Genomic DNA, 52,200 nt, shown 5'->3' with positions numbered 1-52,200 from the left:
GCTGTCAGGTATTGAGCTGTACAGCCAGATATGAGCACCACTATTATCACACAAAGATCACAAGCCAAGCGGCAGGTAAGGGCTATTTCTGCCACCAAAGAGCTGTGTACCATTGCAACAATAGGAAGGAGAACATGAGAACAAAACAACTAACTCAGAAATGCTTCTTTTGACTTTTTATAATGCTAGTCAGAAGTACTGCCTTGAAAAAAGTAATATATCAGTTCACTTCAAATCTACCATTTTCTACATCCCCAATTATTTCTGTTTATCAAGAAACAAGGATAGGCCTTTGCATGCCATATGAAACTCTTACGGTATATGCTGACTTAATTAGGGTGCATGTCGGTTTTATTTTATCTGTTGCAATATCAACTTTAAGAGATATGTTGGCTACATGGGGAAGTTCATCACAAGACACTCTGGCTGCTTTAGTCCCAGGCCTCCAATTGTTAGCTCATTCAGATGTTATCAAGCCAGGGTGATTATCTCAATTTCTCAAGCTTACATCTGATTCAAACGAGACTACACATCTGCTGCACCAGCAGTGTTCCTGTGGCTGATGATCAGTATCAAGAAATCTATTCACACTCAGGCACTTGCTTGGTAAATATGAGAAGCATTTTGTCTCAGAACCCTCTAATTTTGTGTAGTCATGGTCAAGACAAAACAACCATGTCTGATCTGCATAAAGATAAAATTATAGAACCAAATTACAAAGCCAGCAGTATATTTCTGATCACACAGAAGTAATTTTTCCCAAAGTGTCTTCCAGCAATCCCATGTCAGACAGACAATATGTTTGCTATTAATATTAGTCTCTGTGAGAAAAAATGGGCTGTCATGAATCTTGAATATGACATTTCCAACACAGATTTTTAACTTTGACAAAAGGGATTACTATAACACTATATGAGTGACACTGTAAAATGTACTTTTTTGAAGTTTCTAAAATATTAAACAACATTGACAATCATTGCTTAGTAATGTAACATCTGTGTGCTTACTATTTGAGTTCCCTTACTTTCGATCACCTGAGTAAACGATTTTGAGCACACGTTTCAATTCAGAAGTTGATACGGACATACTAAAGCTGGCAAAACGTCACTGGAGAGTGTCATGTAAAAGGAAGAAAACATCCAAATGGCTTTAGGCCAAGGGACTGAAATTTCAAGACTTTTTCAGACAGTGATGCTGTGAAAATAACAAAGTTACTCCTGTGGAAAGAAGTAGTTTTTTCTTATTTTAATTTTGTTAGAAGATAAGACAGAAAGCAAACTTCCATCCACTGATTCACTGTCCCCACATATGTAACAGACAAAATTTGAATCAAGTGAAAGCCAGGAGCCCACAACTCAATCTAGAACTTCCTGGGAAATTCCAGCAATTCTGCCCTTCCCTTTTTTGTAATTGTATTTCTTTATATAAAATAAGTAAATATTTATTTCATGATGTGGATTTAGAAGCACACTCTACCCTTCTAATGCTGTTATCTGCTAATGGCAACTCCTGGCACCTGCCAGACCCCCGGCCCTACCTGGAGCCCCTCGCCAAAGCTCCTACAGACACCTACAGCCAGCCCTCCCCACGGCCTCGCCTGACCACATCCACCAGGACTTCCGGCCGGTCTCCACCTGGTGGCGCTCACCAGCCCCGTCTCGGGCGGCAGGCGTGGCATCATCGGGGTGGACTTCCAGTGCTTCCAGCAGGCGTGGGCAGTGGGGCTGGCCGGAGCTTTCCACGCCTTCCTGTCCTCGGGCCTGCAAGACCTGTACTGCATCGTGCGCCGCTCCGACCGCACATGCCTGTCCATCGTCAATCTCAAGGACGAGGAGCTGTTCCCCAGCTAGGAGGCTCTGTTCTTGGGCACCTGCGGGCAGCTGAGAGCGGGGGTCCGCATCTTCTTCTTAGCAGGGACGTCCTGCGGCACCCAGCCTGGCCCCAGAAGAGCTTGTGGCATGGTTCAGACCCCAGGGGGCACAGGCTGACCGAGGCCTACTGTGAGACATGGTGGACAGAGGCGGCAGGGGCCACGGGCCAGGCTTCCTCATTGCTGGGCAATCGGCTGCTGGAACAGATGGCGGCTGGCTGCCACAACGCCTACATCGTCCTCTGCAGCTTCATGACCTCCTCCAAGTTGGGTCTGGGAGACCTGGACACTAGCGGGCCACAGCAGAGGCCAAAGACAGCAGGCAGTGGGCAGGCAGGGGGTCCCCGCAGCCTGCACCTTGGCTGGGGCTGGTGCCCGTGTGGCTCCCATACCGTGTAACCCTCAAGAAATTAAAGATGCCAAAGAGTGTATTTTTTAAAAACCTAAAAAAAAAAAAAAAAAAAAAAAAGAAAGAAAGAAAAGAGAGAGAGAGAGAGAAATGGCTCAAGGATTTGAGTTCCTGCCACCCATGTGGAAAACCATGATGGAGTTCCTGGCTCCTGGCTTCAGTATGGCAAAATCCCAGGTGCTGAGGACACATAGAAGATGTAAAAGATGAAACAGTGGATAGAATCTCCCTCTATTTTTCTCTCTATTGTGTTATGTCTTTATTGATTTGTCTGTCAGTCTCTTTCTACACACACACACACACACACACACACACTGTGAGGATCATACTGGGTGTATAAGATGCAGTCTGTAATAAAATTGTACATAGTAATTTCACAGGTTAGAGGAGGTGGAGAAGGATTCGATGGATTAGCCAAGATGGTGAAGCAGAGATGAGGCCCTGAGTGGGGAGGGTGTTGAACCAAAGCAGAGACAATTGCCTAGCCACAGACAGCTATGGGCTCCCAAGAGGCTGGTGGAAACTATGAATGGAAGCAGCTAAGCCAAGATGGATATACCAGGTCATGAAGGGACAGCTGGGGCTATTTCCTTGAGAGAGAGGGCCAGAAAAAGCTGTGGTCTTTAGGGATGCAGGAAACAAAGCCAAGGGCATGGAGAGGAAGACCAAGCATCTAAATTAAATAAGAGAAATATTTATGGAAAGCAGAGGAAAGCAGGACAAGGGAAACAGAGAGCAAATATCTTTCCTCCTGCTGAGCAAGATGGTACTGGGGGCAGGAGGCAGGTTTGTCCCTGAAATGGCCTCCTGGAGGGCCCCCTGGACTCAGAGGTCCCATCATGCTCAGTAGCATATGGAACCTAGAATAGATTTCCCTTCAGGTTAGAAGGTTTTCCACCAGGTCAGAAAGTAATACAGGCTCCAAGGTGTAGCACCTTCAGAGTGTTCTAAGTTCTCTTCATACAATTCCGTTGTAAAGGGTTCTAAGTTCTCTTTACACATTTCCAATCCCCACTAAACAGCTCACATGTGAGGATTCCAGGATGTAGTCTACTACAGTCTGCAGTACCTTGTCTACAAAGAAAGGCATTGTAACAAGTTTTAACAGAAATGTGTGGTTCAAAGGACACTTTAGAGCGCAGAGGTTTTTTAATCCTCCATTCAACCACATATTACTCTTGTGACTTGAACTCATTCATTTTTTATCAGAAATGTCCTTTTATTTATTTATTTATTTTTATACTTCATTTTATTATCATTTTATGATACAGTTCCATAGACCCTGAGATTTCCCTTATCCCCTCCCCAATTCCCTACCCCCTCACTGAGTTCACCTATCATTACCATAGTACAGTTCCCCATACACAGTCATATGTCCATTATTGCAGGCATGGAAAATGGCAGAGAGTCCAGCAACCTATTGTCAAGATACAGTAAACAATTTCACTGAGAGTCCATCTTTGTCTGGAAGTAGAGATGCATGCTGCATTGTATCCTCACATCTGGATATGATAGTCTCCATTACACGGTTACTATACAGCCCTGTAAATGAAAAGCCATGATACAAAATAAACAGCAGGAAGAAAAATAGAAATTTACAATGCCATGAAGTTAAGTTACATGCTGCTAGATATGATAGTCTCCATTACACAGTTACTATACATCTCTTAAATGAAAAGCCATGATACAAAACAAACAACAGGAAGAAAATAAAGAAATTAACAGCACCATGAAGTGAAATAACATGCTACTGAATGACTAATATGTCGCTGAAGAAATGAAAAAGAAAACCAAGAACCTTCTTGAATAAAATGCTTCTGTATAATCTATGAGTCATTGAAGAATTTAATCAGAAGATAGTGTTTTGAAGAGATAAAAAAAATCAAAATCCGTGAGATACAGCTTCCACTAATCTTTGTTGGTGAAATGTGTCTCCTGTAGGCAACAAATAGATGGGTTTTGTTTCTTAATCCAGTCTACTAATCTATGATGTTTGACTGATGAGTTTAAGCCATTTACATTCAGGATTAATATAAATAGGTGGTAATTTGGTTGTGTCATTTTAGCAATGGGTTGTTCACTGATTTAGTCTTCTGTTATTTTACTGGGATGTTCTTGTCATTTGCCTTTGGTTTTGGTGGGCACTATTTCTTTTCTCTGTTAAGAGAACATCTTTAAATGTAATGCTGTCAATCTGAAAAATAGTGCCTGTAAATTGTAATATTATTCTAACCCCTAACAGCCTGTAACACATGCAATAAGATGTTGTGACGTAATCAAAGAACCAACAATCAATGTGAATCAGACTGCTCATGATCTACAGCAAAGAACTATAAAACCTAATGCACTTTTAAAACCCTATGCTTTGAAGACTCCAAGACCTTCACCACAAACTATTAATACGAGCAACAAGGACTATATCCCAACTGCCAAGGAGGCTACAGGGAATTGGATGCCCTCGGAGGCCGAGTACTCTGAGGTCACCCACCCCCAACCGGAGCTTCCGCAGGGGATGGAAGAAGTCCAAACACTACTGTGCAGAAACCAACATCATCGGAAAGACAACCAGAAGCCCTGAGCGGTCCGCAGAAACAGAAGAACAATAAATGTCCTTCAGGACCAGGGAGGAGAGCTTTCTCTGGTCCGAGCCTGGCTCCACCTCTGGACCCCCACCCTCCCTCGCAATGACCATCAGGATCGCTTCGAAAACCCCTCACAGCAAACAAACAATCATACAAACTAAAAAAAAAACCTAAAATAAATAGACAAACAACAGAAAGTAGAGCTTGAAATCTGACAGGAAAGAGCTGGCGTGGATTGGCTCATGCCTCGCTGGGTGGGACACAAAGATTAGTTACTCCTCACCATGGTGTTGAGGATTTTCCTGCACACCCCTCCCCCCAAAAAAATGTGTTCTGCACCTTAAATGTCGACAAATATCTTGTTAGAGTTACAAGCCAGTTTCGATTATCCTAAAATCTGCCAAGATCAGCAAAATTATACTTCAACACAACAAATGGCTAAATACTAAAATGAAATAGACACGAGATAACTGAATGGTACCTTATAGCCATTTTAAGGTATATAGCAGCTGGTGCTGTATATAAACTAAAATTGAAATGTCAATGAGCTAATCATAGGTTGTGGTTAGGACTTGCTTTTTTTTTTTTTTAACATACTGGTTACTCAAAACCATGTCAATTCCATAATATTGCAAATTGCCGTTGATATTATATTGGGACTCTTAATTGACTGTGATGATATTCTACCAGCTCTAACTTCAGACCAGAAATGGTCTCCCCAAGAAACTGTTCAACCCATCTGGACAATAAGTAGCTGGACTCTATGCTTAGTATACATTTGCAAGGAAAGAATCTTGATTGAACTTGAACTGTAATACTGCATCAAGGTGGAGGAATCCACCAGGGGGGAGGGGCGTGGGAAGGGGTGGGGGGGATTCCCAGAGCCTATGAAACTGTCACATAATGCAAAATAATTATTAAAAAATATATAATAAAAATATAATTTACTTGCAATAATAATTAAAAAAAACCCTATGCTTCTCAGTAATGGGGAGGGAGAGCAGAGAAATCTTCCATCTCCCTAGAATGTGTGAGGCAGATGTAAAGCATAACCTATCAAGAACATAACAAGTAACTTATAGACAACAGACTCGAATCAGCATTAGACAGTAGTAAAACTACAGAGACATACAGGGGGAATCAAGAGCAATCCTGACAACCTCTGATCAGGAGGTCATATGCACAGAGCAGGGGGATTCCAGAGTGGGACAAGTGGACAGGAGGAGGCTTGTATCCCAACCCTGGAGACTCCTGGATCCTCTTCAAGGACTATCAGTACGGGCACCGAGGACTACATCCCAACTGCCAAAGAGACCACCGGCAATTGGAGTGCCTTCGGAGGCCAACAACTCTGAGGCCAACCACTCCCATTTGAATCTCCCACATGGGATAGAAGAAGTCCAAATCCCTCCCCGCAGCGTCCAATATGACAGGAACAACAGCCAGGAGCCCTGAGCAGTCCACAGAAACAGAAGAACAGTAAACTCCCTTTGGGACTAGGGAGAGGAGCTTTCTCTGGTCCTTACTTAGTTCCAACTTTGGATCCCCACCCTCTCCTGCAATGACTATCAGGGTCGCCCCAGAGCCCCCCCCCAAAAAAAAACAAAACAAAAACAAGAAACAATAAAAATTAGAATAAAGAGAGAACAACAAGGAAAGCTTAGAATCAGACAGGAAATGGTCAGCGTGGAGTCACATATTTCTTGCTAGGTAGGACACGAAAATAAGTTACTCCTCACTAGGGTAGTGAAGATTTTTCTGCACACCCCTCCTAAAACTGTTCTGTGCCTCAACTGTTGACATATGCCTTGTTAGAGTTATAAGCCAGTTTGGACTGTCCTAAAATCTGCCAAGTTCAGTAAAAATTATGCTTGAATACAATAAACTGCTAAATACAAAATAAAAATACACATGAGAAAGCTGAATACTATCCTATAGCCATTTTAAGGTGTATAGAAGCCAGTTCTGTGTATAAACTAAAATTGAAATGTCAATGAAGAAGTCACAGGATGTGGTTAAGAACCTGCATTTTCTAACATATCAATCACTCAATACCATGTCAATTAACCCCATAATGTTGTAAACAGTTGTTGATGTTATGTTATGGTTTTTAATTGGTCGGAATGATATTCTGCCAGCTCTGCGTTTAGACCAGAGATGGTCTCCCCAAGAAACTGTTGAATTTGTCTGGACAATAAGATGCTGGACTCTATGCATGGTACATGCTTGCAATGAAAGAAACAAGACGGGATTTGAACTGTAATACTGCAATAAGGTGGAGGAATCCACCATGGGGGGAGGGTACGGGGAGGGGTTGGGGGAACTTCAGAGCCTATGAAACAATGTCATAAAATGAAATGCAATAAAATAAAAAAAAGAAAAGAAAAAAATTGTCTGACAGAAAAAAAAAGAGAACATCTTTAAGTATCATTTGTAGGGCAGGTTTGGAAAAAGCATATTCTTTGAACTTTTCTTTACTGTGGAAGAATTTCATTTCATTTTCACTTGAACTCATTCATTTAACCAGTCACAAGCCAATTTTGTCTTCAGCAGAAGGTTAAGATGACCTGCAAATTTTTAACTAGAAATAGAGATAATTTATAAAAAAATAAGCAACACATTGATTTGGACACAGGTGTTTTTCCTTTAAAAACAATTTAAAATTAATGATATTCTAAGCAGAAACAAATAATAAATTAACTATTTTCATACACATTCAGGCTTTACACTTTACCTTTCCACCTGCCCTTGACATTGATCATATTTTGAACATTGCCTAGAAATCACACCTTCTGTATGTGGATTTTAGGTTAGACAGAAGCCCTATAAGATTTCCTTTTCTTTATTTTAATTATATTAGGAAAAATTAAACATGTATTCCATAATCTTTTAATACTTTCTTTATAGATGCAAAGAATGTGCTTGGAGTTTCCATGTGTTCCAGAAACTATGAATAGAGTTAAGAAGCTTCAAGGTTGTATATATTTTCTTCTCATTCCTATTCCCGCCTCCCTTCTACAAAATGAAGCCAAACTCCCTCGGGGCTTAAGAACTTGTCACAGTTTCATATCCTGACACCCTGTTTAGCCTCCCTGGAATTTGCTCTTGTCATAAGAACATGATATATAAATCTATAAATGTGTTGGGATGAAAAATTTTTTTTTCAGTTCATGCTTCCAAACTCTTTTTTCCTGAGGCTTGGTAGAATGCGTTCTGGCTTTGTGTGCTTTTAAGTTCTTCTGCTCCTTCAACTTCAAAGGGGGAATTCTTCCATTGCAAAGCCAATTATTTAGGATTTTGTGATTCAGACTTTTGAGGAAAGCTGGTGAGATAAAAGGGTGAAAAGCTCTCGTATTAGACCTGACAATGAAGGTACTAGGGAATGAAGTATTCTCAGAATTGAACACCATGTGCCTACAGAGAAGTAGCAGGGAGACAACAGAGCTATTACAAAGAAATCCATAGATGTCTTGCAACTCGTAGTTACAGAAATGCAGGTGAATAAGTTTCATTACTTTGAAATTATTTCTGGATTGTCAAACCTCATTCTTGTGAATGTATTATTCTGAGATTGAGCCATGTGTATTATCATTTTCCTCTAACCTTAGTAAAATGACATCAATTTACATAGGAATAAGTCACAATTATACTAGCCACTTGGCAAGATGGTCAGATGATAAACTGCCTGCAGATAATGGTATAAATAAGAAAGCCAGATTAGATATGTGGTCTCTAATCTTAGTGTGTGTAAGAGTAGCCCTGGAACATTTTTTTAAAAAGATTTATTTATGTTTGTTGGAAAGGAAGATGTACAGAGAGGAGGAGAGACAGAGAGGAAGATCTTCCATCTGATGGCTCACTCCCCAAGTGACTGCAGTGACTGGAGATGAGCCAATCCAAAGCCAGGAGCCAGGAGCTCTTCCGGGTCTCCCATGTGGGTGCAGGGTCCCGAGGCTTTGGGCCATCCTTGACTGCTTTCCTAGGCCACAAGCAGAGAGCTGGATGGGAAGTGGGGCTGCTGTGGGATTAGAATCAGCGTCCATATGGGATCCCAGTACGTGCCGTCCTGCACTGCCTTCCCAGGCACATTAGCAGGGAATTGAATTGGAAGTAGAATATCCAGGAATCAACCTGGCATCCATTTAAGATGCTGGTACCACAGGCAGAGTGTTTGCCTACTATATTGCATGGTGCTGGCCCCATGTATCTCTTTCTTATGTTGAGGTCATTTCCATTGGATATCTTTCCAGAGGTGGGACAGCAGGGTCAAATGATAGATTTATTTTTACATTCTCGAGTATTCCCTATATATATTTTTTCCATAATAGCTTTACTAATTTTCATTTCCAGTAACAGTGTTTTGGTGTTTCATTTTGTACATGTTTGCCAACATTCATTTGTTGACTTTTTTTTTTTTTTTGGTACTAACCATTCTTTCTGGAGGAAGATGATTGTGGATTGACTTGTGTATTTCTTATGACTAGTGATGCAGAGTATTTTTTTATGTGTTTGTTGGTCATTTGTCTTTTTACCTTTGAAAATTGTCTGAGAATAGGACAAATATTGTGGTATTGTAGGTTGAGCCACCTGGAGGATCATGGGAGGCATGGGTCGAGCTCTAGACTTCTGAGTTCAGGCTGGCTCAGCCCCAGCTGTTGTAAGCATTTATGTAATGAATCAGTGAATGGGATATATTCTCCCTCTCTCTTTTTTTTTCTTAAAAAGATTTATTTATTTTTATTGGAAAGGAAGATATACAGAGAGGAGGAGAGACAGAGAGGAAGATCTTCCTCCGATGGTCCACTCCCCAAGTGACAGCAACGGCTGGTGCTGAGCCAATCCGAAGCCAGGAACCAGGAGCTCTTCCAGGTCTCCCACACGGGTGCAGGGTCCCAAGGCTTTGGGCCATCCTTGACTGCTTTCCCAGGCCACAAGCAGGGAGCTGGATGGGAAGTGGAGCTACCGGGATTAGAATCAGCGACCATATGGGATCCTGGCCTGTGCAAGGCGAGGACCTTAACCACTACGCTATAGCGCTTGGCCAGGAACCTTTTTAAAATGTGTCCCTTTGTATTATATTCTGAGAAAAATAGATGCCTTTGTTTTTTGTTCAGGAGGTGTTCTAGAAATCTGGGTATATCATTATCTGCTCAGCTGATTCTCATCCAGGGAGTTTATGAACCCTATTTGATCCAGGGTGTAAAAGTTGGGCATGTTAAGACTTCTGTGTGCTCCAGGGGCTCCTGTTGCTCAATTCTAGAAGAATGACTTTAATAGCATTTCCTCGATTTATCCCAAAGAAAATGTTCTTGAACATCTTGCTTTGCATTGTTCCCAATCACACATGCAAGGACATATCCTCACCCGATGACTATGGTCATTCTCTCCTGCTCTTGAAATCTCTGGATTACCCAAGCACAGCAGCAGATTTTTTTCTTCTGATTTAAAGAATATGCATTTGCCCAAAATTGTCTCCCAAACTGCCACAAGATATTAAAATCACATATACCAGAATCTTAACAATGGAAACTTCTACGAAGTTTAATAGAAAGTGGGCTGAGGATAATAGGCTTTGATTTGCTGACTGTGTAAACAAATGCTGAAATGAAAACAGGAGATATTTTGCTTGTAGAAGCATATGAAAGGCTGCGTTTTTCTATGTAGCATGGAAAGGTTTGCTTATCCATAAAAGCTTATAGATGTAGGTTAAATGGGTTGCCTGCTTAAAAATCACCCTGTGAAGACGTTTCCACTTTTTTTCACATAGGACTAATCCAGAGTTCTTAGAGCCTGGATTGCATTGGTGGTTCCAGGGTCACCAGTGCTTAGTAAAATATATGTTCTAAAGGCAATATTGCTCAGTATACCCTGTTGTCAATCATCATGCAAGTGACACCAAACCAAAGACATAGCTTTCAATGCAGAGCATTCATAATTGAATAAGATTTTTTTTTTTAGGAATTCTGGAGAATGAGCTCAATAAGAATTCAGTTTAGCGGGAGCTTCCAAGATCATTTGCACATTAACTTCCAGGGGGAAGGATGTATTGATGGGTCATTCCTTAAGATTCAGATGGAAGGTCTGGAAGCAGATGTTATCACCGGTTACTACTGTCCACCCAATTTATATCCTCCATCTTCCAGTGCTGTTTCTGAAAAAGAATGGTCATGTCCTGTCAAATTTGGATATATGAGATCTTGCTGTCGTGTTAAATACATTTCAACTTTATAATGACATTTTCCTTTTCTAACCTGTAACCATGCTAGGGATTGATAAGGAGAAATAGTAGCAAGCCATAGAAAAGGCAGCTAGAAAAGAGGTAAAGCCAGTCCTGTTTTGCATATGTGAACAAATTTTAGGAGGTCTATTCAACTAGAATTCCATCTGTTGGCAGAGGTCTTATGTGTTATGAAAAATATTAATGTTGTTGATGGAACAAATGTGTTATAGCTGTGAAACACACAACATGAAAATCAGATACCAAACACAATGAGGTGATTTGTAAATATTTCATTGTTTGCTAACAGTAAACAAGTGGGATTTGCTTCCCAGCCCTGAACTACTGGTGAGTTCTCTAGTTGGTTTTCTTATTAATGGAAATGCTCACAAAATCTTGACAATCAAAGCAAGCCATTTCCTATACCAATAAATCAAAGTTGTTTTAATTTATAAATGTCAATGTGTGATTTATATCATATCCTGACTATGTAAGTAGGCCTTGACTATCTAAGTTTGCATAGAGAACGTAGTTGACATTGTGTTTCCTTGTGCTGGAGTTTCTGGTGTCAGCATCTGAACTCTCATATAGGAAAGTAGTAGCACAGCTGGCAACCTTGTGATTCTGATGAGTGACATAGGTATTTCCCATTTTGGCAAATATTTTCTCAGTTTAAAACAGAGAAAGGGGAGCTACCTGAGCTTGAAAACTTCAAATATTTTTTTTTCTAAGATGGACTAATAGGACAAAATCTTTTCCTTTTTAACAATTTATTTTTATTTGAAAGTAGAGCTACAAAGGAAAGCAGAAACAGAGTAAGAGATCTTTCAACTTTCACACACCAAATGGCTGCCATGACTGGAGCTGAGTCAATCTGAAGCCAGGAGCTAGGAGCGTCCTCTGGTCTTCCATGTGGGTACGGGGACCCAAAGACCTAAGCCATCCTCCACTGCTTTCCCAGTCCATAAGCAGGGAGCTGGACCAGAAGTGGAGCAGCCAGGGCAAGAACCAGTGCCACAGGCTGAATCTTAGCTTGCTATGCTGTGGCGCTGTCCCCAGGAATATGTCTTTAAAGAAAAATAACATTGTGAATTTTATTTCATATATGAAATAATGCACTTAAAGGATTAATGCTTAACTGGAGTTTAGCAATACAACAGTGTCAATGGGGTCTTTAATGAGGGATGCAGGTTTTTATGTGCTGGGTACTCATGACAAAGGATGAACATAATCACAAGAAAATCAATGTACAGCACTTGATTATATGGACTCAGACATACATTACAGTGTCTTGGTGGGCTTTCATTTAAACTTGATTAAAGAAAATAAGTATTAGTTAGCTTTTGATAACTACTGTGAAATACCCGAGGCAGACTACTGATGAAATAAAGACACATCTACAGAGATTTGGAGGCTGCAAGCCTAAATGGCATGTTACAGACTTCAGTGAAGGCCCTGGACAGGTAAGACAAGTGGGAAATGAGAGTCATGTGGTAATCCAGGAAGCCGAGAGTGTGGTTGGGTCCAAACTCAGGCTTTAAGAACCATCATCTTGCAAGAACTGATTTCTGATGATATGCCCTTCTGACCCCAAGATCTTCTAGGCCCCTCCTCTAAATATTGCAATAGTATTAACTTTCTACCATACTATTATTACCATTAATTTACAAGTTTTGTTTTCAAGTTCTGTACAAATATAAAAGCCAAATCATATTTAAACTATAGCATTCCGACTATCCCTCAAAATTCTTGTCCTCCTTACATGTAACACAGGCCATTCAAAGTACTTCCCAAACCTTAACTCAGGCCAGCAATGGATTTTATTTGGACTGGATTTTATTTGGAAAGTTCAAAGTCTGATTTGAAACTCAAAACAAATTATTTTAGCTGTGTGCCCCAGAAAATAAAAACAAGGAAATTATATGCTTCCAAGATGCAATGAGAGGATGGGCAAAAAACATGCAATTGCAATCCAGAAAAAGAAAATCAGTAACTGGTCCAAAGCCATGCTAACACTAAATACCAAAGCTCCCGGTCTTAGCATTTGCAGCACACCGGGTGGGGTTGCTCTGTTGCTGCGATGCTGATGGTGTCAGCTGACATAACTAATCTCTGACATTGCTTACAGATGTCTGGCTTTCCAAGACAAAACACATACATGGCTACCCTGTTTTTCCATGTTCTCCCCACACAGCTCCATTTTCATAGCTGCACCATATATGATCCCATCAGGGACACCATGCAGGAACCCCAATCCTGTGGGGCAGCTCTGCCTGGAGTCCAGGTTTTCCCCTGAAATGAAGAAACTGCTGTGAATCTGTAACTTGCATTTTGCATGCTGGAGAAACCAGCGGTGCCATGGCAATGCCTTCCTTCTACAGAAGCTGCTCTTGGGCTTGCTTCGGTTACAGTGGTCTTAGAACACTTCACCCAGGAAACCAGAACTGGCCCATGATTGCTAGAATGTCCTGAGGCTCTTTGCTAAAAGGATTCTGCCCTGGAAGGTCTTTAAAACAAATTTTCATTGTCAAACTTCAGAAGCACTGATGGCCTCAAAAATTTCATTTTTAAAAAATTAAGATTTATTAAGGAAAAATTTAAGCATATACAGTAAGGCAATAATATATAATCTTTCATGTATTTGTAACAAAGACTTACATACTTTGGGCTAAAGCTGTTTCACATATTTCTCTCTCTTACTTCATTGAAAGTAAAATGATTATTTGAAAATGTAACCAGAAACTGGATCTGGTGCAATAACCTAGTGGCTAAATCCTTGCCTGTATGTGCCAGGATCCCTTATGGGTGCTAGTTCATGTCCCACCTGCTCCATTTCCCTTCCAGCTCCCTGCCTGTGGCCTGAAAAAGAAGTCAAGAATGGCTCAAAACCTTGGGACTCTGCACCCACCTTGGGAGACCTGTAGGAGGCTCCTGGCTCCTGGGTTCAGATCTGCTCAGCTGCAGCAGTTGCGGCCACTTGGGGAGTGAATCAACAGATGAAGGATTTTTCTCTTCATCTTTCCTCTGTAAATCTGCCTTTCCAATGTAAATGAATGAATAAATGAATAAATAAACAAACAAATAAATAAATTCTACACCAATGAGTATAATGAGATTAGACTCATACCTCTTGGTATACAGAATTATAAACTCAAGATGGATCAAAAATAAATTTAATATCTCTCACTATGAAATTGCTGAAAGAATATGTATGGGAAACATTTAAAAATATTGGCATAGATGATCTCTATTTGGATAAGTCTGCTGCCTTCCTCCATAAAAGCACAGAAAACAAAAGGAAATCTAAACAAACGAGCTTATATCATATTCAGAAGCTTCTGCACAGCAAAGGAAATGACCAGAGGGGTGAAGAGAAATACAACAGAAAGGGAGAAAAGGTATGTGGGTCCTTCCTATTGTGAGCTGTAGCTCCTACTGGTGAGCAATGGAGTCAGTGTGGATGTTGATCAGGCCAGGCAAGGCTGCTGCACTTGTCAGCAAGCATTTGGGCTGGTTCTGATGGGAGGCGGGGGAGCAGACCAGATGGGGCAACACCAAACCTTAGCTCCCTGGTATGTGCAGTTGAGAATGCATGCTCATGTAGACCACTGATTAGGGTGGGAAGGGTCAAGGAACTTGGCAAGGTGGATGAGACAATTGTTTCCAATTTTCTCTTGTTCCTGTATTTGGAGGAAACACAGAGAATGGGAGAAGCTGCACCCAGCATCCTAACACCTCAGTACCCATGAATGGAGGACAACCACCCAATGTCATCCCAGAGTCCTCAATGTGGAGCATGCTCCAAGGGTATTACTCAAGTGGTTTTGATAGTTCTGAAATACTGTTCATTTCATCAAAATAAAATTTTTAAAAATGCAAAAAATGCTACTGCTTTTGTTTATTTTGTAATCTGCAAGTTTAATCAAATTGTTTATCAATTTTAATAGTTTTTTGATGAATATTTAGGTTTTATCTATGCACAATATCATGCCATTTGCAATCCTTATTTTTTCTAATATTTTCAGTAAGATGTTGAGTAAGAGTGGTGTACATGGACATCTTTGTCTCGTTCTAAATCTGAGGATAAATGCTTTCAGTTTTTCCATATTCTATGTGATACTGGCTGGTGATTTGTCATACATAGCCTTTTATAGTTTCCAGGTGTCATCTTTTTCCGTAATTTGTGGAGGTTTTTTTTTTTAATCATGAGGGATTGTTGCATCTTATTGAATGCTTTTGCTGTATCTATTGAAATGACTGGTATTTGTTCTTCAATCGGCTTGTGTGATTTATGACATTACGGATTTGCTAAACCATGCTTGCATTACTTGGCATAAACTCCACTTGATCAAGATGTACAGCTTTTTTATATGGTTTAAGTTTGCTTTGATAGTATTTTTTTAGAATATTTGCATCTATGTTCATTAAGGATGTAAGTCTGTACTTTTCCACTTTCATTTTAATGGTTTTGTCTTTGGTTTGGGTAACAGATTCTGGACTCATGAACAGATTTTGTCAGAGCTGCATACTGTTCAATATTTTGGAACAACTTCAAAAGCATTAGAGTTGTACCCTCTTTGAGTGTTTTGCGTAAAGCCATAAGATTCTGGATTTTTCCTTGATGAAAGCCTTTTAATTATTGCTCTAACCTCAATGTTTGTTTTTGGGTCTGTTTAGATTGTTTATCTTTTGTTGACTTAATCTTGGTAGATTATGTGTTCAGTAATTTACCCACATCTTTGAGATTTTCTAGGTCATTAACGTATATTTTTTCACAATTGCTTCTTATCATCCTTTGCATTTCAGTGATATCAGTTGTAATATTTCATTCCTCACTATCAATTTATGGAAACTTTTCTTTGTTCCTTTTGTAACTAATAGTTCCTCTATTAAGTTTAACTTTCAATAAGCCAGATTTGTGCATTGTTCATCGTTTGCTTTTTTTTGTTTCAATTTCATTTGCTTCTACTCTAATCTTTATTACATCTTTCTCCTGATGATTTAGAGTTTCCTCATCTTTCCTGGATGCATGAACAGGGAGCTGGATCAGAAGTTGAGCAGCTGAGACTTTATTTGGTAATGATATGAGATGCCTGGGTCAAAGGTGGTGGCTTTAGCTGACACTGGCACCTGGAATTTCTTCTATAATGTAAGCATGTAATACGGTAAACTTCTACCTTAATACTTTTTTTACACATCTCACATAGTTGGAAATGTTCTATTTTTATTCTCATTTATTTCAAGAAATGTTTTTATGTTTTATAATTTCTTCCATGATTCATGGATTGCTCAGTAGCATGCTTTTATATATGGATGTTCTATTATTGTTCTTATTGTTGATTTCTAGTTTTATTCCTTTATCATCTGAGACAATGTATGATATGATTTCAGTATTTTTGAATTTATTGAGACTTGTGATGTAAAATATAGTCTAACCTAGAAAATGTTTCACATACTGATAAAGAGAATGTGTGTTCTGTAACTGCCCGGTGAAATTTACTGTGAATGTCCACTAGGTCCACTCTTCCAACAACATGTTTCAAATCTGATGGAGAGTTATTGATTTTCTGTCTGACCTATCACAAGAGTTGGGTGTTAAAGTCACCCATTATTATTTTGTTGGAGTCTGTCTCTCCCTTTAGGTCTAATAGTATTTGCTGTATATTTCTGTGTGGTCTTGTGTTGGGTACATACGCATTTATGATAGCTATATTTTTGTGAACTCAAACACTTTATTGAAATACAAAGTCATTCTTGTCTCTTTTTTATAGTTTTTAATTGGATTCTCTTATCTGAAGTGAGAATAGTTAAACCTGCTCATTTTTTGGCTTCCATTTGCTTCATACATCTTTTTTCTAGCACTTAACTTTTAGCGTATGTGTAACTTGTGTGTATGTGCGGCTGTGTGTGTGCTGAATTTCTTGTATGTAACGTAACAGGCTCTCGATTATTTATCCATTCAGTCAACCTGAGTCCTTTGTTTTCAGAATTTAATCCATTTTCTTTCTTTTTATTATTATTAATTACATTGCATTATGTGACACAGTTTTATAGGTACTGGGATTCCCCCCACCCCTCCACAAAACCTCCCCCCATAGTGAATTCCTCCACCTTGTTGCATTACCACAGTTCAAGTTTAGTTGAGATTCTTTCATTGCAAGCATATACCAAGCATAGAGTCCAGCATCTTATTGTCCAGATAAGTTCAACGGATTCTTGGGGAGACCATCTCCGGTCTGAAGTTAGAGCCGGCAGAGTATCATCCCAATCAATTAAAAGCCCCAACATAACATCAACAGCAATTTATAACATTATGAAATTAGTGCACATAGTATTGAGTAACCAACATGTTAAAAAAATGCAGGTTCTTAACCACATCCTGTGACTTCTTCATTGACATTTCAATTTTAGTTTATATACAACTGGGTTCTATACACCTTAAAATGGCTATAGGATAGTATTCAGCTGTCTCGCATCTATTTTAATTTTATTATTTAGCGTTTTATAGTGTGGAAGCATAATTTTGCTGAACTTGGCTTTTTTTCGGGTAGTCTAGACTGGCTTATAACTCTAACAAGACGTATGTCAACAGTTTAGGTGCAGCACAGTTTTAGGAGGGGTGTGCAGAGAAATCTTCACTACCCTAGAGAGGAGTAACTAATGTTTGTGTCCCTCCTAGTAAGGTGTAAGTGAATCCACGCTGACCATTTCCTGTCTGATTCTAAGCTTTCCTTGTTGTTCTCTGTCTATTCTAATTTTTTTGTTGTTGTTTGTTTTGTTTTGTTTTGTTTTGTTTTGTTTTGTTTTGTTTTGGGGGGGCTCCAGGGCGACCCTGATAGTCATTGCAGGAGAGGGAGGGGACCCAAAGTTGGAACTAAGTAAGGACCAGAGAAGGCTCCTCTCCCTAGTCCCAAAGGGAGTTTACTGTTCTTCTGTTTCTGCGGACTGCTCAGGGCTCCTGGCTGTTGTTCCTGTCATATTGGACCCTGCGAGGAGGGATTTGGGCTTCTTCCATCCTATGTGGTAGATCCAAGCGGGAGTGGTTGACCTCAGAGTTGTTGGCCTCCGAAGGCACTCCAATTGCCCGTGATCTCCTTGGCAGTTGGGATGTAGTCCTCGGTGCCCGTACTGATAGTCCTTGAAGAGGATCCAGGAGTCTCCAGGGTTGGGATACAAGCCTCCTCCTGTCCCCCTGCTCCGCTCTGGGGTCCCCCCCTGCTCCTTGCATATGACCTCCTGATCAGAGGTTGTCAGGATTGCTCTTGAATATCCATTTTCATTCAAGGTTTGTATTGATATATAAGAATTAATAACTGTCAGTTTATTGATTGGATACTAGTTATACATGGTCTTAGTAAATTTGGCAATGTTGTATTTTTTCAATATGTTTACGTCCAATGTGGGACACAGTAAAAAGATCAGGTTTTGTCAGGGTTCAAAGAAGACTGAGTAAATGAAACACAGAGCTTTTGTGTGACTATACAATGGAGAATATATGCCGTTATACAAATTCATAAAATGTCCAACACCAAGAGTGCTCTCTGATTCAAACTATGAATTTTGAGTGACAGTAATGTGCCATGGACCTTTGAAAGTTACAACTAACATAATCTCCAGTGGCAGATGCTGATCACAGAAGACCCTGTGAGTGTAAGCAAAATGTTGAAACCTCTTTACTTCTACTTTATTTTGCTTTGAACCTAAAACTGTTCTAAATAGAATGCTTACTTTTAAAGGCACCTGATTATAATATTAAAGTTACTCGTTTCTGTAAACTTTATTCTGTAAACTTTATTTTTAATGAAGAGCTCAGAAAAAGTCTGTGTTACAATGTTATGATATATATTAAGTTGTTATAAAGTTTATATTCACAGATGAAAACTGCTCAAGGTAAAAAATAGTTCTTAAATATTTTTTCTTTTACATTTTGCTTACCACAGAGTGAATTTAATGATTTTTTTTTTGGAGTTTATAGTTGCTGTAAATCCACATGTATAAGGAAAATGAAGCAATTAAATCGATATCTTAAGCTGTATGATGCTCCTGGAAATGTTTCTATTAACAAAAAAGAACTACTGAACATGTTCACAGTAAATGAAGTAATAAACTATTCTTTACTGGATGCTATATAATTAATCCAATTTTCATTTGTATGAAAATGTAGTTATCTCTGGCAACTTATCTTTTTTGCTGCTAACTTTTTTTCTCAAAAAAGTTTTAACCAAGAGAATAAAATGCAATAGGAACTTAATAAAATTAGTGACCCATGAACATACTCTCCGTGGAATGGTAGGTGAAAACACCAGAACAACAAAAATACATACTGTAACATCTAAGGTCTCTACAAACAATAAAAATGTTGAAATGAAATTCAGTCATGCATCAAAAAATCAGCTGGAAACATTAGAATACAGAAGAATTTACAAAGAAGGTAATTGCATCTTAATTTCATTTCAAAAGTATAAAATAATCTGGAGAAGGTTTTTTTAAGCAATTAGATTTTCAACTGATTCACAAAATTATATACATTTATGTGGTATCAATCAGTGTTTTGATACCTATAAACATTATACAATGTCCAATCAGTATAAACATAACAATCTCCTTGAAAATTTATGATTTATTTACAGCTGAAGCATTCAGTTTTACATTTTTTCAGTGAGAATCATAAACTACATTAACATTATCTTATTGTGCAATATAATCCTAGAAGTTCTTACTTACATCTAACTATAACTTAGTAATACTTTTATATTCCTTTCTCATTCTTGTCCCCACTCCCAAACTTTGGCAAACTACTTTTAATTAAAACTATACTTCTATTTTCTGTGAGATCACCTTATTTTTAGATTTCACATGTGGATGAGATAATAAGGTTTTTATCTTTCTGTGCTTGGCTTATTTCACTTGACATATTGTTGTTCTATCCATGTTGTTCATGACTGAGTAATATTTCATTATGGATATATACCACATTTTCTTTGTCCATTAATGAAAGATTGCATAGGTTGCTTCCACTTCTTGATGGTGGTGAATAGTGTTTTAGTAGACAAGCACATGCAGATGTTTCTTTGACAAGGATTTCATTTCCCTTGGGTGTATCCTTCGTAGTGGGATTTGAGGAGACGTTCTTGAACTGTATTCCTGAAGTTAATCCCATGGGGATTTAATGAAAACATTGAATGTGAATGTGATTTCCAGCTTGGAGAACTTAGGGTTCAAGTGTTAGAATCATGCCTAGGAAGACAGAAAAAGCAGTTCATGTCAGCAAATAGGGAGGGATGAAGTTTAGGAAGTACCTACAATCCTAGAATTTTTTGAAACAAAGGACCCTAGCTTTTTTTTTCTTTTAAACATGGAGCACTAATGGACCACTGTGAGAGGGAGCTGGCACAGAATTTCTTCCTGTTGCACACTGGGCCTTCTAGAGGGTCAGGTGAAGGGAACTGAAGCCAGCTAGATGTTGTCATCTCAGATAATTCATATCTAGGAGATATTTTTTTTGGCATTCAGAGACTTTGCGGTTCACTGGAAAGTGGGAAATTAGGTTGGTGCTTTTTTTATCTATTGATTAAGGCTAGGGATACTGCTAAGCAGTCCACAACACAACAGAATAATGTGAATAAGGAAGATATAGCTGGTCCAAAAATGTAACTTGTTCAAATGTTGAGGGGCTCTGACCTGGAAAAGTAGCATCTGGATTCAAAATGCATGGTTCGTATGTGTGAGTTTTTAGGAAAGTGTCTCAGAAATGGAATGGAGGAGGTGAAATTAGAGAAAACGTGGATGTTAAGCACCTGCCAGTCCAAACAACATGAAAATCACAAACCAAGACACAGATGCCAGTGTAAGAATTCACCTGCTTGCCTTTCTCTCCTTGTTTGTCCTTCTCCCTGCCAAGGAGTGTTCAGATATTATTGCTACCAAAGTGGGCGCAAAGAGTAGAAAATAAATAAGAAATGCTGGAAGAAAAAAGAAACATGCTTACTTGTCCTTCCTATCACCATGCTTCTCTAAGAACAACAAAAAAGAAACTGGGCATATTAGTGATCCCCTCCAAAAATATTATCCCCTCCAACCTATTCAACCTTTCAATTAATGTACCATATGTTCTTTCACCTAGAGATGGGCGATGTGAAGATCAATATTATAGCTTTATACTATTATTTTATACACATGATATAATATTCCTTTAAGATGTAAGAATACTGGAAAAAGAAAAAATGAGGTGAGAATAGTGGGTGCTGGCCACATGTTTGGAGGTTTTGGAGTCTCAGACAAAACAATAAGAGACACGGAAAACTTTTCTCACTTAATGTGTTACTGCAGATAAGAGTTGCTTTAGGTACTACCCTGTGTGTGACAGGTAGGTGAGGAGTGGGTTTGCCTAGTAAAATAAACGTTGATTCTTTACACTGTTTCTGATGATTAACCTTGAAATCATGAATCATAATGTTTGGGAAGTAGCAAGACAAATGTCTTATTTAACACTGCACCCTCTGATTAAAATATGTTGCGAGTAATTTTGTGAGTATTCCTTTATTTTCAATCGAGATAGTTATGTCCAAATTCACAAATGACTAATGCATTTCATTTTATTATCAACCTCTACATCGATTCTGGGTCAGTCATATTTGGGGAATGGTTTGGAAAATTCCCCCCCAGGAAGGCTGGAATTGTCATTTGCCCAAAGTATCCTGACAACCTTTAAGATGAAATAGTGATGACAGATTATGAGAGAGGCCAGTGTCCGTCTGAGGCATGTTGTGAATCTGCCTTCGCAGTCTATCATTCTGCAAAAAGACACAAAGAATCAGTGTTAGAGCCGAAGATGAAGCCTAAGATGTGCACGGAGTGCTGTTAATCCTCTTATGGTCATCCTTAAGCTCTTAAATTTGAGAACAGTGTCTGTTTTCTGCAGCCTGAATTCATGTCATGATGACCTATATTGCTTTCTCCAATGGGTCTGCATCTTTTATTACTATGTTGAATCAATTCCTTTGTTCTACCTAAAGTGAAACTTCAGGCTTTTCTCATTTAATTTTCAAGCATCATTACTCAGAACTAATACACAATCTTTCCTCTATTTTTTTTAAAAGAATTATTCATTTTTATTGGAAAGTCAGAGAGAAGGAGAGACAAAGATCTTCTCTCCACTAGTTCACTCCCCAGGGGCTGCAACAGCTGGTGTTGAGCCAATCGGAAGCCAGGAGACAGGAGCTTCTTCCAGTTCTCCTGTGCAGGAGCAGGGTACCAAGGCTTTGGACTGTCTTTGACTGCTTTCCCAGGCCACAAGCAGGGAGCTGGATGGAAAGTGGAGCAGCCGGGATTAGAACCGGTGCCCATATGGAATCCTGGCACATGTCAGTCTGCTCACCCCCAGTTGACTGAGATTAAAGGTGATTAGTGTTAGCATGCTTATTTCTCTTGAAATATCTAATCTATGTATCTCTCTTTACCTCTGTCTCTGAAGGATGTACCTTTTCTGGGCTGAAGAAAAACCCAGACTGCAGGGTAGAAAGAATATATAAAAAATTATCAGAAAGACTGACTTGAAATTGAGGCAATGTAGCTGGAAATGATGTTGCAAAATTGAAAATTTTGTATTTTGAAGACTATTAAATATCAGTAAGAGTTTAAAAAAGAGATAAGCATTGGAATTCCAGTCATAACTGTCATTAACCCCATGCTAATGGTTGCACAAAATCAACCTATCCATTTAGGACACTTTTCCCAGTGATCCCAAGAGGGCAGAAGCCACTGTTGTTCCCATATATGTGTGGCTGTTCCTTGTGGCAGGATCTTAAGGTGAGGATGTTGTTAGGAACTTCAAATGTATCCACCATGATGTACAAGCCAAACAACTGATCTTCTGGGGAAAAAAACCTGGACATATATTGATAATAGCCATCTGTCTTTATGTCAGAGCTCAACGATGCATCTGCCCCCTCTTCGATCTTAAATCTGAATACTTATTTATTATTATGCTGAGATAAACAAATAAAATAAGTATGTTCATGTAAAAATTGTTTCCGAATTGACAAAGTAGGCTAAGTGAAGTTAGAAATTGGAAGAGGATCATGGAAATGGGAGGTCAAGGGCCTGATAAAAACAAACTTGTTTATGGCTTGGAATATACAAGGAGAACTGTTCAAGAGTTTGTTTTCTTTTAATTTTGTATGTCAGAGGGGCTGCAGCACCTTTAATATAGAGAAGATAAGTCAGTTTAGCCTATGACTTAACACCCAGATAGGAAGATAAAGGTACTGTGGTTCAGAGATTAACCGGTGCTTTGGATACCGTGTCCCATACACGAGTGCCAGTTTGAATCCTAGCTACTTTGCTTTCCATACAGCAAATGTATCCTGAGAGATAGCAGGAGAGCCCAAGTGTTTGGGCCCCTGAAAACAGAAAACAGCAAAACAAACTGAGATAAATGATGAGGCAAGGAATTCTGCAGGCTTTCCAGGAAAGAACAGCCATCTGCTTTCTACCATTCTCCTGTTATAAGTCATTTTTGACATAATTTGGAAAGATTTATTGATGTTGTTTACAACAGCACAGGCAGTGCTGTGGAAGGGTTAACAAACATGAGGAGCAAAACAGCATAGGAGAAAGGATTACTGCAGTGACACGCAATGATAAGCAGCAGAGGAAAAGGGTAAGAAGCTAAAGTAAAAGAAAGAACCGCAAGGATCATATGGAATCAAAGTAGGAAAAAGGGGAGCTCCCAGCAGATAAAAAGGAATCACATTTTCTATAGCATGCAGGAGAAACTACCACTGCATGCTAAAATGCCGCTGCAAAATGCTGTTGAATACCTCTGGTGCCACCTTGCTGGCAAACGCGGAAGTTCTTAGCTTTGTTTGAAATCATCACGGCAGTTCTCCCTTGAAAACACAGTCACTCTCCCGGTCTGAGCTTTCCCTTACCCATCTTTGCTCATTTCTTAGCCCCAAAGCATTTTTTCATGAAATTATAATGAAAAGAAATGAGAACAGAAAAATAGTTACTTTATATAGTTTGATTTCTTTTGCTATCAAGCTGATTTCTTCAGAGCAAAACTGCTAATGTGGCTGTGCAAATGAAAGCCTTGCTTTTGGGGGGCTGGGTGGGAGGAGTGATGTGTTAAAAAACATAACTTAAGATGGAAAGAAATGTCATGTTTCAGGAATAAACATAGAGTAACGAAATTATAGAGTCGGGACTGAAAAGATATTTGCAGGTAGCTGTACTATTATAAATAAAACCGCTGAAATGAACGATGAGTGATGAAAAGGAGCTTGTGATACTGCCCTTGGAGGTTCCCTGGACTCCAGCATGCACCCAGCAACACAGCAGACACCAGTTGTGTTTATTTATGTCTTTCAACATTTACAAATAAAATTGTGCAATTTCTGGACTGTGCTCTGTACTATTGAAAGTGTTTCTTTAAATATATAGAAAACGAATAGCTTAGTACTCACTTGAGGTCTTTTGAGAATTGCCATTTCTGACTCTGTCATCTCTTAGGGCTTTCCACCACTCGCTGGTGGAAGGCTTCTGGAAGTTGGCAGATATTCCCTCTAGAAAGACTCACAAACATTTCCATTTGTTTGGGGAAAGATCTACAAAGAGATTCAAGAAAATTTGGAAGCCATGCTAGAGAGCTTTGGCTAGAGGAAGGTCGCTTGTCTGTTAATACTTTGTGAACACCTCTCTCATTTGCAATCTGCCATAGCAGAAATTGTAATTGCAAGTACAGCTTAATAAATGTTTGATGAAAAATGAGCAAATATCATGTGCTGCAGGGTAAAATTTTGAAAAAGTAATTTAGATATAATAAACAATATGTTACTGTAGGAAGAGATTGATGATCTGGGTTTTTCTTTTTAATGATAAGTGGCTATGTAAAATGGTCAGTTAATATGCAGAGTTCGTGAGTGTTAGGGAGGATATTTAAATAAAGCAGCAGTGAAGAATTCCATCTTCTGATTTCCATGTCTGTCACTTGGGCTTCGTTTCTTTTCTTTTCTTTTTTTTTAAAGATTTATTTATTTTTATTGGAAAGGCAGATATACAGAGAGGAGGAGAGACAGAGAGGAAGATCTTTCGTCCGATGATTCACTCCCCAAGTGAGCCGCAACGGCCGGTGCTGCGCCGATCTGAAGCCGGGAACCAGGAACCTCTTCCAGGTTTCCCATGTGGGTACAGAGTCCCAAGGCTTTGGGCCATCCTCGACTGCCTGCCCAGGCCACAGGCAGAGAGCTGGACGGGAAGTGGAGCTGCCGGGATTAGAACCAGCGCCCATATGGGATCCTGGTGTGTTCAAGGAGAGGACTTTAGCCACTAGGCCACTCCGCCAGGCCTATTTGGGTTTCTTTTCAACTGAGATGGCCAGTGCCTTATGATAAAGCCCCTTTTATAAGCAGCACTGAGAAAAAAAACATCTTACACCTGAGCAATCCAGACTACAGTTCTCCCATCTCCACTTTTACTTCTCTGTTAATCTAGTCTCTCAAAATTTAAAGTCTTTCGAATTGGAAATTTAACAGCTAAAGTTTCCCTTTGCAAAGGGCAGTTCTACATTGATTATTTAACGTTCACCCCATCACCCACTTCATTGCATGAATGTGAGCCTCCTTACCCACACACTTAGCACTTCTTTCTATTTATGGTTTTTTTTTTTACTTTGCTTTGGCTCATTCTGCTTTTGTGTTTTTCTTGTGATACATATGGAATTCTTTTTTTTTTTACATATGGAATTCTAATCCCAAACACTATTATCTGAGGTTTTGCATAAACCTTCCTTTGGATGTAAATATAATTTTGGTACAGTATAAACTGTTTTAAAGTAGTTCATGAAAAACATATATTATGAAAAATTCATGAACTTCAAAATATTTTTTCACCAAAATAACCTCATCTATCAATTCCGTTTTGTAATGAACTTTCTGATGAGATAATAACATAGTGGCTGTTTTCACTCCTGGCTAACATTCTGCCTTGGGTGCACTTTCTGAGGATACTGTAACATTCCACCTAGTCACAAACTATTGAGAACACGAATTATATCTGTATCTGTCAACTTCAACAAGCTCATAATTCCAACTAAAAAATTACTCATGGTAATGGAGAAATTCAGCCTATTTCCCCCAAAATGCTAAAATGCCATTTTATGGATGAGGGTAATAGAAAAACAAGACATCCAATTGTAAGATGAGTAACACAAGTCTAAGGCTTAAATGAAGTTGGCAATATTAAGCAGTGAAAAGCAGAATAAAAAACCATAAGTAGGTACCAATAATAATATGTGGAACAATTAAGTATTTACGTTTTCTTCCAACTTTGAAAGTCTTGTTTCCTTTGGAAGAACAATACTGAAAAAAAGAACCTTTTAAACAGTACTTTGCCCCTAAAAATCTACAATGGGTCATGCTCCTGTGAGTTAGTAATTTTTTTCAAGATTAGAGCTCAGATAACCAATACTACGTAGAGGTATAAATGCATGTGCTGTTTTATCATGTATACAACCTGACCACAATTGAAAATAAAAGTACGTCATAGTCATTGTCTATACACAGGGACTTCCAAGATTGAATGCTTTTTCATATGAAAACTTCGAATGCTTTTGCAGTCCGGGTTGAGGTGAAACAATATCAAAATGATTATCAATAAAAAATATTGGCGATTTTATTGCATGTGCCAAGTGTGTTCAGGAGTAAGCATCTTGTTAATTGTTGATTTATTGTTTCCTTGTACAATTATATCTTTTAAAAATTATTGGTTATATGGTAAAGGACCAGGATCTCCTAGAGATGTTTTCCAAAAGCTTTGACCACTCCAGTGTGCTGAAAGCCATCTGAAATGGGGAGAAACATGTTGCAGGAGAGAGACCTTCAAAACACCTATTAAGGCTTGTCAAGAGAAGGTGAAAATGAAGTAGCTGTGAGATTGTCTTTTACTGTTTTCAGAATGCAAAACTTTCAGTTGAGAAGAAATGAAATAGTCCCCATATGCATACTGTTGATTTCAGGTCTTTATTATAATCAACACAGGTTCGAAATTATATCATTAATTTTAATTTAACAAAAACTTCAACAAAGATCCTAAACTAATGCGCTGATGATTTTCTGTTTACATTAATGCTCTCTTTGTGTCTCTGTCTCTCTCTGCAGATTAAAATGTGATGATTAAACTGAAGGATTGCCTCCATCGTCAGTTAAAAGTGCGTCTGCCTGCATACAGCCTTGCATATTTGAGTTGACATTCATCTTGAAATATAACTGATTTATCTGAAAAATGTCTCCACAGTTTAACACTCTTAGATTAAACATGCATTTGGTAAATGTTTGCTGTCTTGTGGCTCTTGTTGCATCTCTATATTATAAATGACTAAGTTGTGGTCTATTTGGGAAAGTTTTTCTGCACTTATTTCTCATTCCTTACTCTGAATGCTGTCTGGAATTAGTAATAATGTTCTGCTCTAAAGGACAAGTCTTAAGCAATGTAATAAAAGGAGAAAGCTTCAGGCCAGGGAGTAAGAATATTTCCTTCTGATTTTCTATAAATCTGCATCCAGTTGTGCATGAGAATGTGATGCCTCATCTGTAATTATTATGCCAGTTGGAAGTGTGATCAGAACAGCAGACAGCCAAGCTATGCAACAACAAGCACTTGACATTTTAAACAGTTCTGACATTATAGCTCTGACATTTAATTTTTTATATCCTTTCCAAAAAATGAAATGATGAATGGGGTTTTGATAGGTTAGAACTTTTTAAAGTTAGGGTTCTTTATCACAGGCCTATTAGTATGTCTTTCAGGGTAATTTTCTCCTGAAAACACAGTGGAGGTTCCCAAGACCAGATGTGAAACAACTTTATATCAAAAGCTTCATGATTATACTTTTTATATTCATATTTGGGTTACAAACACAAGTGGCAAACTATGAAGACAACATTGCAACCCTCCCTCAGGGTTACTGGTGTAGATAAAAGTATGGATCAGGGCAGTAAAATGTCAACAAAAGTGAAGCATGCAACAAGATTAAAAAAGAAGTTATTATAGGTAAATGCGTAGATGATGCTATAGATGGGTGTAGAAATTTTGTTTTTCAAAAATATTTTGATGAGATTCATAGGTTGTATACAATCCAAGATAAAAATACATTTAAATAAAGCGGTCAAAGGTAAAATGAGGTAAACCATTGCAATTATGACACTATGATTCTGAACTGCCTAGTCACAGAAAGGAACAAGAAAATGTCAGAAAAAAAAGAACCAAAATATCTGCAAAGTAATGAAACTCAGGAATTTTTGTTATGTTGTCAGATGATTTAATGGCTGAAACAGTGCTCCACATATTGTAGAGCCATTCAAACGGAAAGTGTCAGGACAGTGTTAAAGACAATTCCTTTGTTGTGTGGCTTAATCTTTCTCAAGATATCTCAATCTACTTTAGCAAGAAGCAGCCATTTAAAAGCAGTAGCTTTTGCTGCTCAAGTTCACTCCAATTTGCCTGCCTTCTACAGCATTTCGAACCAGAGCTTTCTTCCCTGGCCTTGCTCTTTTACCTGTTGAGGGCATTGCATCCATGGATCCCCTTAAATCACAGGCTGTTCCTTTTGAGCATCCACATCTTTTCCTTCACTCCTGTTTTATGGGTATTCAGGACCCTTCTTTTCTTCCACCGTAGGATGCATCCATCCACAGAGCCTAGGAAGAAAACACAGAAGAAACAGAACAGTACAAGGACAAAAGCTGGGATACAAGTAGGAATAGCAGGCAGCAAGTATGAATTTAAGGAGAAGGACCGAGAAGTCTAATGAACCTGTCTTTGAATTCAGTCTTAGCATGCACTATGTCATTCTGGGGAAGTGGCATACCTTCTTTGAGTCTTAGCTACCAGAAATAGGGAGAACAGTAGCTATCATATTTAAATGCTAAATGTTTAAATAATTTAAATGTTAAAGTTAGATTTGCACAAGCCTACTCAGGACAATTCCAAATGAGGCATTCAGCACATGCAAAAAAAAAAAAAAGGCAATGTTTTTCTCACCTTCAACTTCACTGGCTCTTCAGAATCCAGTATCAGTCAGAGTCCAATATCAGTTGGGATCCAATGAGAAACAGATAAGACACAATAATTTCAACAGAGAGAATTTAATATGGTTAAAAAAAACATTAGGGGATTGAAAAAGCAAAGAGGGACACTGAAGAACGCAGAACCAGTATTGGCATAAAGTAACCACCACACTAGGCTAAAGGGACAAAAGGAAGAGTGTGAGGTTATTGCAAGATGGAAGCTTGGAAGAGGGAGTTGGCACTCTGATCCCCACCCCCATCCCCTGAGAGGATTGATCATCTCAGAAGAATAAATCAGTTATTCATGTCACAAACAGTTGTGAAGTTAAGGCTAACAAAAATGGGCGAGAACAAGGTCTTCCTTGTCCTACTGAGCAGTTTTTCCCTGGCACCCACTAAGGACTGAACCTAACAGGAAAACAACTAGGAAAAATATCAGTAGGACCCAAGCTTGGTGTTGAAGAGCCAATTTAGCACAAGTTTAGAGCTGAGGATCATCACCAGCATGGAGTGGACAGGTAGATGCCAATGGATGGCACAGGACACTCTCTCTGTCTGTGGATACCCTCCAAACATCAAGTTTACAGATCCTGTCTACTGAAGGGAATCCCAAGTAAGGTAAGTCTGAAGTTCAGGAACAAAAGAATTTAGATTGGGTGATGGTTAGGTGATAGAGCGAAAGATTCAGTGGAAAGTCATTCTTTTCCCCTAAATCTACATCTCTTAAAGTCTTGTTCCTGCAGGGGTGAGGATATCATTTGGTCTTTTCCCGTCAAGAAAACTGTAGATGGGACTTGTAATTCAATAAATGTATAACACACTAGAGACTAAGTTGATCATTGTGTATAATCTGTGAATAATGTTATAAATGGCTAAATGGTCCTTGGAAGAAAGACAGTTTTCTACTCCAACAGGTTAAAACTATGTTCCTTCTCCATGTATTTCTCTATATTTTAGTGTATGATGTTGAGTCCAAGGAAGCAATACTCATCCACCTCACAAAGTTTGGTACTTTAATAATGCAGTTATCTTAAATGCATTTCTTCCTTCAGATGCCAAACTTTCAGCAATGCCTGTTGCCCAATGACTCCTAAGACATTTTCCAGTGTTAAGGTATCAAAACAGAGTTCCAAGAATTTTCTTTTTCTTATATTATCCCATTTCAAGTAAGGAAGTCTGTGACAAGTGGGGCATGATATAGGAAGGGTGCAACTCCCATATACCATAGAGCAGTGTCTTGATCAGAATTACATCATCATATAATGAGAACCCAGATCTTCCAATCTATTTTCCTCATCTCCATATTGTCATGAACAAAGGACTCTGTTTTTCAAGTACAGAAGCATTAACGAAAAGGAGCTAATAATTTTTGCCATATGACAACAACATCCTCAGGTCTAGCACAATGGTCTAGTGGCTGGATACCCACCTTGCATGTGCGCAGATCCCATGTGGGCGCTGGGGTTGGTGTCTGCTTCCCATCTGGCTCCCTGTTTTATGCCTGGGAGGGAAGAGGAAGGGCAATGGGGCAGTGGAGGATGGCCCAGGGCTTTGGGACCTTGCACCTGCATGGGAGACCTGGAGGAGGCACTGGGCTCCTGGTTTTGGCTTGGCTTAGCTCTGGCCATTGCGGCAGCTTGAGGAATGAATCAGTGGACAGAGGGTCTTTCTGTCTCTCCTTCTGTCTATAGATCTGCCTTTCTAAAGGAAAGGAATGGATCTTAAAAACAAACAAACAAACAAACAAAAAACCCTCCTCAACAAAAAAGGCCAAAATCTTGTTATTCAAGTCTCTTCATTCACCTGAAGACCCAGCAGAAAGCAGATGACCTGGTTCCTTGACCTGGAACATGAACAAATAGAGAAAGAGAGATGGGAAAAGATAACCAGCAACTCTTCCAGGATCAGGACAAGTACTGATCTGCCTTCTCTTCCTTCCCATGAAGTCGGTGATCTGTAATTTATGAACAATTGTTCTTAATTTAAGTCTCAGTTCTTAAATAAGTAGAATAATTGAGAATGATTTAGGTGAGATAAATGTTTCCTTTATTTTTCTTTCCAAAATGTGTTGGTATAATAGTGAGGAGATAATTGAAGAAAAAATGATGTGTTTAAAATTGGCATAACAAATGATTGAGGGGCAAAGAAAGAGGCTAAGAAAGTTTAATGCATGATTTTTTAAAAAATACAACACAGGTGTTACAGAGCGGTGCCTGCTCTGGTCCTTTTTCTCATTTATATTAGAATGACCTTTCACAGTGAAAATGAGGTATAGAAAGTTATGACATTTAAAAATAAGCAAGATTCTATGCTTGGTAAAGAAATCTAAATCATTAAAGCTGAGTGGACAGGGAATATCTTCCTGAATATTCAGAATTTGTTTCAGAGGAAAGTGATAAATATGCAATGTCACAAATTCAAGTTAAACCCGAGGTATATCAAGGGCTACTGACAATACTGAATGGTTATTTAGGTAGCAAAAATTGCTTGATGGAAATAGACAATAAAAGCAAAAATAGACAAATATGATTACGCCAAGCTAAAAACCACTAAACTTCAAAGGAAACTGTCAACAAAGTAAAGAAGCAAATTGACAGGACAAATGGAAACATTACAAATGATTCAACTGATAAGTGGCTAATATCAAGCATTTGTAAAGCACTCAAAAGACTCAGCAACAACAAAACAAACAATCCAGTTAATAAATGGGCAAAGGACATGAGCAGACAGAACATAGGAGGACATTCAAATGGGCAACATACACAAGGAAAAATGCTCAGGATCACTAGTCATCAGGGACTGCAAATCAAATCACAGTGAGACTTCAACTGACTCCAGTCAGAATGGCTATCTCCCAATGATGATAATGCTGCAGATGCTGCTGCTGCTGCTGATGATGATGATAATAATAACAATAAACACTGGTGATGGGAAAAATATGTCCTGATCCACTAAGGGTGGGAATGTAAACTAGTACAACCATTATGGAAGACAGCATGGAGATTCTTCAGAAATATAGTCTGACTATTGTGAATGATTATTTCTTTTTCATTGAGTTTATCCTTAGCACATACAAACATTTTTTGAATGATTACTTTGTAACCTGCAACTTCACTGAATTTTTTATCACTGCTAATGGGTTTGGTGATGTGTTTACAACTTCAAGTCATCCATGAACATGAATATTTGGATTTCCTCCATCCAATTTTGATTGCTTTCTTCTAAATTATTCTTGCTAATACTTCCAGTACCAATAAGAATAAGAGTTTTAAAGGAGGGTATTGAAAATAAACACGAGACAGCTGAATAGCAATCTATAGCCACTTTAAGGTGTATAGAACCCAGGAGTATATAAACTAAAATTGAAAAGTCTATGAAGAAGTCACAGGATGTGGTTCAGAACCTGCATTTTCCTTTTAACATATTGGTTAATCAATACCATGTCAATTAATACCATAACGTTGTAAATTGTTGCTGATGTTATGTTGGGGCTTTTAATTGATTGGGATAATACGCTGCCGGCTCTACCTTCAGACCAGAGATGGTTTCTCCAAGAAACCATTGAATTGATCTGGACAATAAAATGCTGGACTTTATGCTTGGTAAATACTTCCAATGACAACTGAATTTGAACTGTGGTAATGCAACAAGGTGGAGGACTCCACCATGGGGGGAGGGTTTGGGGAGGAGTGGGAATCCCAGTGCCTATAACACTGTGTCACATAATGCAATGTAATTAATAAAATATAGGAAATTAAAAAGGATATTTTTGTCTCACTACAGTTTTTAGGGCAAATGCTTTCAGCTTTTGCCTATTCAAGATGATACTGGTTGTTGGTTTCTCATATATGGTCTTTATAAGGTTGAGGTATGTTCCTTCTGTACTTGAGTTGTAGAGAGTTTTGTTAGGAAATGATGTGGAATAATATAAGAACTTTCTTTGCATCAGCTGATATGATCATACAGCTTTTGTTCTTCATTCTGGGGATATCACTTAACACACTGGCTGATTTGTAAACATTGAACCACACTTGCATCTCTGATATAAATATTTTACAATGACGTGTGATCTTTATTTTTATAGTTTTGGATTATCAGTATTTAGTTGAGGATTTTCACATCTCTTCTCTCACTGAGCTCATAGATCTGCAGTTTTAATGTTATGTCTTTGGTTTTGGCATCAAAGTTTTACTAGCTAGTAAGAAGAGCTTGACCAAGTTTCATTCTCTTCAATATTTGGAAATTAGAAATTATTACAGCTGGTTACCCTTTAAAGGTTTGTAGAATGCAACAGTTACATCATCAAGTCCTAGACTTTTCCTTGGTGGTATACTTGGAATTCTGTTTCAGTTTCACTGGTTAGTATAGATCTGTTTAGATTTTGCTTATCTTCCTGATTTAATCTTGGTAGGTTTTACATACGTATAGAAAATGATTTTATTCTTTTAAATTTACTGAGACTGAATTTTTGTCCAGAATATGATACATCATTTAGAATGTTCCATGTGCTGTAAGAAGAAGGTGTACTGTGTAGCTAATGGGTAAAATCTCATGTAATATCTGTTAACTCTATTTGCTCAACACTCTGGTTTAACTCCAGTTTATCTTTGCTGATTTTTGGTCTGGATGATCCGTCCATTAATGAAAATAGGATGTTCAATTCCCTCACCATGATTGGAGCCTACCACTTTTGGTCTAATAGTGTTTGTTGTACATATGTGGGTGGTGGTCTTGTGTTGAATGTATGTGTATTTATGATTGTTATATCTTATTGCTAAATCAGTTATTTTATCAGTGTAAAATGTGCTTCATTGTACCTTCTTATACTGTTGGATTCAAACTATGATATCAGGATAGCTGCATCTATTTGGTTTCCATTTGCCTGGTATATCTCCCCCCCCTACACACACACAAATAAAAGTGTAAATATATGCATATGTGTATATATTTATACACACACATATATGTACATATATATCCTGCTGCTCACTTTCACACTAGTTGTATGTTTATTTGTATAGTGAGGTTTTTTTTTTGGTAGGGAACATACAGTTGTGTCTTTTTACTTCTTCAGCCAACCTAAGCCTTTTGACTGGGGAATTAATTAATTACTTTGCTTATTGGCTCTGTTAGTGAATTCATAGTATAATGTATTTTCATAATGTTATATCTAATGTAAGAGTTTCTTCAGAATTTCTTATGAGACTCATTTGGTGGAATTAGATTCTCTGTTTCGCTCATCTAGAAAACATGTTATTTTATCTTTCAGTACTAGAAGGTAACTTCACTACAAATAATATCTTGATTGAAGGTTTTTTCTTTTTTCTCTAAGGAATTATTTAGATTGTTTATTTTTATTGGAAAGGCAAATTTACAAGGAGAAGGAGAGACAGAGAGAAAGATCCCTCTGTTGGTTCATCCCCCAAATGGCTGCAATGGCCGGAGATGAGCTAATCTGAAGCCACAATGCATGAACTTCTTCCAGGTCTCCCACATGGGTACAGGATTCCAAGGCTTTGGGCCATTCTTGACTGTTTTTCCAGCAACAAGCAGGGAACTGGATGGGAAGTAGAGCAACCGGAACACAAACCAGTGCCCATATGGGATCCTTGCATGCACAAGGCAAAGATTCAGCCACTGAATCATTGCACCGAAGTTTCTTTCTGTTAAGACCTTAAGTATATCATCCCACTCTCTTCTGAGCTGTAAGGTTTTGCTGAGAAGTCTCCCATCAGTTTAATTGAGCATTTTTTAAACATGTAATTTGGTGCTATTATCTCACTATCTTTGGAATGACTATATAACATGTATCTTTCTGTATTAATTCTCCATTGAGTGGCTTTCCTAGGTACTTTATCTTGAAAAAGTGGGTCCTATCCATCATCTGCTGCTTTCCAGGATGTATAAGCAGCAATCTGGATCCTAACTAGTGCCTGGCTTCCAACAGGCACTCACAGATGGGATGTTGAGATCCCAAACAGCCGTTTACCTCACTGTGTCACAGCTCCCATGCCTCAAAGATCAACAAATATGTAAAAATATGTGTAGCTTTGCTAATCAATCAGGGAAAGAAAAAGCAAAAGCAATTGTTTTATTATAAAATAAGAAAAAAAAACATTATGTAATACTATCAGTGTTGGGAGCTAGGAAAGATGAGGGGAAGTTCTCTTCATTCACAACTGATAAAGGAGACATTGTCATAAGCTCTTGAGAAATTCTTGCTAAAACTAATGGTGTTTAGGGATGAGTGTTCAATGCAGTGTTTAAGATGCCAGTAAGGACACATGTATCCAATTTTCTCAATGCCAGGGTTTGAGTGTCTTACTCTGCCTGATTCTATCATGCTTCTAGAGTGCACACTGGGTAGGCATCAGGTAATGACTAAAAGGATCCCTGTTACTCATAAGGGAGACCAGATTTAATTCCTGATTCTTGTTTTAATCCAGTTAAGTTTCAGTCATTGATGTCAACTGGGGGTAGAGCTGGCTGGTAGACACACTCTCTGTGTCTGCTCTCTCTCTCTCTCTCTCTCTCTCTCTCTGTTTCTCTCTTTCTTTTGGCTAAATAAATTTTGAAACCACAATTAAATGTGTATATAACTTTCTTGCCTGGATGTCTCCTTTCCAAATCTCCATATGTGCACCAAGAAACATCCAAAAGGGAGCCAATGGCAATTCTGTTTGTGAGAGATAACACTGAAAAAAATTGTCAGTTTGAAATAGTCAAACTGTGACATATTTACATTATTTAGGTATTTGTTTCCGACACACACAACAGATAACTCATTTTGGTCAAATGGATTTTTTTCTCTCACATTGCATAATTTGCAGGTATTGGTCCATCGCTCTCATGACAGATCCACAGACATCTACCAGTCTCCTTCTGTATTTCTATCCTACTAGCTTAAACTTTTCTCCATCTTCATGATCATAAATAGATCCTGACTTATCTTCCAGGCATCAAATGAGTGAAAATCCAAGATGTTTTTTCCTAGAAATATAAAGCAGACTGAAATATCTACTGTTTTATTTTATTCTCAGTGCATTTTTTGAGTAATTGTGTACCAGGCAGAAAGATAATTCGATTCTATTGGGCTTTCCCAAATTGCTCTCTGGGTTTCCCATGTTGCAAAAATTATTTAACTGTGGTGATTTGACGCAGTTGAGATAACCTTGACTTGAAGTAAATAGCTTTACATTCTTTTTAAAACTCTGTCCCCTTACAATGCAGCCCAAAGCTGAAAGCAAGCAACGTAAGATGAGCAACATCAAGGAATGCCACTGCCTCTTGTGCCCTGACCACCGGCCAGCCTGTATTCCTGAAATGCAAACCTCATCAAGTATCTTCCTATTTTCATTTCTACAAAATTGTTCTCATGATTTTTTTCTCTTATGTCTTAAAAACACAGAAAAATGAGATTGTAACCCACCTGCTGCGGACAAAGATGTGCATACCTGTTTGGTTATGTTTTAGCTGAAACAACCCTGACAGTCAGGGTCAGAGGCAGCTGGCCAAAGTTCTGAATTGATTCAAAGTGAACTACAGTCCATTGCGAAAAGGATTGTGCTTAGGTTGTTCTACTCTACTGAGCGGTTCATTAGATTTGAAATGCCTGTGAGAATTAGGCTTTGACTTCGGTGGAAACCTTGTGTAAGACAAACAACATTCTTGCCAAATCTTGACACATAGATGATATTTACCTGGAGAATTCTACCGTTGATTGGGATCAGTGTTATTTTTTCAACTTGCTTCTACATATTTTGAATTTATCTTGTTTATATAAATAATTTTTCCTTTCTTAAGGGAACGATATTTGTTTTTAGGCATTGAGCGAAGTTCTAGTATACTGCTACTTGTTTCAAACTGATAGGCATCTCGAAGAGTGAATGTAGATGAAATTAACACTGAGAAGTAAATGTATATAACTATGAACTCAAACAGTTAAATGTATAGGGTTGTAACATCATTTTTCTATAACAACTTAAATTCAATTTTATGTATCTTCTTCTCCTGGATAGTGGGAATGTAATCGTTTGTTTGTTTGTTTGTTTGCCCATTCTCTCTTTTTATCTGTTTAGGAAAATTATATAACAATGTATGGGGCAATAGGATCTGGACTTTGTTATCATATATGCAGTTCACTTCTATTGTGATCATGAATGAATTTTTATAATGCCTAAAAGTCAGAGCAATATAGGCAAACTTGTTCTGAATGGATGTCTAAAGCAGGTAATTAGGATGAGTGAACAAGCATGCAGTGAGGGACCTGCCCATATGGTCTCCAAATGCTGATTTTACCCAAACTACAATCACATATTTTTATCCACTTAGGAAAACTTCTTCAGGTTAGTGAGCCATATTCAAATGTTTTCCAGGTGCAGTTATTGCATCATGCTACTCCTGTGCCATTGTTGATCAGGAAAACTATTTATTCTTAGCTCAGCTGCTCTTCTCACCAGGCATGTATCTTCCTAGATTCCACGGAAGAATTTTTGGGGGTTGGAGGAGCTTACCTTGTTCTTCAGTTCCCTATGCTTGTCTTGTCAGTATTTATATTGGATTTGTATCCTATTATAGATAAAAATCCAGAACTAGAAGGTATGAGAGTACAAATAATATTTAGAAATATGTCTGAGTGCCTAAATTCATTATTTTGCATTTGATTTTCTCCTTATTATCTAATCTAATAATCTTGATTTAGGTGAGAGGACTATAGACTAGTACAAGCTGGTTTCACATATATGTTTCAAAATTTGTTAGAACAGTTTGTTTTTACAGTCTGAGTTGTTTAAAGCTTATAGAATTTGGCTAGTGATAATCAGTTGTTTTCCTGCTGTTTTGTTATTTTATATCTAGTAAGGCAACAGGTACTGCTGACTGAATAGGACAGCCTATGAAGAATACCAAGAATGACAAATATATGGGCTACCCTGAGTTTCAGTATTTATTCACTATATTTGCTCAGGCACCTGTCAAGTCCACATAGGCACAGTTCAAGCACAAGAGCATCTTCCTCCCTGAAAGCGCACCCAGTCCTTGTTGTGCTCCATCAAGAATGTGATTTATTATCGTATTTAAAACCTGTTAAAAACAGTTTTGACAGAGGAAGAATCTTCCTCTGAGATTTAAATAAAAATACTCTGTCACTCCTAAGTATCATGTCTCATCAGGTTTCCCTTCAAATGGTCTCTTCTGTTCACCACCTTAACTGCTCCCATCTTCAGAAAAGCTTCACACCAGTCCCTAGAATAGAAACTGACTTTTTGAAACCATGGTGTTTTCTGTTGCTATTTTGCCACCCGAATTCCTGTTTGTGAGTTCCAATGATCACGTATAGGCTGTCCAACTCATAATCAATATGCTTAATATTCAAGTGGGCACATTTCAAATCTAATGATATATGTTTGTGTACAGTAATACAATATGATCATAGTATATGAGACATTAGTATGAGGTTCTACAAGGCTTTTTTATAATTGGTTTTGCACCTTTACAGCTTTAGTTCACAGTACACTTCTTTTGTATCATCATCCTTGATCTCTCGCTCTTTCAATTTCTCTTCACCATGCTTCCTTTAGCATAAGGTATTTGCTTTGTTGCATCCTTCCTCAGAACTAGTATTTCTTCTTTGCTTTTTCTGGTATTACCCATCTTTAAATCTTTAAGTCAAAAGATATAAACAGGGGGATTTTTTTCCTAGTTCCTGCACAAGAAACTTTGTTTTCAGTCTTTGATATCCATTTACATTTGTGTTCTTTTATCTCCTCCATTATATCCTTTAGTGTTATCAGACAACTGCAATAGGTAGGCATTGCATAAATATGTGTTTAATGAATGAAGGAGTGAGAAGATTGTACCTATATGTAAAGCTGGACATGAGTCCACCTTTTCGGTACATTCCTATCTTTCCTCTCCTTGTTTTATGTCTGCATGTTTCTTTTCCTCTTTAATTTCAGTGCCTGCTTCAGCAAGCATTAGAATCAAATAGGTAAATAAATGTGTAGGCTTCCTTTTTTCTCCCTTAAGATCAGCTATAGGTTGTGATGATGATTATGCTGTGCAGTCTCCTAGACCTTATTTAATGAGCAACACAAATTTGCAAGAAAACACTTCTTGTGATTAGGGTTAAACTTTACACAGATAAGTTGAAAAATCAAAGCAGATCAACAGAAAAAGCTCACATGACTCAGAGGTTGTTTTTTGAATATATGTAGTTTATTTTGTTTTGTAATATTTGCAGTATGTATTTTCATTGTGAAAACACATCAGGAAAAATATCATTCATTACCTTCTGGGATAATATAGAACATTACTGTGGTTGTTGGGATGTTCTCTAGGTTTGTAGTCACAATGCCTGGTTTTGTTAATGTTGTCTAAAATGTAGTTTGTCTTCAGTACATGTGTCATTATAAACCCTTTGACTTACATCCTTTTTTCAGATGTAGTTTACTAGATAGCAGAAAGTTGCTGAAATAGATGTTCATTTTTCATGGAAATTAGATATGCTCATTGAAACACCTAAGGCAGTCTCAAGCAATTTTTGATTAAATTTTGTAAGTGGTGATGTTTCCTCAGTGTAATTTGTTTTTAACAACATATTCAGAAACCAACCAAGAGCAAATATTTATTTTCACCACTTTTTTCTTTGGAAATGTGGCATTAGATATTCTAGTGGCATGATTAATTTTTTTAAGTTAGGATTTTTAGAATTTTTATTTGTTGTTTTGTTTTGTGAAGCAGAGACAGCTTGATGCAGGCAGACAAAGAGAGCAAGCTCCCCTGCTATTTCATTTTCCTAATGCCCACAGTGCCAGGGCTGGGCTGGATCAAACTCAAGAGCTAAGAACACTGCCTCTGAGGGAGAGACCCAATCACCTGAGGCATCACTGTTGTCTGCCTTGCATTCACTCCAGTGAACTAGAGTCAGAAGTCAGAGTCCTGAATGGAACTGAAGTATTCCAGCATGGCATGTGGGTGAATCAGCTACTAAGCTGAACACTCAGCTCCCGAAAACAATTGTAAGTGACAGCTTTGTTCTTTTAATCATAACAATGGATTGAAAAGAAACAAAGCATTTGAGACTGCAGAGTGCTTGCAATTTAGACATGAATAGTTTATACTCTAACCAATCCAAATGATATTTTCCACAGCTACAGTTAAATCTGATAACCTAAAGAACAAGATAAAAATATAGGAAAATGATTTAAAGCAAGCTAAAAATAGTTTAATAAAAGCAAATAAATGAAGCAGATATTTATTTCTGATAGATATTTTGTTTATAACAATCTGTATTGTCAAGAATTCACATAAAAATACAGATATTGAAAATGATTCCACAAACAATTCAATCACAAAACCAAATAATCTTTTCTGGAGGGTGAGGTTTATTTTGGTAGTTCATATTTTTAGTACGCAAAAATATCTGACTCTCACCGAGGTGGCGGCACAAGGCTTGCCCCTGGATGGGCTAGTGTGGGGCCACCTAGACCCTGCGTGTTCCTCAGGAGCCGTGGGCGGCCCCACCCACCCTGCTATGGGGCCCTTTAGCCCCTGCCCAGGTGGAGGTACAAGGCTTGCCCCAGGATGGGCAGCCCAGGTGCCAACGACACTGAGTGCAACCCTTGGGATGCTCAGCAGGGCACACCAGAAACTTTTGCTTCAGGATTTGCAGGGAGATTAGGGGAATCACAGGTAAGGGAGAGCAGTGACCTATGGATTTATACCCAGGTGAGGAATTACTGCTGAGAGACGTCCCTCGAAAAAAACCACCATAAATGTGGGTAAGGAATGACTGCTGAAGGACTCTAAAGACAAATCCACTGTACTTACAGGTAAACTGAGACCTGGTGGTTTGAAGGAGAGAGACCGGAAGATCTTTATAGTTCAAACCAATGCTCCAGCTTATGGGAGTTCTGAGCTGGGCTTGTTAGACTGGAACATTGCGGATCACCACACATCAGTCCACACAAAAGCTAGGGCTAGGGGCCTGTCTGGCAGGGAATCAAGGTCAGTCCCAGAACTGGGAGAGTGGGTTTCCAGAGAGGGGACAGGACTGTGGGAGGTTGGCGAGAACACTGATAGTCTAGGCGCTTGCTAAGTAGTATGCTTCTTTCATAGGAACTCTAAGTTGACAGTGTGTGCATTACTTGTAAAGGTTTAACATAATTAACATATTGCACATAGTTCAAAGTGCGAAACAATTAGTGTCTACACAAATGAAAATATACAACTTCCTTTAATGCCCTTAGCTCCGAATAAAATTATCAAACATTTTTCCTCCATAGGACAAATCATATACTCAGATTCTATTTGGAAAATTGTTCAATATCTCAGCTACTTTCTTTTAGGCAAATACATTTCAAAATGTAACACAGTCATAGCATTGACATATATTGACTGAATAACAATTGAAAATGCTGAGGGCCATGTCACGTGAGGAAAATAGAATGTGTGAATTTCTATGAATCAAGAAACATTAAAATTCAGGTACTGCAGAGAAGAACAGTTATTTTCTATATTTGTTAGACTAACATTTTGACTGAAGAAGTGATAACAAAAACCAGACTAATGACACTGTAGCTTAAAGAAAAAAAGAGTCCTTAGCCAAATCTAAATTATTGAGGTAGGGTACAAAGGTGTTAAATGTTGCAGCATTTCCAACGGAGTGCACACCAAGTTTTTTTTCTTTTTAATATACTTTTATTTTTCTTTTCGACTCCTTCAAGCAGGTGCAGGAGACAATAATGGTAACCTAAACCCCAGGCAGAACAGAATATAACAATTACTGTGAAGTGCTGAAATACAAAGGAAATACCAGCATGTTAAATATCAGCCCGACAGAATCTAGACTGTGAGCTAGGCCCTAGACTGAAAGGCTCTGTGAGGACAGTGGTGATAATGAAGTGGTCAGGGACAGAGAGAGTTGCTGATTCATTTATTCCTTAATTCAAAGAGTGTTTATAGCTAAACTGTATCCACCAAACCCTGGACTAAACAATAGGGAGATGAAAAGGAAACAAGGCATGGACCATGCCCTCTTGTAGTTCACAAGTCAGTAGGAATTATTAACCAAATAAGTGATTCTTTTACTATAAAATTTGAGTTATGAAGGAGGATTACAAAACTGAGAAGGACTAATTCAGCCCTGTTTTACAAACTGTGGTGGCTTAATGACTAATTTGGTTTCCACAAAGGATATTAGCCATCTTGCAGAGATAATTTAAAGTCTTAGAATAATTGCTCTTCTTTTTTTCTGTAAACAAACTTTCAATTTTTATTAGATTTTTTAAATTTTAAATTTTTTATTATTATCATATATTTATTATTTTATGATGCAGTTCCATAGGCTTTGGGATTTCCCCTGCCTCCTCCCCTAACCACACCCCAAACTGAGTTGTCCCCTATCATTACAACAGAATAGTTCCTCATAAACAGTCATAAGTCCTTCATTGCAGGCATGGGCAATAACTGACAATTCAGCATCCCGTTGTCAAGACACATCCAACAGTTTCATCGGGAGTCCATCCTCGATCTGGAAGTAGAGATGCACACTGCACTGTATCCTCACAGCTGGACATGTCAGTCTCTACGACACAGTCATTATAAATCTCCCCAAAGTGAAAATCCACAAAACAAAACCAACAATAAGAAGAAAGAAAGTTACAATGCCATAAAGTTAAACAACATGCTACTGGATATGATAATCTCCATTACACAGTTACTATTAATCCCTTAGATGAAAAGACACGATACAAAATAAACAACAGGAAGAAAAAATAGAAAGTTACAATGCCATGAAGTTAAATAACATGCTACTGAATGATGAATGTGTGGCTGAAGAAATGGAAAAGGATATCAAGAACCTTCTTGAAGAAAATTATGCTACTGTATGATCTATGATTCATTAAAGAATTTAATGAGAAAAAGAAATGAAGCTAAAAACAGAAACATCAAAACCCATGAGATATAGTTTTTGCTGATCTTTGTTGGTGAGATGCAGGCAATTAATAGATGGGTTTTGTGTTTTTAATCCAATCTATTAATCTGTGATGTTTGATTGATGAGTTTAGGCCATTTGCATTCAGGGTTAACATAAAATGGGTGCTAATTTTTTCCTGTCATTTCGCAATGGGCTGTTTCTTGATTTAATCTTCTGTTGTTATTTTACTGGGATGTTCTTCACATTTGCCTTTGGTTTTGGTGGGTGCTATTCCTCTTTTCTGTCAAGAGAATATCTTTCAGTGTCATTTGTAGGGAATTTTTAGAAGAGGCTTTTTTTTTAATTTTCTTTACTGTGGAAGAATTTTATTTCATTTTCAAAAACAAAGGAAAGCTTTCTTGGGTATGTTATTCTGGGCTGGCAATTTCTTGCATTTAGAATCTGGGAATGTGCCACTCCATTCTCTTCTTGCTAGTAGAGTTTCCTGTGAGAGAGGAACTATAAATTTACCTACCATTTCTCTATCTCAATTGATTTTTTTCATGATCATATTTAAGAATCTTTTCCTTATGATTTATTGAGGAGAGCTTGATTATCATGTGTTGTGGTGAAGATCGCTTTTGATCAACCCTGTTGTAAGTTCTGTGACCCTTCTGGATGTTGTTTTCCAATTCTTTCTCCAGATTAAGGAAATTTTTATTTATTATTTTATTAAACACATTTTTAAAAAACTGGCTTCCCTTTCTGAATCTTCTGCAACTCTCATAACTCTTACATTTGGTCTTTTAATAATACCTTTCAATTCTTGGATTCTATATTTTGACTTGACACCAGCTCTTCTTCCAGATTTTTGTTTGTTTTCCCCTGGTGACAGGAAATATATTCTAATTCTGAGATTCTTTCTTCTGCCTTCTTATTCTATTACTGAGACTTTCCATTGAATATTTAATTTGCTCTATTGCATCTTTTATTTCCAATAATACAGCTTGATGTTGTTTCAGTTTTACTATTTGTTGTGTGGCATATTCCTTAAATTCCTGCCTGTGCTTCTTATTGTTGATAAGAAGCATTATAACATGTGTTTTGAATTCTGTATCCTCCCAGGTTCTTCATGTGTTCCTCAGTTAACTCTGACGTTGATGAAGGCTTTTGCTCCTTTGCCAGGGAATCTTCGATAATATTCGTTGTACCTTTGTGTCTTTTTTTGCTCTTGGTCATTGTACTTATGGTTAGCAGATTCTTCTCCTTAGGGCATATTTCTAAGCTGTGTTACCCACAAGTCTGCAATTTGATTTTGCTTATTGTGGTTGGTATACGACTCTTTGTTTTCAGTCACTTGTGCCACTCCCTCCAATGAGTTTCAGATCTGGGCTTTTACATTATATTTCCACCATGGTCTCCATAGCCCAGCTCCTGGCTCAGCACTCTACCACCTGTGATCCAGTGCTATTATTGCACTGTTGTCTATACAGTGTTTCTCAGTTCCTATTTGCACAGTTCCCAGGATTAGGGAGAAATCAGGTGTGCTATGTAGCTAGGTTGCTGCAGGTGCGGATCTTACTGGAACCTGCTGGCCACTAGGTCTTAGGGCTACCTGGACCTATTTTGAATTGCCAAAATTGGTATTATTTTTCGATCTGGGAACAATGCAATGTACTGAGCTCAGTGAGTTTGCTCCCAGCTCAGCGCATGGGCATCTCATGTTGTTGTCCCTGTTGTCCCTGCACTCTCAAAGCCTTTGCCACACAGAACAAGATGGTGCCTGAGTGAAACTCATGGAGTTCTTGATCTGTTAGCTGTTATGTCTGGGGGCTACCCAGACCTATTTTAGGTGGTACCTGACGGATGCCACGTCCTTTCAATTCACTGAGCCTGAAATGAGTTCACTCCTGGCTTAGTGCGTGTGCAGTGTTGACCCATAACCGTTGCCTCCCTACACAAGATGACAACCCATTCAGCTCTATGGGGGATTTGGGCTGTGCAGTCCACGTGCTGTTCCTGCACCACCTGTTTGGGATCTGCTGCTCTGCCTCTGCTTCTGACCAAATCAAACATATCAGCAGGATAGGCAGTTCTTTGTCTGGGTTCATCTCCTGAGTTCCCGATGAACAACCCTTTCCGCCTGGTTACTGGTGGAATTCTGGCTACTGGTGGAGTTCATATCACTGCTGGCTGAATGCTGCTGGCGTGTCTGGTCACTGCAACACCACCCCATTGTTTCTGCTGCTTTCCTGTGTCCATCAGTCTCCAGGTGCTCTTCTGCTATCATTCTGTCTTATCCTATTTCCTGGAATGTGCCCTCTCTGCTTCACCCTGGTAAATATTTCTCTGTCTGTCTAAATGTGTCCTCTCCCTATTCCACCATCTTGATTCTCCTTTCTGTGAAAATTTTGTGTTGGGGCCTAAACACAAGGGAAGGAGAGAGGACAGAATGATGTAGCCTACATAAGGAAACAAATTTTAGAGGCAAGAAAAAAAGTATTTTGAGTTATAATTTCTCAGACCCAGAATCAAATTGAAGACGTTAATTTTGTTTTTGGCTTGATTTTCCAGGGCTACTTGCTTTGATTAATTGAGCTTTTTTTTAGATTTTTGAGATATGTGTAGATTATCACATATAGATATAATAAATGTAATAGAAACACAGAGATCCCTCTCAAGTTTCTGTAATTATAACATTGATCACAACTCTAGTATAATATTATAATGCAATTAATGTGGTCAATGTCAATATAGTCAAAGTTAAACAATATTAGCGTCATCACAAGAATATCTTATGTTGCTCTTTAATAACCCCACTCACTTCCTTCCTGATTCCAGTTTCTCCTAGAAATGACTGCCCTGGTTTTTGTTGTTATTGTTGTTGCTGTTGTTGTCAAAATTTTGTCATTTCAAGAATGCTTTATAATGGGAAGGCAGCAGAAAATGGACCAAGCACCTGGGGCCCTGCCACCCATGCAGAAGACCAAGCAGGTGTTTTGGGCTCCTGGCTTCATTCTTGTCCAGCACTGACTATTGTAGTCATTTGGAAAGTGAACCAGTTGATGAAAGATGGATCACTCTTTTTCACTGCATTTTCTTCTCTTTTGCTCTGCCTTTCAAATAAATCTTAGAATAAATAAGATTATGCAAAAAAAGAATGCTTTATAAGTAAATGCATACAATATAACACTTGTAGTTTTTTATGTGTATTTATAGTTTTATATTTAAATCTGTTATCTGTTGTGGGTTAGTTTTTATATAAGGCATAGAATTTAGGTGGGGGTTAATTTTTTTCATCTATACATGCTGTAGATAAGTATAGTTACTTGGTGAAAAATGCTTTCGTTCTCTTATTGAGTTTCTGGGCACATTTTTGTGAGTCTATTTTTGGGTTGCCATTCTATTCCAGTGAGATGTGTCCATCCTTCTTACCACATCATATTAATAACTTTCACATTTTTTGCTGTATCTAAGGCTGTTTGTTGCCATATAGTCAACTCTTTGATTTCTACAATATCAGCACACACAGAAACACTAAAAACTTTAGTTTTATGTAAAGGAAGTGAAAATCTATTAATGATTAAATGTTTACACACTAATGATTAAATACTTTAAAAATTATTATGATGATTTTAAATTTTATTTTTTATGATGTTTACGTAGCGAAGAAGGACACATGCACATGTGGACCACTGATTAGGGTGGGAAGGGTCGAGGAAGAGGGGAAAGTAAATGAGATCATTGTTTCCAGTTGTATTTTTCTTCTTTCTGTATCTGGAAGAAGGGCACAAGGAAGGGAAGAAGCCACATCTGGTATCCCAACTGCATCAGTACCTGAAAATGGGGGATAGTCAAGTGATGTCATCATAGGGTTCCTGATGTGGAGCAAGCTCCAAGGTTATTACTCACGTGGTTTCATTAGTTCTGAAATACTATTAATTTTTTTGCTCCAAGGATGAGAAAATTCTTCCAAGGTCCATTGGCTAACATAGTCCATCTTATAGCCTCCATTTGTCAAGATGCTTGCTGTCAGTGCTTGACTGGGAGAGCTGTCCAATTTGTTCTGCCCTCCATCCTCTGCTATGGTACTGGATGTTCACTGCAGGCTTTACAAGACTGTCATATCCCTGATGTACATCTAGGCATGCCATCCACTGCACCATCTTCAGCAATTGAGGAGGCCCAGTTCTGACACACGTACTCCACAGTCAGCCCAAAGACCCTACGATTCTCCCCATGGTTGGAGTTCTGAGTCCAGTAATCCACTTGGGGGGATTCCCCACAGATACCTTGCCAGAGGTGACCTTAGATTTGACTCCTGTGTGTTTCAACCATATGGAATCCAGCTTAGTCTGCCACCCACATCAGCCTGCACACACACTGAGAGTTGGAGTTGTTGGCTCAGTTCTATCTTCAGTTCCATCTCTTACACAGACTGATAGATGATGCAGCCCAACCCATCCCTGCCCACCATATACTTGGCCCTCATGTATACAAACGAGAACTGCAGATCAGTCAGAGTAACCCCCAATAACTCCCACCAGGCCCACACCCAACCTTGGTTGCTGCACATGGTGGTATATGCAGCAGTTTGGTGCAGTCTGTCCTGCATCCCATTCAGTTTTTGTACACACCAATTTGTGCTACTGGCTAACTCAGCCCAACCAACTCCACTATTAAGCCCACACTTACACAGGTGGGTGCTACTGCCTGTTCAGCCAGGCCTGCCTCAACTCTTGTTCTTGTGCTCATGAGTGGGAGCTTCAGCCCATCAGAGAGGTGCCCATAATTTCCCTACTAGGCTCACTTTACCTAAGATCTTGCACTTTCCATGTGGTTCTGTGGTCTAGCTTGATAGGACTTGCCCACATTCTCAGCAATTACCAGCTGATGCTGCACGAAAGCCTGACTACCCTGTACTTACCTCTGGCTCATGCACGCACCAGTGGATATGGTCACTTAGCCAGGCCTGGTCCTGCCCCTAACCCAGCTCACATACAAACCAAAGGGTATTGTAACCTAGTCTAGTTGCCCCAAGTCCAAGTTCTCATACTCACCAGTGGGAGCAGTGTCCCAGCAGGAGAGCTGATGTTACCACCTTACTAGAATCACCTCCCCTCCTATGATCTAACATGCACTGGTGGGTGCTCTGGCCCAATCTGTCATGGCTTGCCTCACCTCAGCATCCATCAACTGGTTCTGCAGCCTGACTTGGCTTGGCTTCCTCATGTTGGTGGGTGCTACAGTCTAGCCCAGGCCAGCTAATCCCAAGTGTTAGGCCTACTGTGGACTGGATGATGCTGGGGCCCTACCTGGCCTGAACTGCAACCCATCCTCAATCTCAGATCTGCCAGTGGGTGTTATAAACTGGCCCAGCCTGGCCCACCCCTAGAGCTGACCCACATGTATGCCAGGGGTACAATAACCTTGCCTGGTCTGGGCTGCTCCCAGTCTTGATTCTTGCTCTCACCTGCAGGGACTATATCCTGAAGTTCCCCAAGCTTTTCAATAAGGCATTTTCCAGTGCAAATCTCGTGTACACTGGTGGGTCCTTGGCCCAGACTGACTGGCAGAGCACCAGCCTTGGCCAACCAGCCCACACCAATTCTGTAACTGTTGAGTGCTAAAGCCCAGCCACACATCTGGCCAACCCACAAACCCAACTCTTGCCTGGTTCAATGGGTGATGAGACCTAGCACAGCCTGTCTTACACTTATTCTGACTCTTACGAGCACCAGCAGGTACTGGAGCTTAGCCCAGTATTGCACACGCTAGACCCAGTTGACACTCATGCCAAAGTATAATGCAGTCATGTGCAGCCCAGTTTGCTGCCCCCATTCCAGCTCTCGTACTCACCAGTGGGAACCACAACCCAGCTAAGACATCCCCTTAGCTCCCTGACCAGACCTGCTCCCAGCCACAGATCATGAGTATGGCAATAGTTACTCTGACCTGGCCTGGCATAACCCATCCTCTTCTTGGACTTTGCCATGGTGGGTGCTGCAACCTAGCCCTGCCCAGCCTGTCCCTATTCCTGGCATTCATGCAAATGGATAAGTGTGATAGCCTATCCCAACATGGCCTGCACCCATTCTTGCTCCTGCACATATCAGGGTGCTATGGTTTGGCCCTGCCCTGCCAAGTCTGCCCTCTCCAGAACCAATGCACATGCTTGCTGACAAGTGGGGCAACCTTACACAGCCTAACACCCAGCACTGACTCATGTGCTCACCAATTAAAACTACAGTCCACCAGGGGAGTTCCCAAAGTTCTGTCATCAAGTCCACTTCTAGCCTCAGATTTCATGTGTGCCTGTAGCTACTAGGCCCTTAACTAGCATAGTCTACCCACTCTGTTGGCCTTTGCATGTGCTGATGTATATTGCAGCCGATCCCACCCCACTCCCTATTCTTGGATATGCAAGTGGATATTGCAGTTCCATGGGATGAGTCCACATATTCTTATAGATTCTGCCCCCAGATTTGGTTCTCTCATTCACTGATTACTGTCATGCCCAATCTAACATTACACATCCTCTGTTTCAACACTCACTGGCAAGTACTGTGATCTAGCCCTGCAGGTAGGTCCCCAGCCCTAGCTTTATTGTGCCCCAGTGGGATGGGTGGTTGGTGGTCCTGATTGAGTCTCACTAGCCAAGCTCAGGTCTCCCACATGGGCAGATACATTGGTCTGACCCATAAAGGTCCTCCAACTTCCCTCCTCCAAACCACTTGGTCTCAGACCCCTTGCTTACCTGTAGGTGTATTTACTGTAGTGGCCTCATCCGCAAAAGTTCCCCTGAAATTATTTCTAACCTATAACTCCCTTCATGGTCCTCCCTCCTACACATCCATATATTGCATTCCCCAAGCAATCCAGCATTCTTTTGCCCTACATTAAATGGGCTCCCCAGTCAAGTCTTCCCAAACTCTATCTGCTGGTGGGATAGCATGCTTGTCTGGAGCTCTGCCCACCCAGCAGGACCCAAGATCATAGATGAGCCCCCAGACCTGGTCTTCTGGCATGCATGCTGGCCTGGGATCATACTCCTCTGCAAACCTGGGATGTAAGTGCATTCACAGGACCCCAAACCTGGCCCACCAACACATTTCCCTAGCATGCAGCCTTTGCCTCTCGCATTCACCCTTGGGCCTGAACCGGTGACCATATGTGTTGTGGGCTAAGGAGTTGATTCGTGCTCGTTAGCCTGGGCAGGAACAGAAAAGGGGCTTGTGGCTAAAAACAGCTAGATTAATTGGACTCATCTGATTCCAATATGCTGCTAAATGAGGATGTTGGGGGGAAGACTATATAAGGAGAGGTGAAGGAGCAATAACGACTTCCACCATCACTGGTCTCCTGTTGGTGCTTCATCCCCAGACCCTCTCCGTGCCCATGTTACTAGCTCTGCTGTTCCTAGCAAATGGTACCTAACACAGGGTATGGCGTGAGGGACAATCTGAGGGACACTTGGACCTATGTAGGTAAGTTTAGAATTTAAAAATTTTGCAGGAGCATAAGTGATTTCATCCCCAGACCCTCTCCCAATTCTAGGGCACTGAGGGACCCCTGGAACTCTGGAGGGGCATTAATGATTTCATCCTCAGACTTTCTCCCCATCCAGGGACATGGGGGATACTATGAGGGACCCCGGAAATCTGGAGGCAAGCTTAGAATTAAATATTTTGCAGGGGCATAAGTAAAATTTATCATGGGGCAAGAACTCGCTGAAATGCAGATGACTAAGAGAATCTGAGATCTGCTCCACTCACAAGGCACCAACATTAAGCTTAAGGCCTCACAGAAGTTCGTTGAAACTGCCTGCGACGTATTCTCATGGTTTGCTCTCCTTGTAGCCACCTTTTTCCTCTGGCACTTGGTAAAAGATACTTTATTTGGCCACAAAGAACTGCATTTTGTTTTTTTTAATAGCTGAGTAGTATTCCATGGAGTAGATGAACCATAGCTTTCTTATCCAATCCTCTGTTGATGGGCATTTTGGTTGCTTCCATGTTTTTGCAATTACTGATTGTGCTGCTATGAACATAGGAGTGCATGTTGGTTTCTCATAAAACAATTGTTCTGGATATATTCCTAGGAGTGCTATTGCTGGATCATACGGTATGTTGAATTTGAGTTGTTTGAATATTCTCCATACTGATTTCCATAGAGGCTGTACCAGCCTGCAGCCCCACCAGCAGTGGAGTAGGGATCCCTTTTCCCCGCAACCTCGCCAACAAGTGTTGTTGGTTCTTTTATTCATGTGGGCCAGTCTTACTGGCGTTAGGTGGTACCTCATTGATGTTTTAATTTGGATTTCCCTTATTGCCAGGGAACTTGAGCATTTTTTCATATGTTTATTTGCCATTTGGGTTTGTTCCTTTGTGAAGTGTTTGCCCATTTCCCGTGCCCATTTCTTGAGTGGCTTGTTAGTTTTGACATTTTGGTTGTTTTGTAGCTCTTTGTATATTCTGGAGATCAGCCCTCTATCACCTATGTCGTGTGCAAAGATCTTCTCCCATTCTGTGGGTTGCCTTTTTACTTTGTTGATTGTTTCTCTAGCTGTACAGAAGCTTCTTAGTTTGATGAGGTCCCAATTGTTTATTTTGGTCTTGATTTCTACGGCATTTGGAGCCTTTTTTAGGAAGTGAGGGCCTACCCCTAAGTGTTGCAGTGTGTTTCCAACATTTTCTTCCAAAAGTTTGAAGGTTTCTGGATGTAGGTTTAGATCTGTTATCCATTTAGATCTGATCTTAGTGTATGGTGAGAGATGTGGGTCTATTTTTTTGTTTCTGCAGGCTATTAACCAGTTGTCCCAACAGCATTTATTGAACAGACCTTCCCATTTGCCTGGGTTGTCGTTTGTCTTTTTGTCAAAGATTATTTGGCTGTATCTGTGTGGGTTTCCTTCTGGTGTTTCTATTCTGCTCCATTGATCTTCCTCTCTATAATGCTAAGGGAAATGAGCCAATCCCAAAAGGTTAAATACCACATGTTTGCCTTAATTTAAGATGCTATGATCTTATGTATAACATGTTATGTTTTGAATGTTATATGTTGTGTATAAACTAAAATTGAAGTATAGGGGAGGTGGTCACAGAAGGTGGCTGGGAACTTGCATTTACTTTTAACATAT

General features: G+C 39.2%; 1 pseudogene; it reads left to right on the top strand.

The window, feature by feature from the left end:
* The first annotated feature begins 675 nt into the window (after positions 1-675).
* Positions 676-28,884, top strand: LOC131479861 (collagen alpha-1(XVIII) chain-like; annotated as a pseudogene).
* Positions 28,885-52,200: the final 23,316 nt, after the last annotated feature.

Source organism: Ochotona princeps, chromosome 3, assembly GCF_030435755.1.
Source record: "Ochotona princeps isolate mOchPri1 chromosome 3, mOchPri1.hap1, whole genome shotgun sequence".
Classification (NCBI taxonomy): Eukaryota; Metazoa; Chordata; class Mammalia; order Lagomorpha; family Ochotonidae; genus Ochotona; species Ochotona princeps.
This window is presented reverse-complemented; position numbering and strand designations above follow the sequence as displayed.